Below are 72089 nucleotides of genomic sequence, written 5' to 3' on the forward strand. Positions count from 1 at the left end.
TAGTTAATATATAATTAAAAAAGTTAAGGCTCACACTCATACCTCGAGAGACGAAACTCGTCTTCAAACTTTTTTATTTGAATGTATAAATAGTTGATTCGATTAAAATACTTGGTATTGCATTTAAAAATCATTTTTTTAATCAAATGAAACTATTTTATAAAAAAGAACATTAATAAAGACAAGTGTTTTTCGTTTTTGTTTTGTTTTAAATGTTTGAATTTTCATTAAGATAAAAAAAATTAGTAGTACGTTGTAATTGAAAGACTCAACAAAACTTAGTCCCTTACAAAAATGATAGTAAAAGAATGTCGTTTACTACTAAAATGTGAAAGGAAGAATGTATAACTAAAGTGTTTGGAAATTAGATTTTTAGCAAAGGTACATGGACTAAGTTAGCTGTTACTGTAGTTGTTTTGACGATTATATTGTCTTTCATCAACATTAAATATCGAGACAGAACACGTTCAAGATATTCCATTTTGTTGGAAAATTGTACACAAGTATGGGGTGTATTCTGCCAGCAGGGGTTGTCAGGTCAATTTTGAATTTTCAAATTTACGACTGATTTTCGAAACATTAGAGAACTTATAAACATAAATTTTTTAATCTATAGATGCTAATGTTAACCGTACGTCGTTAAAGTTGGTCTACTTATTCACGCTATTTTGTGCATTAGTCATCTATGCCGTTTATTGTGGATCTTTAATAAGTTACTTGACAGTTGGACTACCTTCAATGCCATTTAATGATATATCAGAGTTCATGGAAGATGGTAGTTACCAACCCATTGCTGTAAATGGCTCCAGCTCCTACGAATTAATTTTGGTAAAACAAGAGGATGATAATCTGACAATAAATTTTAAGTTTTATTTTATACATTTTTTCTGTAATTTTCAAGGCATCATCAAAAGATCCCGTTTATAAAAAAATAAACCAAATAATTGAAAATTCAGACAGCTTATTGCCAAATTTTAATGCAGCTCTCGAACAGGTACATTTTATAACTTTTGTTTAAGTATACATATAAGACGCGATATTAAGTCATTCTTACTAAAGAAATTTTTTAATGCCCATACAATTTCTTGTTCTATTATTGAGTGGTGATAAAGATTGTGGGTAGCGAATTTTATATAAATAGTAGGACATAAAAAACATGTAGAAATAATTTTTGATATATTTTAATTTATATTTAATCCCAAAGATCTACACATCTTCTTCGCCTATCACGAATAAAAATTTGTAGTCACTGTTATAAAATGTACTTTTTTTCAGGTCTGCTCCAGAAAAGTAGCTTTATTTGCCCTCTCATCAATGTTAGATAAAATAGACAAGGAGCCACCGTGCAAACTAGCAAGCATTTCTCTGGGCAGTACGACGTATGGGAGTTTGAGTTTGCAAAAATATCATCCAATTACAAAATTCTTTAATCATTAGTACGTTTTACATAATACTTAGAATAATGACAACAATAAAAAATAACCCTAATACTAAAAGTCATGAAAACAACACTAAAGATAATACTGATCATGACGATGACTATAATAAATAAAACTTGTATACTAACAAACTTTGTTTAGTATTCACAGATTCAAAGAAACTGGCATTATGCAAAGAATACAGACTAACTACAGGACCAAAATTCCTGATGAAAAAAATGCATTTCATTTCATTGGCATACAAGATGTAATTTCTCTGTATGCCATTTTAATTTGTGGATTCATCATAAGTTTTATTCTACTACTACTTGAAAAACTTCATTATGGATGTTACCACAAAAATAGTACAAATCTTGTGCGTCAACCACGTGCCTATATTAATCCATGGCGCAGACGCAAAGTACATCACTTCCGAAGCAGCGATTCGAAACCTTTGCAGGTATGAAGCTTCTTTTCCTTAACTGTGTGTGATAAAACCTATATAAAAGTGAGACACTATAAAATTTTAGCCATCAAACATCCCTTTGATACTGCGATGATTACCTACTACGAAGGTTCTTTGTAGTATTAAAATGGAAGTAAAGAATCGGTGTATTGAATCGTAACATTAATTTACTAAAACATTTTAGGCACGACCAATGTATTATAGTGCTTTTTAGTTTTGTCGGGGAAAAAAGTAAAACCACTAATAAACTGTCTATTTTTAGGGTACAGCAAATATTTAATCCAGTATGAGGGTGATATCAATTGGTCTTATAGTGTATGTGTTTACGTCATTAGTTTTTTTAACTAAATAAAATAATTATGATTACAATGGGCTAAAATTTTATTAGTAACCTCGATTTGGATGTCTTAGCTAATGGTCGACATTTTGACAAGTTCCATTTAATAGAAAAGTTTAGACCAAAAATTTGAAGTGCAGCACTCTAAGACAAAAAAGGCAGTTTTTCAGTAATAGATTTTTTAACATACGTTTTACTGTTTGGCTTTCAAAGTAAAAGTTGTAAAACTCGTTGAATTACACATTTGTTGTATTATTATACTTTGCTCTATACTGTAATGATGTTCTATACAGAAAAATATATAAAAAAACAACGAAAAAGTCGTTTTTTGCCTGTTACAGAAAATTCTAATTTCACAACAAAAACTGTAGATCTTTTAAAATGACTGAACAAGCATTTGTTAGTTTACATTTATAGTCAGCGCATTGATACTAATACTAAGCCAGATGTTGTAAGGGTTACGTTATCAATAGGATCAATAGAATTTAGTTATTAAAATAACACTTCTTGCTTCGGTACACTGTAGATTGGTCGTGCCGTACATGCAAGATATAGTCTTATGCATAAATAAACTCGCTTGTTTTAGTACATACAGTACTTATAAGACCAAAAAATATGTCCAACAGACATTACTATACACTATTATGAGGGTTAACTTAAAATCAAAGTTTTTTTTCGAACTTTTTAGTATGTTACACAAAAGAGATATTTTATTACCGCATTGATTCACTCAAAATAGTGTTGAGAGTTTGAGCTGAAACGGGATATGATTTTCAAAAGTACTTTTTAGTCATTATCATTTTTAAAGGAAAAAATTTGATTTTTCTTTTTTTTCGTAGCATTGCAAGCTATGGAATAAGCTTCAGAGGTCCAAGCATAAAGAAGATCCAAATACTGATGTTTTCGAACTAACCAAAGTTACAGTAAAGCGTCCCGTTAGCAAAACCAATACAGGTATTTTAGTTAAACCACGTGCGCTCGCCAAATTACGTGGCGTACAAAAAGTACATCATCTCCAAAGTGATCGTCTACAACATTTGAAGGTATAAAGTTACATTCAGATAATTATGTGTATTTTCAGACTAAGACATTAGTGAGACACTTATTACATTTGCGGCCTACCATCGGGCACCCCTATTTTATACGTTGATAAATAATACTATGAGGTCATACAGATAAGAAAATAAATTGTACAAAAGTTAATGCAAACTGTATGGAATATTTTTTTTTTATTATTACAAAACTCCCAATTCATAGAGTCCTTATATAATACCTTAATACAATTATTTAGCTTACTATCAGTATGTATCTACAAAATGGATTTAGATTTTTATTTTTCAATGTAAGGTGCGTAATAACAAAAATAATCTTTCAAACCTCCATATAATAGTAACGTTACTGTCATTTTTGTATTATTTGTAATTTAATAGCTAATTTACGTTAAATTCGAATTTTCAATAACGTCTTTTAATATCCTATGCCCTTATATACGCCCTAATCAACTGACCAAGGACGTATTTGTTAGTGCTGCTACTGAGACGATTTTTTCACCCTATCTTTTTAGAAAGATAAATAAGGAATTACGCAGTGCTTGATCGAATTTATCGGATATGGGTGTTTAACCGTCAAAGTGCATATTCGATATTTTCATTTTGATAAGTTTTTGATACCAAGCATTTTTGACATAGCAACGTTTGTTTAAAAAACATTTTTGGGAGAACCTTTCAGTAGATAAAGCGTTTAGACGTTTGTTAACCCACAAATATAGAAGCGATAATGTTATCAGAGTTTCTGTTATATTAAACTCTTTCATTAAACCTTAACATTTTTAAAATTGTTTTTTAATTTTTGAGTACAACTTATTTAAGGTGTCATTGTAACATAAATTTTCTCATTACATCACGTGTTACTTTTTGACTGACAATTAATATACAGCCTGTATACAGTTTTATAATATACTTCGAGTCGTTGTTACTTGTAGATAAAAAATGATCATTATATTTTCAGATATTACAGTTATTGCAATCAATAGAGAATCAAAGTTCGAATGAGAGTATTCCCAAACCAACCGAAGTGGCTTTACAGGCTCCGTTTCCATACATAGAATAATATATTTCATCTGTATAACTATTGAGTTAAGACATTTTTCAAGTACTTAAATTATATATGATTATTCGTTAATATTATGGAGTACAAAAAAGCTCATGAATAATGCTGTGTATTAGAATGAAAAAAATCTACTGGGTATATATGCACGTAAGTAAATTACTAGAAATGAGAGTTATTTTGTTTTTTTTATTGCAAATGTCTCACATCTGTCACATACAGCTGATTAGTGCTAAAGTAAATTACTTGAATTGTGTAAGTGTCATGGTTAAAGTATGTTGGTACTACTTATTATATTCGTTCATGTATTGCAATTAATTAAAAAGTACAGAAATGTATGTTATGAGCGACGTTAATAAACTATAGCAAAATTTATTCGACTTATTTATGGTTTATTTTGTGTAAAGTATCTTCTTCATGAGTTAATTAATTTGCGTTGACAAATGAATATTCTTTACGATAAACGTTAAGGGCTTAGAAAGCACAGCGGTTTCAGCTCCTGTTTGGCAAACAATATCCGGATTAAGTGCCACGCAATAAGATAATTTATGCTATAAGAAAGAAGGGTCTTACACGGTTTATTTGAACTTTAGAGTATCTCTTTTAACTATTATCAACTTAAGTAATTGCATTTGTGACTTAAGACAAGATCATGATGTCCACATTAAAATTAAGGATTAGTCAGCAAAACTGGACCAGGTTCTCTAGGCCACGTAAAGAGTCTCGTTACTACGCTGTAGGTACATCACTCAAGCTGGTCTGGCCATGGAATCAACCACTCGAAAAGCACACCGCGAGGTTAAGCAGCCAAAAATCTTGCCTTGCTATAGTCACCACAATTGCCAGAGACAACGAGACGTACATCACTTCTTTGAATTAGTCTGCATCATTTCGTGGCAGGAAGTGGGAATAATTAATACATTTACTCCAACTTCCTTCACATATATTGCCGTTATTTTTGGGAACATATAGAAGGGATACTAGTCCCAGCATTCGCTCGTTTACTCTATCAGTGCAATTAAAAAAAAGCAATATTATAGTTCGATCAATGTTTAAGCTTGACGGCTCTTGATATTATAATTGTGTTGAAAAAAGAAACGTATAGAGATGCAAAAAATGCTGCTGCCAAATATTTCATTAAGCGACCCCTGAGTAAATGTATAAACAAAATTATTGAAGCTTTATCGTCCCCTTCGAGGTCCACTTTTTATGAATAGCTAAGTTAGGAAATAATAAAATAGAAAGTGATTATTAAATTGCACCGAACGATGTATGGATAAAATTATCAACGCATAAAAAAAGATGGAGAGAAAGACGAGCACTTACGTCACTATCTTCTACCTTCTCTTTCTACACGGGTAATATGTTTGTTTATGGTGTTTAGGTTCATGTAAAGCGCGAACTTGAAAAAAAAAAGAAAAGAGGAGGAAGAAGAGAAAAAAAGATATTTAAAGTGCAGCCTCGATGTAACACTACTCTGACAATTGTTTTTTTTTTTCAATTTTTCAATTTTATTTGTATTTCATACCATTATGAGTGCAATAGTCGAGAAGATCAGTAAGTTTTTCACAAAGTAACTTACTGAAATAAAAATATATGTGAGTCAGCGTGTGTCTGTAAATACATATTTGTGTAATGCATCTGCATATCTTTTTTTTTTATCTAACGTAAGGACGATTCTTAAGGAATCCTTTGTCTCATTCTAAACGAGTAACGCTTTCTTTACAAATTCACCTTAAAAAAATGTATATAAGACCGATTTTTTTTTCTTATTGAATTGACTTTTGGTAATTCACATTTTTCGAGTTGATTTTTTAAATATTTTCAGTCAATTATCATTTATTTCGGTATATTAAAGGTAAGCAAAAAAATATGTTCGGAAAATTATCTACAAATTGTCAAACTGAAGAAAAAATGTTTGTTGCTGTATATATGTGTAAACGCTTTGGAAAAGAAATAAGAGTTCTCCTATTACAGGAAGGGAGTAGAGGAAAAATAGGTAACTTTGCTACGAAAAAATTACCCAGCCTCTTTACGAGGAGTATTACGTATTGAAAAAACAGTGCTTAAACATAAATAACTATTTCTCAGGATTTTGTCTTGGAAAATGAGTAAACAAAAACAAAATTATAAATCTCTAAAAATTAAAAAATAATTAAAATATAAATTACTTATTGGTAAAAGTATTTGGTCTCCAGTAATTTTTTCTTTGAATCCCGCTCAGCTTTTATTAAGGGAGTTCTTCATTTCTCAGTCTATTTATTATTTAATGTGTCAATAACTTGCGTTCTACAAGTAACAGTGAGACCTCTTTTTTCTGATTTTTTACCTTCTGGTCTTTTTCGAGGTCTTTCCAATTATACATTGAAAATATTCTAGAAACCTCCCATCCTTTTATCCAAATCGTGGGAATTTCTTGGGAAAATTTCGTTATTAATAAATTACCTCCGGTTATCCTAGTTTAGTTATTTACGTTACAAGTGAGGAATAAAAGATTTTCTGCACGAGTTGTGATTGACGCGCACAAGTGGCCAAAGTTGCTGGGAACGAGTGCCAGTTGAGCGCATGAGTGCGTAGCACAAGTGTTATCGCAGTGCACGGGTTAATAGCATCGGCCACGAGAGCGAGTCAATCACACGAGTACGGGGAATCGTTCGCACGAGTTACAAACAACATTTTTCGTAATGTATATGATGAAAATTGTTATGAATAGTAGAACAAGTAATTTAAATAATGATTTTCAAGTTCATGCACTTTGCATTATTCATCCGTATGAATTGGATACAATTTATATTAATATAATAAATTTCTGAATTATCGAAAAATGGTTGAATACAAATTAAAAAATAATCAACTTACAAGATAGGTTGTGCGGAGTCCAGTGGTGGCAGCCTCTGGTGGGGGACCAGGGGGCAAAGCCCTGGGTCTTGCCCCCCCCCCCGACTACAAAATAAATAAAATAATGGTTCTTCAAACAAAAAATCATTTTTACTTTTTAAGAACTATATAAAAAAACCTAATTTTGTTACAATTCTACAATTCTATTTATCTTTACTTTTTCGTTAACTTTTTAGAAATTTTTCTAAAAATATTTTTAGGAGTGTGGAATTAGTAGTTTTCCTACGAGTTTGAAAAGTTTCCATTTGGAAACCGAGAGGTTTGCGGCCCGAGCCGAAGGCGAGGGACGTAACGAGGTTCGTAAACGAGACTTACCGAACGAGTTCCGGAAAACTGCTTTTTTGCCCAAGGAAGTACCAGCCTCCCAAAACCACCCGAGGGCGGAAAAATAATATTCATTATACACTTATCAAAATCCAAAGTCACTTGAGCCGTTCACAATAATAAAACGATTATAAATAGATTAATTTTTTATCTTGGGAAAGGGGATCTTCCTGTCATGGGCTGGTGGTGGAAGGATATCTAAGAATTCTCCTGCGGACTCCAGCTTACCCTCAGGATCTCTGATCAAAATCCTTTATCAGCGTAAATCACCGCAACATAAATGAACAGCAACGATGCCGTATTATTTTTTCTCACGCGTTTCTAAAATCTTATCTATAATTTAATATGCATTACTTCATTAGCATTACATTACAAATATACATGGGAATGTGGGCCTTTGTGTGTAATAGCATATCAAATACTCTAAAACATTCATCAATATATAATTTTTCTTTTTCATCGGTGTGAGCAGTATCTTCTATTGGGTGTATGTGTGATGTTCACGCATGTTTTCCAAGTGATAACTAAATATCGTAAATTTTTTTATCGCAAGAAACGCTTGTAGAAGGATAGTTTTAATGATAATATACAATTTTTAATTAATTATCATATTCAAGTTTCATATCTTATACAAAAGCTGCTACTTTTTTCGGAATTACTTATGTGTGTTAAATCATTTTTTGTTTATTCTACTTCAGGTGATAATAAATATTTAGAGAATTATACTTTATACTTGTTTTGTACAAAGAACTTAATACATTTTTGTTTAAGAAAGAGCACTAGTGTTTTAACTTAATGGCAAAAGTGTGACTACCAGAGCTACAATCTTTTTATGCGATAAAATATGGACCACGATATTTATAACTAAAAAAACCCGAAATAAACGACGCCTTGTATAATATTTCGGCGTTTTACGTAAGACAAAAATTCTTTACAATACCCGCAAGTATATAGCAATTCTCACTCTAATTTTTTATGTTGACACAAATCAACCGAGGATAGTAATAGCTGCTGCTGTGCAACTCCTTCATACTCTTTAGTAATGCGTACCTCTTCATGTTAAAGACACATAGTCACACCCAACGGATTTTCTACGACTATGCTGCTCGAGGCACATGTCGTATTACACGTTATATCTTTTTACACCAAAAAAATATAGCCTTATTAGTATGACATTATTGGCATTTTCTTTATTTCCCATCGTCAGGACAGTGCAGGTATCCCCTCCAACTGACCGACCCTGGCTTACTCATCTTCAGCATAATTCTATACGTGTACAAAACAAACTGGCTTCCACGTCATTATAGTCAGAGAATGCAAGCGAGAAGGAAGACAAGTATTATAGGATAAGAGACCGGCATGAGCAGCTGTATTTATTATATATACAACACCGTACCCTCGTCCTTTTCTCATTGCACACTATAGGTGCAACCAAATCCGAGCTATATACCTGATGATTTTGCCTCGTTACTTATCAATGAATATTGTTTACTTGTATAAGCGGTTCCAAGATATACGAATGTCATTATTGAGTCTCTGGAGGAAAAAATATATCGTTCCTTATTTTCTCCAGTTTCTACTTGGATTCTATCACTTCCAAAATTGTAAACTTAGAAGCTAAATAACATTTAAAACTGAAGTTAGGAGATAAGTTTTTATCTTGCTATGGCCTACTCGTTACAGCTACCACAAATACTTCCTTCCTGCATTTTTATTCATAAAGCATACAGTGACACTCAAAATTTTCATCAACGTTTGATGAGAATGTCCATTGCAAGAAACACTCTGTTCAGCTATTTTGTCAAGCCCAGTCGTAAATGACTTTATTCACGAATCTTACACACCAAATACGTGTATATTTCAAGAGCTTTGATGAAGAAAATAAAAAAAAAATAAAAAAAATACTCATGGTAAATTTTTTAAATTGCAAGAAGTTTTAAATATGGTGGTTAAACTACTAATATCAATAGCGAGTACGGCCGATGACCACATAGTTTGATCTTAGAGTTTACTTGATATTTTATACTAATTGCAAAAAGTTGATGTATTTACTGAAATTCTTGTGTATAAAAATAAAGTAATCTTTTGTTTTAGTTAAACCATGTGCGTACGCCAAATAATGACGTACATTAAAATTTCCAAGTTATTTAAATAATTTACGATTGCAACTTTCTTTGAAAAAATCATTTTTTTCTTTACTTCAGTACACGACATTTATTGGCCGATTAAAGAATTTTAATTCGCAAAATATAACTCCTATTTCTTTTAAATATGCATTCAATTTTTCAATGCAGTATTGTAGGTGACTATCACCTAACGTTTGAAATCTAGCCACCAAAAAATCTAAAAATACCTCTACATCATTTGTATATCTATATATAAAGGCTCTACCTAAAAATGCATGGGGCAGTCAATCACTATCGGGAAGTCAACAACTGTACCCTTCACCCCTTATTTCTCAGAAACCTAATGTATTAAGAGTACTAATGTTTTTTTGAAAAAGTTATAACAGCAATAATGATGACAAGAATAGTAATAACAACAACATCGATAATAATTATCATCGTAGTAACAATTATTTAAATAATAATAATAATAATAATAATAATAATAATAAATAGTAATAATATTAATAATCTTTCTCTCAGGTATGCAAGACCTTGACGGAGATCCCGCTGCTGGCAGCTTGGATCGTGTGAGGAGGCTTTGACATATAATAGGTTTACTCACAAACTGTTCTCTGGGGTTAGCCACGTGCATAGTTCCTTGGTGACGAGGTGGTTTTGGAGCAGTTGTCAAGCCAGACAATGAGGCCTGAGTAATAGCAGATAACCGCATCTGATGGGGCTGAACATCTCCTTTAAAAAGACGTGAAGTTGAGTAGCGACTTCAGGCCGGTCTGAGCAAGAGGCAACCTTATTGGCAACAGGAAGGCCATTGCGCTGAAATACACCCTTTTCCGTTTTTTAATTGGACAACAAAAACACTATCCTTTATCGGGTGGCACGACACATACAGAATCATAAAAACCAAATATGTAGAAGACTAATCTATGGAGATTTGCCATGCAAGGGGCATCGAAACCTACCGATGGATTTACCATGACCGAGGACGGCAGGCGTCGGCATCATGTGACCGCACAGAGGTAGTGGTAGACAAGGCCACTCCTTGTCATGTTACATCCTTGTACCATGATATACATCTTAGAATCGTGTGAAATTAATCAAATAATCCGAGCATCTTACCTTACTTGGAATTTAATGGTACACTTTCAATAAATAAGTTTAGACTACCTCTTCTGTTGACTCGATATTTTTTGCCTCAGAATATAATGTACGCATATTATTCTATTATAGTGTAACAGAAAGAATTGTATGAATCTGTTACTTTATAATGGTCGTCGCTTTTTTTTTTTTTTTTTTTTTTGTGTAAAATATTATAATTAGTGAATTTTCTTACGGATGTAGATTGCCTTTTTTAGAAAAAGCTTCTTGTGTCCCACATTGAAAACATGTAATAAGCAATTTCGTGCAATTATATTACTATGGAAAACATTGTATGAAAATTCAATCGGAAAAAAATAAGTTGGTATGCTCTTCGAGTGGATTTAATAATACACATAATAAAATTTTACTTCTATTAAAAGTGTTTTTATTGCATGAAAATTGTGTATACAGACGACATAAAATGCATATATGTCTTAACAGCACAAAAAGTTAAAAATGCTTTAATTAGCTTTTATTATTCATTTCAAACTTTAAGAGTTTAAAATTACAAAATACTTTTAAAACATTATTCTCCTTACTGAAGTTAGTTTTCTTCAGTTAGTACATTGTTGGACGGGTTGTTGGTAGTATAGTTTGTATTAACGAATGGCTCATTCTTAAAAGGAATATACACAGTTAATGCACCATCCAAGCTTAAGGTTATCTGAGCATCATTAAAGTCGTAGGTTTCAGAGACGGGAAATGTCTTCAACAAATTTTGACGTCCATTACCATGCTCATCTTGCACTTCGTCGTGAATGGCCTCAACTACCATTAATCCGTCTTCCACCTATAATCAAAACAAAATTTATTAAGCGTTTGCTTCGCTTTTGATATTATGTCATTTTTATTATTAATATTTTTTTCTCACATCTATCATCTAAATAAGGTGCATGACGAATCAAAGAAAAATATACTTACGAACACCTTAATTTCTTTCAGAGCAAATCCTGTGCAGTCTACCGTTTTATAAAAATCTTCCTACAAAAACCCTTGTTGATTAAATTAGAAAAATACAGTTATAATAAAGGTGGCTCATCACATTTTTGAAAGTCTAGCCTTTGCACCCACATTTAAATTTATGGTACAATAACACTCATTGAATGTACAGTGTAAATTTCAGGGTATGTTGCCAACATTTACGTACCATAGCATGTACCCATGTGTGCGTGTGCCCCAACTAGCCTGGGCACAAAAAGGAAGAGAAAAGACGGCATAGAAAAGGAGACGAATCAACGGAAAAAAGGGGAGATTAGCTAGAGACGCGAGAGCGAAAGAACCAGGTCCGCAAGACTAGAATATACGTGCAACTTCCCTCAAATACAAAGACTCCTAATAAAGTATAAGTTAATCATAAGTCGCGCTTTTACTTATTCCCTCGACGAGAAATCTACGTAACACGACCATAATTAAATGAAAAGAACATTCAAAATCTGAAATTTTAGCATCGGTCTATGAGGCATTTTAACTTTTTTACCGAATGTTAAAGCTTTTTGAGGCTAAAAGTCAAGCCACATGCTACAAAAACTAGGAGCAGATTGTTAAGATATTCCTCTTTCTCATGAAATCGTGAAAGTCCAAGGTCGCTGAGCGGAAAAAAATACATGACGTGTTGAAAATCCGAAACCGGAGGCTAACCTCAGCACATAAAAATGCGGATTTGTATCTATGGGTATGCATATCGAGCCTGCTACTCAATGTTTTCAAGTGTGATAGTCTAATGTCATACAAACAGATAGTATAAGAATGATGAGCCACCTCAAGTATGGAAATGGTCTTTTACCTCGTGTACTTTATCGTTCGAGGAACTGTTGTCATCGTAGCTCTGATGGATCGGTAATATGAGCCTTTTATCATTGCAGGTTGCACGAAAAATGGACAGTGAAGCCGAACCATCAGTTTCCCTGCTTCGAAAGAATGAGTATACTTCTTCTTCAGTATACGTCTGCTTTCCTACATAATCCATGATAATTTAGAACAAAAAATCTGAATACAAACAATTGTTTAAAATCCTGCCCTTTTAACAAAGTCGACACCGGCGATTGAAGAATATCGAATTGATTTCTGGTAAATATATACGCGCTTTGTGTGCTACTTGTACAGCTGGAGGTTCAACAATCACTGCTTGTACTGATGCTAAATGCTGTTGTCACCTGCTGCAGTTGGACTACTTGAGTGTTATCGACTAGCGCTGCGTGTACTCTTGTAAAAGAGAATTGGTGGGGATGTTTCTTAGAAAAGATATGCCATCATAGCTTTAGTAGAGCTTCTTTTCTACCGAATGGAGCTGCTCTCCCACCTTTTTCACTTTGGCATATGCGAGCAGTCGCTCTAAAATGTCAAGGGACAGCTCTCCTGACGTAGTAATAAAAATTGCTTTTATTGTGGTAGTCCTATTGCTTAGGCCAGTGGCCCAGCACTTCCGACAGTTTTTTGACGTAATACTTACTTGTAAAGTGTACTTTTTTAAGTCTATATAATTAAATTGTTGTCATAACCCTACGCGTATGAAATAAATTTTTAGATGCAAATGTTAAATTACCATACATACATCTAACTTATACAAGTTGCGTGTATTGCTTACATATAAACGCTTCCCGCATACCATGATTAAACGTTGAATCTTTTGAAACAGTTTATAATTAATCAGTATTATTCAGTGTGGTAAAATGTCGTTTATAAAAAACTGAGTTTATGTCACAGGGAATCAAACCTTTATCTCCTATATATATGTTGTTTCTGTAATTGTCATGCTCATCATTAAGCCAACACCGCTCCTCTGTTGTAAAAATGTTCGAGGGTAACTATAGGATTGTGCTTCCTCTTTAGCACAGCTTCTTATTATTTGAATCATATCTGCTAATCTAAACCAATTTTATATTTTAGCTTATGCAATGATTAATTTCGACGGACTCAAAAAAACATTATGCTTGATTGATGTCGTTCAAAACGTACATCCTAGTAAATCACGTGCCTAATCCAAAAAGTAACCTAAACTCATTGCTTGTATATAGATAATTTCTAGTCAAGCCGAAAGCAAGTTTACTTTATAACTAAAGTAATTTGCTAATTTTTTTAATACACACGCTTGGAATTTTGTGTTTGCGGCAAAAAATTAATTTTATTACACTGAAGCGTAGACAATTATGATAGTAGTAAAGATAGTAATTAATACGAAAATTATTACTTCTTTCAATATCATATTAGGGGTTACAATGAAGCTTTAATAAATTGTAGAAAGAAAATAATAAATATGTGAAGTCAAAACCATACATAATATTATGTGGTTGTATGAGTTTACATGAAGCTTACTAGGATACTTACAGTTCAGCGTAGTCATAACCCTTTCCAATTGAAGGCGCTAAAAATTACGTGCAAGAGATCCAGTATTAGAGTCCCCGCCGCGCTCACGTTGCTCATAAGTTCTGGAAGACTTTCTATAAAGTTTTTTTTAATTTCCCCACGAAGTTCAAAGTCGATCTTTTTTTTTTTTTTTTTTTTTTTTCCAAGTTATGCTTCTGTAGGCGCGTTGCACTGCGGAGAAAACCAACGAGTTTACTACAGTTTCTTATTGTCATTGATCGCAGTAAATAAAAAACAGTAAACTAAAATTATTTAAATTATATTTCGTTTTGTATAATTTTTTCAAGTACAAATGTACTAAGATTTTTTCTTGGTTGAATTATTTTATTTAAAACAATATGATTTGAATATAATCCAAATATAGTATTAAGAATAAAATATTCAATATCTTAAATATAAGTTAGTTCAAAAGACTTTCTTTAAATTAATAAACTTAGAGTGTACTGGATATTTTATTTCATTAAGGAAATGTTAAAGTGTTTCATTCAACTTTTGTATTTCAATAAAGTTATTAAATAACTAATTATGTTTTGTTACAATTTTACTAAAATAGTTAAGAAAATGTCAAATTACTCTAAAACTAGTCGTAGCGATTACTCTCCTCTGTTATCATACCTTCAGAATTATAGCTGTAACCATTTTATATCCATCATACGTATGTACCATTTAAATGATACTATGATTCTCTACTTTGCTGCAGCTGTTTTTTTGCTTTTGCTATGAATGCAGAAAGGTAGTTCATTAAAAAATATACAACTTTGATTTCCCTGACAAACTGTCGTAAAAATTCTTGTATTATAAGTTGCCGGTTCTGTTACTATATAAATTATAAATACTTTAAGAATCTTTAATTTTTGGCCCAATACTTAAAGATTGTTGAAGTTACAAAGTTGTTGGAAAAAAACTATCGAATATTGAATGCTCAAATGTTCCAAGCTTTCCTAAATCCAACGTTAGTTGCTATCCCATACTCTTAAGAAATTGTTTAGCTGACAGTAGTACTGATCAGTTGTATTGTAGACTCAGTTTAAAGAGGCACTGCTATAGTTAATTCAGTATAATTGTATAGGCTGTAACATTGAATTATTTTAAAAATTTGTGATGAGTCTTAATTGAAAGCAAAAATATGATGATACATGCTTGCATACTCAAAATCGTGCGTAGTTGACTCCAACTTTCGACATTCATATTGGCGTGTAACATTTTTAAAATGTCGAAATAATCTTTTTCAAACTTTATATGGTTTCCAAAAAAAAAAGCTTTGTAAAGTGAACGTCATTTGGAAAAATCTGAATTCAAATTTTGTGTTTTGCAAAAAACAATTTTGTAAGTAGCAGCCTGGAACAATTTTACCGTGAATGTTACGCACCTTAAGTAGGTGTCTAAACTACTGCAGAGTAGATTTAAAACATCATACAAATATATATTTTTTTTTAATACAATATTGGTGACAATAATTTATGGACGCCTATTCTCAAATTTAAAATGGTTCCAATAAACACTACTGTTGCGTGGAGACACAGTCGATCCAACATGGATTGCCTGGTCCAAATTCAAAGTACGATCAATAGAAATATAGAGGCTCACTACTGTAAAAGAGTGTTAGTTCAAATAAAATAAAAAAATAATAAAAAAATAAACCCAATAAAAATTAGTACACTAAATAGAGTGGAAGGGATTGAATCAAATTAACGACAAAGGATTCCCAATGAATAAAGAAAAAATAATAAAAAAAGGCCTAATTAAATAAAGAAAATTGATAAATTATAATGCTAAAATTTGTTTTTATGAAATGTCTGAAATGAGCAAATAAAAGGGGGAAGGGATTGACACAATTAATAACAACTAATTAATGGGAAAAAGCCGGTGGCATAAAAAACCCAGATTTATTAAATCAACTTGGAGTGTATACAATTGAAGAACAGATTAAACTAATAATAATACTGACAACTGGAACGGTGGTGAGCGTGTGTTGTGTTGATGCGTGAATGTTTAAGTGTGTGCGGGAGGACCTGGTGGTAACGACTCCCAGTGTGTGAATGCGAGACGAGTGAGTGAGGAGTGATCTCCTCTGCGAACCGGCGGGCCCTGCACGGTCGCACGAGTCAGCGCGAAGCTGGTGAAAGCGGGCCGACGCCCGGAAGTCGAAGTTGACTACCACCTGCGGTAGTTTGCGATGACGGTTGTTATGAGTAGTGTGTTCGGGTGGGGACCCTGATTCCGGAACGAGAATCGGAATGAAGCGGACGAGATATGGAGTGATGATGACGGGATGACAATGTGCACTGAATAAGGTGTAATAGATGTATGATATGTACGATATGTAGTGACAAGGTTAAATGCGGATGGATGGAGCGAAGACGAGGTTAAGATGATGCTACGTGCATACAGAGATGCGAGACCAACGATGATGACTCGTATAACAGATGGGATGACTGATAAGGTGGTTAGTGGCGTGCTCGAGAAAGATCGTGACGGTGGGTGGTGGTCGGTGAAGTTGAGGTCGATGGAAGGTTGGACGATGGGGAGAGAGAGAGATAATGTAGAGCAAGCGAACGGTGTCGAGATGACAGGGGGGGGGGGGCGTGCAGAGAAGGAACAAATGACGAGCTAGTATGATGTTGACAAAAACGGTTTCGAGGAAAGAAGGATTGATTTTAGGAAAGGGGAGACAGCATGAATAAGAGATGAAAGGGTTATGATGTATGTGAGTATGAATAAGAGATTGACGGATGAGCGAATGAATTGACGGTTTGTTGCAGAGGATGTTGAGATGTAGCACGAGTACGCAAATGCAGTTAGTGGCGAATGCGGAAGCTGATAAAACGTGGGTGATGGACTAATTAGGTGAAGAGAGGTGTAAGAGAATGTCGAGTCTATGAGTGAAGATGAAGATAGAAGGAAAAAAAATATGAGAGAGACTTAAGTTTCAATGACGATGTCCTGAGTCCTGGGGCTCGATGACAGCGGCGAAATCTCCTGCAGACGGTACAAACTGTAAGTGGTAAAACAAGCACTAAGCGAGATATTAACGATGCTTCTAATTCGGCGTGTCATACAAGAGAGAGCGTGCAACGGAAAAAGCAAAACTGTCAAATCCTGAAGCCCCGCCCCTACCACCACCGTACTGACGGGACACGAGCCAATCAGCGGCGGGCGCAGGCGCGCGCAAGGCTCCAGGGGAAATTAGAGTGTGTTCGACTCTGAGTAGCATGCGATTCCGCTCCAATTCCGTCCCTCGACGGAACAGGCTCCCCCCGTTGCGAGAGTATGCGAGCAAAATTGTCGTGTTCATGTGTGTGATGTGTAGTCGTGTGATGTGTATACACGGCGCAATATTACATGGATTCCAGTAAAGGGCACAAATCGGTGATATTTCTTTCGTAGACTCCTGTTTTGGTTTTCATTTTGACGACTCTGATGACACCATCGCTTCCCGGGTGAACCTCTGTCACTACTCCCAGTGGCCAATGATTATTTGGATGATTTTTCTCAATTAGAATGACGACGGATCCGACCCTTATTTCACCTTTGCCTTCGAGCCACTTTGTTCGTTTTTGTAATTCATGGAGATATTCAGAATGCCAACGCTTCCAAAAGTCCTGCCGCGCCTTCACAATGAATTTCCATGCGGGAAGTCGATTATCTGAAACGGAAGTCAAATCGTGATCAGGCAACATCGTGAGAGGACGGCCAATAAGAAAATGCGTGGGAGTAAGGGCGGCTGGGTCATTTGGATCGCTTGACATGGAGCTAATGGGACGCGAATTTAAGATTGATTCTATTTCGATGCAGAGGGTGTTAAGCTGTTCAAACGTAAGTATTTGCCTTCCTATAACTCGCTTTAAGTGATGTTTAAACGATTTAACGGCAGACTCCCATATCCCCCCAAAGTGTGGTGAAGCTGGTGGATTGAAGTGCCAAATGATGTTCTGAGTTACGGCGTAATTGTTGATTTTATCGCGGAACGACTCTGAATGAATGAGATTATAAATTTCGCGCAACTCGTTGTTCGCCCCGACAAAATTAGTACCGTTATCTGCATAAACATGGGATGGAATTTCTCGACGTCCTATAAACCTTTTAAAGGCTCCTATAAACCCTTCGGTTGTCATATCGCTCGCTATCTCTATGTGGACTGATTTGGTGGGCATGCAAATAAACACACAACCATAAGCTGGCAAAACTACTCGATTCCTGAACTTTTTCTCCTTTATGTTAATTGGACCAAAATAATCTACTCCTACGTGTTCAAAGACCGAAGCTTGTTGCACGCGCGCTTGGGGTAAATCGCTCATTTTTGCCTGTAGGGTCACGGGTCTATGTCTGATGCACGTAACGCAACGTCTAACAACACGCCTAACCTGATTCTTTCCATCTAGCAACCAAAAACGTTGACGAATTTTATACAACACCCCTTGAATTCCCGCATGCAACGACGAATGATGAACTTCCCTTATGATGAGGTCGGTTACGTGATGGTATGATGGCAGCAGTATCGGGTATTTCTGTCGGTCAGGGATTGTCGCACGTCGCAATCGGCCTCCTACTCGCAACAAGCCATTCGCATCTATAAAGGGGTCAAACGCGGCTAACTTCGTATTCTTCGTACTCCCCGTTTTCTCGATTTGAGTTATCTCCCTTTTGAAATGCTCTTGCTGTATAAGCCTTAGTAGTCGAATCTCTGCTCTGGTTCTCTCAACAAGTGATGGTGGACCTTGAATTCGGTCGGTTGAAAAACGCCAGCGGAGACAATACGATAAAGAATTGATTAACGCAAAATAAGATGACTGACGTTTGTAGAAAGGCTCGATTTGAGATGATTCCTGAAACGACAAATTTGAAACAACTGGTGATGTAAACTGTGAAGGTTCCATAGTCGACATCAAACACGTGGACGCTCTTAACCCAGGTAAATTGACAACGCTGTTTCTTTCTGATTTTGGCCACTCCTTCTCTGGACTGTACAATCAAGGCATTCCCTCGCTCCATTCCCTGTTCCTTATAAATTCAGCTGGATTCTGACCCCGAGAGAGAATATCGGCAAAGTTGTTTTTGCTCGACACATGACGCCATTCAACCGTTGTGGCTAGTTCCTGAATCTCAGCGACACGATTTCCTTCGAAGACCTTTAGAGCCTGAGGTGATTTTTTGATCCATTGTAGTACAATTTCAGAATCTGACCAAAATACAACCCTGCTTATCGAAAACTGAAAGGATTCCCTAGATTTCTTGAATAACCTAACCAAAGTTAATGCGCCGCATAATTCGAGTCGGGGAATTGTTGTTTGTTTAACTGGAGCGATACGAGACTTTGAGCAAGCTAAGCGAACAAGAACCTGACCAGACCTATCTACTGATCGAATGTACAAACATGCCCCATATCCTCGCTGACTCGCGTCACAAAATCCATGCAACTCGGTCTTCACTATTTGTGGTGAAAGGAGATGTCTTGGAAATGAAATTTCCTCCAGTAATTCAATCTGCTCTGCAAATGTCGTCCACTTGGTATGGAGCTCCTGGGGCACCGACTCATCCCAACCGACCTTAGCTTTCCAACACTCTTGCATGATTAGCTTTGCCGTAAACACTACCGTCCCTAACAATCCTAGTGGATCAAAAATTTTAGCTATTTCCGACAAAATATTCCTCTTTGTGATCGTCTTGGACAGCGAAATGGACTTAGTGGAATATGAAAATCGGTCCATTTGTGGACTCCAAGACAAGCCTAAGGTTTTAACGACGGAATCTCCCTCTGTTGCAAAATTCATCCCAAAATTTCGCTCATCCAAACTGTCGAGGGCGTGTTGGTGATTCGATGCCCACTTTCTTATTGTGAATCCTCCTCGAGCTAACAATTGGATCAAGTCATCACGAATTCGCAAAGCTTCTGGTAGTGAATCAGTGCCAGTCAAGAGATCATCTACGTAGAAATCGCGTTTCAATATTGTGCTAGCCAGTGGAAAATCTGCCCTTTCATCGTCCGCCAACTGCTGAATTGTCCTAATAGCTAGAAAAGGTGCTGACGATACGCCGAAGGTAACGGTGTTTAATTCAAAGGTTCTAATCTTGCCCTGATGTAGCCAAAAAATTCTTTGATAGTGTCGATCACGAGGGTCTATTAGGATCTGTCTATACATCTGTCCTATATCGGCTGTCAGTACGTAAGTGTATGAGCGGAATCGAAGCAAATGAGTAAAGAGTTTTTGTTGGATCGTGGGGCCTACCATGAGCACGTCGTTTAATGAAAGATTCTTGTCCGTTTTTGCCGACGCATTAAAGACGACGCGGGTTTTAGTAGTGGCGCTAGAGGGTTTAAGTACTGCATGGTGGGGCATATAATAACCACTAACTGGGTCCTGATCGATCAACGTCATATGTCCTAATTCGATATACTCTTGCATGACCTTAGAGTATTCTAGTTAAAGATGGGGGTTCGCCTTAAATCGGTGTCGCATAGCCTGTAATTGTCGGAACGCCTTGGAACGCGAATCGCCAAATTGAGGATCTATTTCTCTAAAGGGTAACCTAACCATATATCTGCCGCTTGAAGTACGCCTAGTACTCCTAACATAATGTTCTTCACATGCCTTCTCCTCAGAAGAATACACCAACCTATTTCCAACCTCCTCCAACTCCCAAAATCTAGTCAACTCTGTGTCTAACTCAACTATACTGCAGGTAGCCTCGGACTTGCTGTCTTGATTCAACCCCCCAACAATGACCCAACCTAACTGTGTTTTCTGGAGATATACGTCGTATTGATCTCGAGACAAATGGACCTGGCCAATGGATAAGAAGGACAAAGTTTCTCCGGAGCCTATAAGAACATCGACTGGACGGGGAATGTGGAATTGAGGATCAGCTAATCGAATTCCTTTGGGAAGGTCGATTAGCTCTCGTGGAAATGGTTCGCTTGGGATCGCACTGGTTATGGTTGGAACGACAAGACAGTCTAAAACCGTATGAAATTCACTGAAACGCGAGTGGATCTCGATTTGGATGCTACCCTTGGAACTAGTGCCAGCCCCTCCAAATCCTTTGATGGGCATCGCCTGATTCTGCACTGGAAGTCGGAGCCGTTGAGCGAATTTTTCGGTTATAAAATGGTTTGTTGAGCATGTGTCTAGTAAAGCACGACCCTCGATGAACTTTCCCTGATTCGACTTAACGTGAACAACAGCACTCATTAATAACTGAGATGTACGAGCTCGAGAGACAGCGCTAAACACGTCTAATCCTAGTCACGTCGATGAAAAACTACCTTCGCCACCACCACTGAGATTTCCGTTGGGCTGGGCTGAATTCTGGACCGGCCTTGAGTCTGTATGGAGCATTGTGTTATGGTACCGATCGCAACGTTGACAATGACCCAACGTACACTTTCCCCCGTGGGATCGCAGACAATTGAAACACAACCGGTGAGACCTAACGAAATCCCAACGACCTTGGACTGGTAACTTGTTGAACGCAGGGCATCGGAACAATGAATGCGACTCGCTACACTGCACGCACGACGGCTCAGATCTGGTTACGAAGACGCGCCCACCATCGTTCAGTTTCCGCGCCTTTCGCATATCGGAATCCTGCTTGACCGTCGATTTCCCAGCTGCTGGCTCGCTGCCTCGTGGCACATCAGTCTCCATGGTGTAAAGTCTGGACGCAACTCCATCTACAAACCTGTAAAACTGTTCGAGGGTTGGAAGCTCATCTACCCCTAGCGAGTCCTCCCACTTCTGCCTAATAGAAGGGGGTAAAGCTCTCTCTAACAATCTGACAATCATACGTGGAGACTCTGTCACGCCTAAGGATTTAAGAGTATTTAAATTCTGCTTGACATCATCCACCATCTTTGAGAGATCCTTGGACGTAGCGGATTGAAGAGGACTAATATCAAGAATAGCGTCGAGGTGTTTTGATACTAAAATGCGTTTTCGCTCGTACGAATCGATGAGAGTTTTCCAAGCGACACTGTAATTTTTCTCACTCACGTCATAAATCGCAACCTTTTTCAATGCCTCACCCTGCAGCGTGTTCTTCAAGTACATGAACTCAACGAGATTATCTATATCATTACGCATGTGGATCATAGTGTGGAACGAGTTTTTATAAGACAGCCATTCCTCGTGACCACCACTGAACTTGGGGAGCTCTGCAACGGGAAGCTTCAAGAGATGTTGCTTTTCGATGAAAGTTGACTGACCCATGGGTGCTCCTATATTTGACGCCCCGATGCCTCCATTTCCCATTCCCGCGATCCTTCCCGCAAGGCTATAATATTTCTGAGAAACATCTGTCCAGCCCTCTACTTCCAGAACCTTTCCCTGCTCTACACTCAACGCGTCTGTCAGATCTTCAACCGCTTGAAACCTCTTAGTCAAATCTCCTAGTCTTAAATTCGCATTCATGCCGTCTACCTGACCCTTTGCTATCAATTCGTCTAAACCCTTTAGCCGAGCTTCAAACAAATTAACCTTGACTACTAATTCCGAGAGGTCTTGGGAGAGATTATTGTCGTCGTTGACCATGGTTACAAGTTAAGTTAAATCAAACAATAAATGGGTTTATTCCAATAAGTCAATGACGACAATACTTAAGCCTTAAATACTGTAAAAGCGCTCGATGAAATTTAAAGGGGTCTTGGTCGGAACCGCTCAATCAAATCTAATATGGAACACAATTTTTATGAAGGGAAATGAAACCAAGTGTCACAAGTTAACAATCTAAACAAATGGCCTAAAAAAAAAAACTTAAATTGACTAAGCAGCGAAAAAGGGGGCTTAAATTATACTCACGCACTGACACTTATTATTATAATTTACCGGTTTAGGCAAGAAGAGACAAAATAAAGGTCACTTAGCTGTAGAACTTGAAAAAATGTAGACAGGCTGCGGCCGCTGGGAGAGAGGTGTCCGGTGAAGCGATGATGTTTTGCCGACGGAGAGATGATCTTGCAGCTTGACGATGAGTGATGAGAATGATGCAGCGTGAATTCCACCTCACAGGAGGCACCAAAATGTTGCGTATAGACACAGTCGATCCAACATGGATTGCCTGGTCCAAATTCAAAGTACGATCAATAGAAATATAGGGGCTTACTACTGTAAAAGAGTGTTAGTTCAAATAAAATAAAAAAATAATAAAAAAATAAACCCAATAAAAATTAGTACACTAAATAGAGTGGAAGGAATTGAATCAAATTAACGACAAAGGATTCCCAATGAATAAAGAAAAAATAATAAAAAAAGGCCTAATTAAATAAAGAAAATTGATAAATTATAATGCTAAAATTTATTAATATGAAATGTCTGAAATGAGCAAATAAAAGGGGGAAGGGATTGACACAATTAATAACAACTAATTAATGGGAAAAAGCCGGTGGCATAAAAAACCCAGATTTATTAAATCAACTTGGAGTGTATACAATTGAAGAACAGATTAAACTAATAATAATACTGACAACTGGAACGGTGGTGAGCGTGTGTTGTGTTGATGCGTGAATGTTTAAGTGTGTGCGGGAGGACCTGGTGGTAACGACTCCCAGTGTGTGAATGCGAGACGAGTAAATGAGGAGTGATCTCCTCTGCGAACCGGCGGGCCCTGCACGGTCGCACGAGTCAGCGCGAAGCTGGTGAAAGCGGGCCGACGCCCGGAAGTCGAAGTTGACTACCACCTGCGGTAGTTTGCGATGACGGTTGTTATGAGTAGTGTGTTCGGGTGGGGACCCTGATTCCGGAACGAGAATCGGAATGAAGCGGACGAGATATGGAGTGATGATGACGGGATGACAATGTGCACTGAATAAGGTGTAATAGATGTATGATATGTACGATATGTAGTGACAAGGTTAAATGCGGATGGATGGAGCGAAGACGAGGTTAAGATGATGCTACGTGCATACAGAGATGCGAGACCAACGATGATGACTCGTATAACAGATGGGATGACTGATAAGGTAGTTAGTGGCGTGCTCGAGAAAGATCGTGACGGTGGGTGGTGGTCGGTGAAGTTGAGGTCGATGGAAGGTTGGACGATGGGGAGAGAGAGAGATAATGTAGAGCAAGCGAACGGTGTCGAGATGACAGGGGTTGGGGCGTGCAGAGAAGGAACAAATGACGAGCTAGTATGATGTTGACAAAAACGGTTTCGAGGAAAGAAGGATTGATTTTAGGAAAGGGGAGACAGCATGAATAAGAGATGAAAGGGTTATGATGTATGTAAGTATGAATAAGAGATTGACGGATGAGCGAATGAATTGACGGTTTGTTGCAGAGGACGTTGAGATGTAGCACGAGTACGCAAATGCAGTTATTGGCGAATGCGGAAGCTGATAAAACGTGGGTGATGGACTAATTAGGTGAAGAGAGGTGTAAGAGAATGTCGAGTCTATGAGTGAAGATGAAGATAGAAGGAAAAAAAATATGAGAGAGACTTAAGTTTCAATGACGATGTCCTGAGTCCTGGGGCTCGATGACAGCGGCGAAATCTCCTGCAGACGGTACAAACTGTAAGCGGTTAAACAAGCACTAAGCGAGATATTAACGATGCTTCTAATTCGGCGTGTCATAAAAGAGAGAGCGTGCAACGGAATAAGCAAAACTGTCAAATCCTGAAGCCCCGCCCCTACCACCACCGTACTGACGGGACACGAGCCAATCAGCGGCGGGCGCAGGCGCGCGCAAGGCTCCAGGGGAAATTAGAGTGTGTTCGACTCTGAGTAGCATGCGATTCCGCTCCAATTCCGTCCCTCGACGGAACAACTACAAAGGACTAAAAGTATTTTTTTCTATCACAATAACTACATAATATTTTAAATTCATAAAACATATTTTTACAACTAAATTCCAACTTTCTTTCATGTTTAAATTAGTATATTTTAACTTTTTTTTGCATTTTAAAAATTTGTGTGTTAGTGTTGTTAGTAACTAAAAATTTTAAATTAATTTTCCTTTGCGACAACATCTCTAAAGTTAAAAAAAAAATTTAGATGATACATTTAAATAATTATTTATTCTTATTCCTTACTTTAATAACAATACTTAACGAAATATTCTTTGCATTTGTTAGATAATAAGGAAATTATATGTACACACACATTTCTTGACTTTATAATCAGTCAAAAAAAATTTTTTCTTTAAATACGTTCATAAAAAAAATTATACACTGGAACTTCTTTTAGATAACAGATAGATAAAAACTTTTCTTACTGAATATATCGTTAAAAAGTTCTATCAGCAAACTATAAGTTTCGACGACTTGAATCTCTGAATGCTCTGTTTCTGGAATGTCATGTCCTTATGTCATTGATTACTCTCTGCGTGAAGTGCTAAATGCAATTTGATTTTTCTGTCACTTGTCGTAAAGCAACATCTACAAGCTGATCAAAATATTGCCAAGAAATACATAAGAGAGGGGGGGCAGGGAGGTTTTAGTGTACATTATCTTACGTTGAAAAAGACAAAATGCGATGGAATGGAGCATTTTTAATGTATCTCTATTTTCTATTAACATCTTGGATTTATCACTGCAACATCACTGTATTAAAAATTTCAATAGGATTTTTAAAAAAGTGCTATATATATAAAAAATGTTTAGAATAAATTCAGAAATTTATGGTAAGACAATTTAATTTGTAAATTTTATAGACCTAATCATCTAAAATTAAAGATGAAAATTAATTATTCCGAAAACCAAAGTTAGTGAAGGTACAAATATGGATGGCCTGTTTTTGGAATGACTCGTCCATGTTAATTGTTTTGGTGTCGTCGTTATTGATTATTTTCTGTAAAAACCCCTATTAAAGTTCGATATTTTTGTTTCGATGATGGAAAAACAACAGCCTTGAGCTATAATCAAACCGTCAAATCGACGTCGTGATAAAAATACGTTTGCTTCAACAAAAACAGTTTTACTTAAATATGCAAACGCGAGCAATCAATAAGTGGCGTAGAGTCCTATACATAGACACTACTTGATTGAAAGAACAGGTAAAAAGACAAAATAAATAACAATAAATTTCTCTCACAAACAGCTTTGCTTTAAGGGGGGAAAAAAATGTTGCTGTTATACTCATTCTCAGCAGTATTTATCTCATTTGTGACCAAGTAAGAGAATAACCCGTTTCCTGTTTCACCATAAGTTTTGTATGTCACATGTAAACCGATGAAAACTCTTACTCAAATATAACCCTCATATTTGTTTTTTAGTAAAAAGGATTATAAGTGATAAGGAGTATTCATAATTTTTTCTTTGAAGCTATCTTTTTTATCTCCGACGTAAATGTTTTTTAGTGTTAACGCCAACTCTTTTCGTAACGTACATTCAGAAGTATAATATATTATTCTTACTTTAAGACATTTTTTCTTCCTCAAAGCGTAAATTACTACATCATAAGATGTAAAACTGCAAGAAAATTTAGAAAATAATGGTTATTATCAAGTGTAACCAAAATTTTCTTAGCTATTTATTATGCGTCCAGACGCTAACTGGGATTGAATTGACTTTAACGCACTACCTTGTTTTTAGGGAAAGCTGAGAGTGTTCTCAAAAATAATAAAAATTACTCTCTCTTTCACTAATAATGTATCCTATAACAAGGAAATAATTGTAAAACGTATAAAATTAAGAAAAATATTTTTCACGGTCTGGATCTTTTTCTAGAACTTAACTCTACACATTAAATCTTTTTTAGAAAATAATAAAACATTTTGTACAATTTTTTATGTACTTGAAAATTCTAACAGTAACACATTAAAAGAGCGAAACAATTAAATACATTTCTAAGTAACAATGATATTTGTATCACACAAATTGCTTACAAAATTATTTTTTATTTAGTTTTGTAGCTTCTCTCGACAGTCTTGATTACATACAATTAAACGCACATTCCAGAATTGTTAGATGTTTTATGTCCTTAATAGTTTAATATATTTTTTTTTAAATATTTATGCGAACATTAATTTTGGTCAGTTCTAACTCCAATTAAAGTAACAGTGCGTCTTTTTCTTATATTTTGACGATATATATAACTTATTTTTCCAGTACTCTTTAGCTTGAAGGTAATTAAATTTGAATAATACAGATACCAATAGCTAGAAATATATTCTAAAAAAAGAAAGTTCCTTCCATCTATTTAAAATTTTTTAAGAACATGCAAGTTAAAGTACTTTTTCATGTTTGTCGAAATTATTTCACGTACTCTGTGGTCTAGTTATTAGTACACTAATAATTCCATTTCACGTATATTCTAGATAGTTTTTGTTAAGTATTATCAGGTGTACCATAAGTTTCATCAGATATTTTTTTACACTGATTAAAGTATCTTAAATGTCTTATCTATTTATAACATCTTAAATTTTAATTTTGTTACAATTTAATGGTAAGTTACATCAAGATTTTAAATAAGATTAAGTTCCAACTACTATCTGTATAAGAACCAAAAAATAAGATTTGCCGACTCTTCTATATAAATCAAGAAACAATAGGTTTTAAAGATCTGTATATATTTTTTTTTTTATTTTTTTATAAAAATCTTTGTTCTTACACGTCAACATTTATCGAAAAATTACTTGTCATTCTATAAAATAATATACCCTCTTATTAAATATCCTATGTACGTAGAAACATATATACACGTATACAAATTTATTTATACACATACCTTTTCGTACGTTTCATCGCGTTTCATTTTATACACGTAGTGCTACTTGGTCTATCGAAAAAGGACATTGGTAAAGCTTCCAAATTTATTATTGAGCACTACAATAAATTATTCATGAGAATCGATACAATTCATAATTCAACACCTGGCCTCTGCTCTTCCCCAATCCTAACAATCCTGGTATATTTATATTTAATCAAGCAGTCGAGCAAAAGACTTCTTACAGTTCACAGGAATCAGAGCAAGTAAATGAAAAATATTGTCCTTAAATTTGAATGAAATTAACAAGTATCACATATTGAAGACTCCACTATCTTAAGACGCGTTTTTGCAGTTCAGTCTCTCAGCTGCAATATTAAAAATACGTCAATTTCTGTCAATCTTTGTTTTCATGATAACGGATGAAAAATGGTCTCATCAACATTTTTAGTTATTATTCTTTTAGTTGTTTTATTAGTTTCTAGTTATGATTCAACAACTGATATAAATACTCATTCGAATTTAATAATAGACGTGAAAGAACTTTACCGAATCAACAGCGTTGTTATCGTATATAGTGGTTTCGAAAGTGAGTAAAAATATAATAATTATTAAAATAATTATAATCATAATTTTTTTTTTTTTTATAAACAGGTACGCAAGTTGCAACGGGAATTATAAGGCAACTTTCAAAAAACCATCACTATTCGATGGCAGTTACAGGATCAGACCTAAAAACACAGTATTCCAGCATTAGAAAGAGTTCAAAGTCAATATTTGTCATTATGCTAAAAACCGAAGATGATTCTGAAAATTTCATGCATTTTACAACAACAGAGATAATTAATCCTCACGTGTGGTTATTATTGTTCCACACTTCGATGACGGAGTCATTGAGTAATTTCTGCCACAATCTTCAAGATGGGCTTGAACTATTTTGTAGAAATCTTAGTGAAATGTAAGGATGATTCCGATATAAAGGAATGGTTTTCCACAGGATTAAAAAGTAACACAATTCAGGTACGCGAATACCTTCAATGGAATCCAATGACTCGTCTCAATGTCAAGATCGACGAGTTCTGTTTAAAAGGAGAAAAAATTTGACTGATGTTTCGCTGAAAGTGATATCCACAAAAGTATGAAAAGTACACATTTTGAGTTTTCAATAATTTTACTCTTTAACGCATTTTTTTTACTTATTACACATCAGGACTTACCTCATCCAAAACAATCAAATTATATCTACAATTACGATTTACCATCAAGAGTCGTGAATGAATTGACGTCAGTAATGAATATAACTACAAAGTACCCGCAACTGTCACGAGGTAGTGGAGCCAAGAATAAAAAAACTGCAGCAAGCGAGGGAAATTCTTTTTCTAGTAATACGTCAAGAGTTATGCCTTTTGATGTTATTGCTATTAAGATGATTATGGACCAAGAAGTTTCAAAAAATTTCGATCTTACGAATCCCTTTAAGTCTCAATCGCACTGTTTGTTTGTCAGAATGCCAGACAATTTATACATACCTTGGAGCGCATACTTAAAGGTAAGAGATTATTTTTTTCTGCATTTAAAATACTGTTAATTCCCTTTATTTGCTAAGTTTAACAAGATGCTTACTAGAGAATAAAGAAAAAACACTCTAATTTTGTTTTCTTAAAATCAATTAATGTTTTAGTAAACACTTTTTGTCGTGTTAAAAAGAATGTTACAGCCAATCAATATTATTTTAAAGTAAACTTAACTTTTTTTGCTACACAGATGATAACAAATATTTAGTTATCTTTTTATATCAGTGAAAAATGATCTAATAGAAATGGTAAATATCGACTATTTCACAGTAAAATTTTACTATTTTTACATAAGTGTACTACTAGAAAATAGTAAAATTGACTGAAATACTATACATAAATTATATTTCAAATACAAAGAAGTATTTACTATTTAAACAGAGTCGAAAATATATAAATTTTGATATGTTTACATCTGGTTATTACAACTTAGTAAGCACTGGATACAATTTTTTATTTCAAACTTTTGTCAATGCATTTTTTATACTATTACAATAAAACTAACTACTAGTTATGAAACGACAAATAAAACACAAAATTTTGATGATTGCACTGACAATAGTCGAGTGACATTACAGCTTAATGTCCATTAGTAGATTTGACGTTTACCATACAGACAGAAACGTCGATTTTTCTCCCTGCGCAGTGAACATTCAAATGTTGAAAAAAGCCTGGGTTATAGGATAAGGTATAATTTTAAACTAAAATCTATTTTCAGTGGTGATAACCGGAAAAATAGAATAGTCAGTCCGTATGTAGGGCACTTATAGCTTCGTCCTATATGCCAGTAAGCATGTTCTCCAGGAAATTCTTTACTTTCCCTTCCTATAAAAATGCGAGAGTGCCCAATGTACTATATGTGGCATAAAAATAAACTACAATAATAACATTTTCAAGGCTGAGATTTTTGTTTGATTTTTTTAATAGAGTAAAAGTTAACGCACTCATTGCTAAAATTTACTAATTACGTTAATTATTATATTTTTACTTTATAATACAGGTACATTTATTTTCGAATATAAAAGTATGTATCAAAGAATTTTATTATCATTATCGACGTCACCAACACCATCTTCGTCGGTATCATATCTTAATTTTAAATTTAAACTCTTATTAACATTAATCTTTTATTTACTTTACGTTTTTTAATCTTCTAAACATGTTAGTTAAAATTTTTTTACAGTGGAAGATACAATGATTAAAGCTTTTAAAAGCGTTTTCTTCAAAACTTGATACTGTGAGGCAATTGTAACTGCCGATAAATAAAATTACAACAATGCGTACTTTTACATACGAAAACAATGTTAATTTTTCAGAATCGGTGACAGCCAAAGGTTAGTCTGCTTAGTTAATATATAATTTAAAAAATTAAGGCTTACACCCCTACCCCGAGAGACAAGACTCCTTTTTAAATTTATCAACTTGAATGAACAAATAATTGATTCAATAAAAAAACCTGGTATTGCAAATCAAAATCATTTTTTATTCAAATAAAACTATTCTATAGAGAAGAACATTAATAAAGGAAAGTGTTTTCAATTTTTTTTGTTCTAAATGTTTAAATTTTCATTAAGAAAAAAAAAGTTAGTAGTACGTTGTAATTGAGGGACTACACATGACTGAGTCCCTTACAAAAATGATAGTAAAAAAATGTCGTTTACTACTAAAATGTGAAAGGGAGAATGTATAACTAAAGTGTTTGGAAATTAGATTTTTAGCAAAAGTGCATGGATTAAGTTAGCTGTTACTGTGGTTGTTTTGACAATTATATTGTCTTTCATTAACATTAGATATCCAGACAGAACACGTTCAAGATATTCCATTTTGTTGGAAAATTGTACACAAGTATGGGGTGTATTCTGCCAGCAGGGGTTGTCAGGTAAATTTTTAATACTATTTACGACTGATTTTAATAAAATTATAAAACTTAGAAACATTAATTTTTTAATTTATAGATGCTTATGCTAACCGTACGTCGTTGAAGTTGGTATACTTATTTACGCTATTTTGTGCATTAGTCATCTATGCCGTTTATTGTGGATCTTTAATAAGTAACTTGACAGTTGGACTACCTTTAATGCCATTTAATGATGTATCAGAGTTCATGGAAGATGGTAGTTACCAACCCATTGCTGTAAATGGCTCCACCTCTTACAAATTTATTTTGGTAAAACAAGAGGATGATAAACTAACAATAAATTTAAAGTTTTATTTAATACATTTTTTCTGTAATTTTTAAGGCATTATCAAAAGATCCCGTTTATGAAAAAATAAACCAATTGATTGAAAATTAAGACAGCTTATTGCCAAATTTTAAAGCAGCTCTCGAGCAGGTACATTTTATAAGTTTTGTTTAAGTATACATATTAGACGCGATATTAAGTCATTCTTGCTAAAGAAATTTTTTAAAGCCCATACAATTTCTTGTTCTATTATTGAGTGGTGATAAAGATTGTGGAAAGCGAATTTCATATAAATAGTAGGACATAAAAAACATGTAAAAATAATTTTTGAAATATTTTAACTTATATTTAATCCCAAAGATCTACACATCTTCTTCGCCTATCACGTATAAAAATTTGTAGTCACTGTTATAAAATATACTTTTTTTCAGGTCTGCTCCAGAAAACTAGCTTTATTTGCCCTTTCATCAATGTTAGACAAAATAGACAAGGAGCCACCATGCAAACTAGCAAGCATTCCTCTGGGCAGTACGACGTATGGGAGTTTGAGTTTGAAGAAATATCATCCAATTACAAAATTTTTTAATCATTAGTACGTTATACATAATACTTAGAATAATGACAACAATAAAAAATAACCCTAATACTAAAAGTCATGAAAACAATACTAATGATAATACTGATCATGATGATGACTATAATAAATAAAACTTGTATTTGTATACTAACAAACTTTGTTTAGTATTCACAGATTCCAAGAAACTGGCATTATGCAAAGAATACAGACTAACTACAGGACCAAAACTCCTGATGAAAAAAATGCATTTTATTTCATTGGTATACAAGATGTAATTTCTCTGTATGCCATTTTAATTTGTGGATTCATCATAAGTTTTATTTTACTATTGCTTAAAAAACTTCATTATGGATGTTACCACGAAAACCGTACAAATCGTGTGCGTCAACCACGTGCCTATATTAATTCACGGCGAAGACGCAAAGAACATCACTTCCGGAGTAGCGATTCAAAACCTTTGCAGGTATGAAGCTTCTTTTTCTTGACTGTGTGTGATAAGACCTATATGAAAGTGAGACACTAAAAAATTTTCGCTATCAAACATCCCTATGATACTGCAATGATTACCTACTACGAAGGTTCTTTGTAGTATTAAAATGAAAAAAGAAAATGGTTGTATTAAATCCTAACATTACCTTACTAAAATATTTTAGGCACGACCAATGTATGATAGTTCTTTTCAGTTTTGTTGGGGAAAAAAGTAAAACCACTGATGAACTGTCTATTTTTAGTGTAAAGCAAATATTTAATTCAGTATGAGGGTGATTTCAATTGGTCATATAGTGTATGTGTGTACGTCATTAGTTTTTTTAACTAAATAAAATAATTATGATTACAATGGGCTAAAATTCTATTAGTATTTTCGATTTAGATGTCTTAGCTAATGGTTGACATTTTGACAAGTTTCATTTAATAGTCAAGTTTAGACCGAAAATTTTTAGTGCAGCACTCTAAGACAAAGAAGCCAGTTTTTAGTAATGGATTTTTTAATATACATTTTACCGTTTGGCTTTTAAAGACAAAGTTGTAAAACTTGTTAAAATACACATTTTTTGTAGTATACTTTGCTCTATACTATAATGATGTTCTATACAGAAAAATGTATAAAAAAACAACGAAAAAATCGTTTTTTGCCTGTTACAGAAAATTCTAATTTCACAACAAAATTTTCAATATAAGATTTTCTCTTTAGTGCTATCTTAACGATTGAATCGCCAAAAATCGTTTCGTGATAGCCGAAGACTCGTTTTACACCATCTAACTTTTAAACAGCACATTTTTAGACAAAGTGTTTGATATGAAAACTTAAGATCTTTTAAAATGGCTGAACAAGCATTTGTTAGTTTAAATTTATAGTCAGCGCATTGAAACTAATACTAAGCCGGATATTGTAACGGGTTACGTTGTCCATAGGATCAATAGAATTTATTTATTAAAATAACACTTCTTGCTTCGGCACACTGTAGATTGGTCGTGCCTTACATGCAAGATATAGTCTTATGCATAAATTTAGTCGCTTGTTTTAGTACACACAGTACTTATAAGACCGAAAAATGTGTCTAACAGACATTACCATACACTATTATGAGGGTTACCTTAAAATCAAAGTTTTTTTTCGAACTTTTAAGTATGTTACACAGGAGAGATATTTTATTACCGCATTGATTCACTCAAAATAGTGTTGAGAGTTTGAGCTGAAACGGGATATGATTTTCGAAAGTACTCTTTAGTCATTATCATTTTCAGAGGAAAAAATTAGATTTTTTTTTTTTTCGTAGCATTGCAAGCTATGGAATAAGCTTCAAAGGTCCAAGCATAAAGAAGATCCAAATACTGAGGTTTTTGAACTAACCAAAGTTACAGTAAAGCGTCCCGTTAGCAAAACCAATACAGGTATTTTAGTTAAACCACGTGCGTACGCAAAATTACGTGGCGTACAAAAAGTACGTCATTTCCAAAGTGATCGTCTACAAAATTTAAAGGTATGAAGTTACATTCAGATAATTATGTGTTTTTTAAGACTAAGACAATAGTGAGACACTTATTGCATTTGCGGCCTACCATCGGGCACCCCTATTTTATACGATGATCAATAATACTATGACGTTATACAGATTAGAAAACAAATTGTATAAAACTTAATGCAAACTGTATGGAATATTTTTTTATTATTATTACAAAACTCCCAATTCATAGAGTCCTTATATAATACCTTGATACAATTATTTAGCTTACTATCAGTATGTGTCTACAAAATGGATTTAGATTTTTATGTTTCAATGTAAGGCGCGTAAGGACAGAAATAATTTTTCAAACCTTTATATAATAGTTAAGTCGTAATTTAATGGCTAATTATCGTTAAATTCGAATTTTTAATAACGTTTTTTAATATCCTCCACTCTTATATACGCCCTAATCAACTGACCAAGGACGTATTTGTTAGTGCTGCTTCTGAGACGATTTTTTCACCCTATCTTTTCAGAAAGATAAATAAGGAATTATGCAGTGCTTGATCGAATTCATCGGATTTGGGTTTTTAACCGTCAGAGAGCATATTCGGTATTTTTGTTTGGATAAGTTGTTGATGCTAAGCATTTTTGACATAGCAACGTTTGTTTGAAAAACATTTTCGGGAGATCCTTTAAGTAGATAAAGCGTTTAGACGTTTGTTAACCTACAAATAAAGAAGCGATAACGTTATCAGAGTTTCTGTTATCATAAACTCTTTTATTAAACCTTAACATTTAAAAAATTGTTTTTTCATTTTTGGGTTCAACTTATGTAAGGTGTCATTGTATCATAAATTTTCTCATTTCATCACTAGTTACTTTTTGACTGACAATTAATATACAGCCTGTATACAGTTTTATAATATTCTTTGAGTCGTTGTTCCTTGTAGATAAAAAATGATCACTATATTTTCAGGTGTTACAGTTATTGCAATCAATAGAGAATCAAAGTTCGAATGAGAGTATTTCCAAACTAACCAAAGTGGCTTTACAGGCCCCCTTTCCATACATAGAATAATATATTTAATCTGTATAACTATTGGGTAAAGACATTTTTTAAGTACTTAAATTATATATGATTATTTGTTATTATTATGTAGTACAGAAAAGCTCATGTATTATGCTGTGTATTTGAATGAAAAAAATCTACTGGGTATATATCCACGTAAATAAATGACCAGAAATGAGAGTTATTTTGCTTTTTTTATTGCAAATGTCTTACATCTGTCACATACAGCTGATTAAGTTAATTACATAAAGTAAATTACTTGAATTGTGTGTCATGGTAAAAGCATGTTGGTACTACTTATTACATTCGTTAATGTATCACAATCAATTAAAAAGTAGAGAAATGTACGTTATGAGCACCTTTAATAAACTATAGCAAAATTTATTCGACTTTTTTATGTTTTAATTTGTGTAAAGTCTTTTCTTAATGAGTTAATTGATAATTGTTAATAAATAAATAAACTGTACGATAAACCTTAAGGGCTTAGAAAGCACACTGATTTCAGCTCCTGTTTGGCAAATAATATCCGAATTAAGTGGCACATAATGAGATAATTTATGCAATAAAAAAAAAGGGTCTCATACGGTTTAATTTTACTCTAAATTTGAACTTCAGAGTATCTCTTTTAACTATTATCAACTTAAGTAGTTGCATTTGTGACTCAAGACAAGATCCAGATGTCCACATTAAAATTAAGTATTAGTCAGCAAAACTGGACCAGGTTCTCTAGGCCACGTAATGAGTCTCGTTACTACGCTGTAGGTACATCACTCAAGCTGGTCTGGCCATGGAATTAACCACTCGAAAAGCACACCGTGAGATTAAGCAGCCAAAAATCTTGCCTTGCTATCGTCACCACAATTGCCAGAGACAATGAGACGTACATAAGTTTTTTGAATTAGTCTGCATCATTTTGTGGCCGAAAGTGGGAAAGATTTTTATTTCTACTCCAACTTCTTTCACATATATTGCCGTTATTTTTGGAAACATATGGAAGAAATACTAGTCTTATCATTCGCTTGTTTGTCATATCATTGCAATTAAAAAAAAGTAGTATTATAGTTCGCCCATAAATTTCATTAATCGACCCTTGAGTGAATGTATAAACAGAAACATTGAAGCCTTAGCGTCCACTTCGAGATCCACTTTTTATGAATAGTTAAGTTAGGAAATAATAAAATAGAAAGTGATTATTAAATTTCACCGAACGATGTATGGATAAAATTATCAACGCATAAAAAAAGATGGAGAGAAAGACGAGCACTTACGTCACTATCTTCTACCTTCTCTTTTTACACGGGTAATATGTTTGTTTATGGTGTTTAGGTTCATGTAAAGCGCGAACTTGAAGAAAAAAAGAAAAGAGGAGGAAGAAGAGAAAAAAAGATATTTAAAGTGCAGCCTCGATGTAACACTACTCTGACAATTGACTTTTTTTTCAGTTCTATAATTTCGTCTGTGTTTCATAATATTATGAGTGAAACAATCGAGAAGATAAGTAAGTTTTCCACAAAGTAACTTACTTAAATTAAAAAATAAATGAGTTTGTGGGTGTTTGTAAATACATATTTGTGCATTATATTTTAATATACTTCCATACACTTACCTGCATATCTTGTTATTTTTTATCTAACGTAAGGATCATACTCGAGAAAACCGTTGTCTCATTTCAAACACGAGAGGCTTTTTTTACAATTTCACCTTAAAAAGAGTGTATATGAAAACGATTTTTTTTCTTATTGAATTGATTTTTGGTAATCCACATTTTTTATTTTTATTTTTTTAATATTTTCAGTCATTTATCAATATTTCAGTACATTATAGGTAAGCAAAAATATGAGATCGGAAAATTTTCTACATATTGTCAAACTGAAAAAATAATGTTTTTTTTCTGTATGTATGTGTGAACGTTTTGGAACAGAAATGAGAGTCCTCCTATTACAGAAAGGGGGTAGTGGAGCAGTAGGTAACTTTGCTACGAAAAGATCACCCAGCCTCTTTACGAGGAGTATTACGTGTTAAAAAAAGTGTTAAAACATAAATAACCATTTCTCAGGATTTCCTGTATCAATTTTAATCTACAACACAAATAGTCGACTGTCTATTAACTATATAACTTAGATATTAAAATTAATTGTTTGTTCAAGTTCTGCTTATTATTTTACTGTCATCCCCGAAATTTATCATGTTTTCTAAAAAAAAACAGTGTACTGAATATTTAGACCTCAAATATTTTGTGGATGTTTACGAGAAGTGCTCGAACAATACTGTGCAAAATAATTTTTTTCCAGAAGTTTATAACAGACTTTAGTCACTTAAAGCAATTGTGTTGTACACTTATAAGTTAAAATTTTCCTAAAATAAAGGATACATTTACAGAGTTTTGTCAAAAAATAACGGGAACTACATGCCTTCATAAATAACTTTAAATTATTTGATGATGATTTGATCAACCACTGCGCCTTAGACATGATGGATATAAAATTTCATCCTGCAGTGGTATTATATGCCATTAATTTGATTCGGCACTGCCAGCTCTACCCTCCTTAGTAATTAATTTGCAAATGTGATTATTCCTTGCAAACCAAATGCGTTGGGTGTTATGGTGCTTTTTTTAATAATGATAAAAACCATAACAATAACTATAATTATCATAAGAATAATAATAAAAAATACAGTAATAATTATTATAATAATAAGAATAGTAATAATACAGTAATAATAATTATAGTAATAATAAGAATAATAATAAATACAGTAGTAATAATCATAATAATCACAAGAATTAATGATAATTGATAGAGTACTAATAATTATAATAATAATTACAGTAATTACAATAATTCATGCTAAAAATTTCTGATGAGTCAAAATTCAAATCAGAAATACGATGTACACATGCTCACACACTCAAAATCGTATGTAGTCGACTCCGAGTTTTTACATTCTTATTAGCTTGTAATATTTTTAATACGTCGGAATAATGTGAGAAACTCGTTTTTAACTAATGTTACTTTCCAATAACATTTCTAAAGTTTAAAAAAATGTCTAAATTATGTATTACAATTATCTATTAATTCTTCTTTCTTATTTTAAAACGAGTACTTAACAAAACTTTAATTTATTTATTTAATAGAAAAATAATTTATACGTGTATACTCACTTGTTAACTTTTTACTCGGTCAAAAAAAATCATTTTTTTATTTGTTAAGAGAAAGAAATTTTTTATAGCATTAGCAATATCAAATTTCAAATTTATACATACAAATTTTTTTGCTATAGCAAACGGATAAAAATTGTTCTTACTGAAAAAATATTTCCTTTTAAAACATTCATACATGTTATTAATTATTCTCTGTGTAAAGCCTAAAATACTGAAAAATAAAATTAAACTTTTTATTCCATTATTCATAAAACAACGACTTTGAGCTCATCTTAACATCGCCTGCATAATTTCAAAAATACAACAGAGGGAGATGGTTTAATTTGACCATATTTTTTTCCGCTGGAAGAGACGATTAGAAGAGGAAAAGAACTAAATTACAAAAAATTTTTATGTATGATTAAACTACAATCTATAAATAAATGACGCTGTCAAAACGATTCCATCTATTAAATGGATGTAGCACAGTATATTTCACCTATTTTTTTTATTTTATATATTATTGCAGTATCAGTATTTAATTTAATATTGTTAGCCAAGTATGCTGATGATTATGAATTTTCAAAAAATTACATTTTAATACTGAAAAATTTTTAATTAACTATTCAAAAAAATATGTAGAACACTTAATAAATATTTATTAATGAGTTGTGTAATATGTTGACTCTATGATCAAATAGAATTAGATAGTCTATCATTTTTATCGTTGACAAAACTTATAATATTGATTGGAACGTATAAAAATGTTAATAAACAAGTTTTAAGCAATACACCATAAAAATTTCAATAAATAATTTGTTATATTTCCTGTTATATTTTCAGTTCTTATGCGAGACACAGACTCTAAAACTTTTATCCAGACTTAAGTCGCAAATTTAACTGCAGCATCAAATAATATGGTCTTATCCTTCATTCTTACGAATCATTATTTTTGCTTCTGAGCAACTTTATTAAACCTTGTTTTGTCCGATTCTATTGTTGAAGTACAAGAATATTTCAATCAGCAACATAATCATTATTTCCTAGAGAAAAAATGTCGTGGACAGTTTCTTTTCGTATTATGGACAAAAAACAGCGTCAAATAAAATAAAATATAATAATAAAATTATTTAAACATTTTACATAATTTTTAAGCTTATATCTATTAATTAAGCTAGTTAAAAAGTAATTGTGGTAGTTAGTAACAGGTTCTGAAGATAATGAACGTGACTCAAATGATTTGATAACAATTTTATTATTACTTAAATAAATAAAAAAGGTTTGAAAAACAATTTCCAATAACAAAACAGATGACGTGGTTATCGTGCTGCAGTACTAGGATAATTTATCACTGAGACACAAACATAATTTAAGCACATATGCCGTTACAATATCGATCAGTTTGTGTGTATTGTAATTTAGATGTTTTAGTACGCTGCAAGAGACTCGACAAGAATTTAAAATATTAATCAAAAATAATTAATTTTACAAGCTTATTATATATATGATTCAAATTTACTGTTTCGATCACATGCATAGTATTGACTCCATATAAAATGATACATATCACATAAATAACCAACAAAGTAGTACTTATTGTTTTCCATTTTCTTACGAGCAAACTTTTGAACGGCCAAAGAGACACTTTATCATACTTCATTTTTTATACGAGACATGTACATATATATGTATATGTACGTATGTATGCATACGTAACAGTAACCCATGAGTCAAAGCTTCCGACCAATGTATGTATTTACTTTCAATAGTGAAGGTTGCACATTGCCGTGCAGTATTGTAAGCTTACACGGGTAGATATGGATTCATAGGAGAAAGGACGACGATGGGTGAATTTGGGCTGCTGTGGAAATTTTTTTTTTTTTTTTATCAAATGTAGGGTGAGAGGGGAGAGAAGAGAAAGGGAATAAGAGATGTGCAAGAGCAAACGAAATTTCAGGTGGCCTACAGAAACGCTATCGTTCGCTCGGACCGGAAAAGCTCTGACGTCGAAAGCTCGTCCGGGTTTTCCTCGCTGCTACTGCCTCTGCTACCACCGTCAGCCGCTGCTCTGCTTATGGCTTCGCCCACGATCGTTCGCGCCACTCGCTTTGCTAGCTCGGGATTTTTACTGAGCTCCTGCAGCATCCAGTTTGCGAAGAGACTAAAATTTTAACGATAAATTGATTAGAACATGGTTGAGTGCACATTTTTTTTTTTTTTTTTTTTTTTTTTGGCTTTTATGGAGAAAATTTTCATGTCTGAGAGATCCGTTTTGTTTAGTTCTGGTTCGATAGAATGCGTCAGATTGCTTTGATAAAAATGAAATTCGGGGTACATATTGAGCTGTGGAAACAATAAACATTAAAGCTGTTTTTAGACGGAGTGGCAGTACATGTAGTTTTTGTAATATCAATTGATCATCGTAAAGTTTGTACATCGCCAAAGGGATCTGCACGAGAAAAACATCTCATGCAGTTCAGGAAAGTTGATTTGAGAGTGGTTATGATATTTTAAAATTCATTTTTTGTTTCTATATTCGTATTTTTTAATTTTTTTTATTTTGAAATCGAATGCAGAAACGTAATTTATTGTTATAGTAAAAATAATACTTATTTCGAATTAATTCTAAGCGTATTGTAAGATTAGTCATTTTTTTATGCTCGAAGAACAAACCAGCCCCCCAAAACATTCAATTTGTCTAAAATATCCTGATAGGCGCCAAAAAACCCACGATAACTGTTCCCCGAACGCATATCGTTGAAATTGTAATTCAAGTTCTACCTTCATCCAATTGACGAAAGCCATCTGATCTCCTGCCGCAAGAAAGCCCAAAGCTCCCTGGAATCGAAATTCCACTAAAACAGTCGTACATCAAGTGAAAAGAAAAAGAAAAAGAAAAAATTGTCCCTCCCTCTTCGAAACGTTTTTCCCACAAATCAAGTAAACGCACGGTCCGCTCGAAGCGTGCACTCACGTGCTGTCACAAAAGTACAGCACCATGAAAATTTCAAGCCACCCCGAGAGCATCGCCGCTAATTTTCTAAAATACACCCTGGGCACGCCACACGTACACCCCCGAAGCGCTTGTGTCACGCTCAACGGTCTTCATATACATAATACGCACACACGAGCACTCCCTTGCACTATCTTCTCTCGCTCTCGATTTGCCGAGGCCGCTGTGTGTTCCTCCCTACCCCACTTGTCCCTTGTCTAATTACTCCTACGTAAGCGCCACGCACGTGTATATGCCCTCTCCTCCCCCCGTAATGTATACGTACTACGCACCTGCACCGCGCGTAATATACGATATGTTATTTAGGACGTGCGTGCGTACATGCGCGAGCGCTAAATGTTTCGTCTAATGCGTGGATATGCGGAGCGCGCCGTGTTGCCTGTCTGACGGAATGCCTCCTCGAAATGAAGACGTATACAACCGTATATATGTACACGAGCTCGAGCATATTTTACTTTAGGGGGGGGGGAGGAAAATAAAAGAACTAACCTATCCACCCTATTTTTTTTCATCCACTCTACATTTATATTTGGAAATTTGGATGGTAAAGAAAGAGGATCGTATTAATTTCTTCTTCCTTTTTAATGATCTAGCTTTTTTTGGGCTTCCCTTTTTTCCACTTCACGGTAGACGATACCTCACCAAGTTTTTGATGCATTGCACATCATGGCAAAGCCCTAGTATATACTATTCTCGCGTAGTCGAGTGTAATTGTGTATCGTGAATCTCCGGGTTGATTATGATTTACGTCCGTAAGTATATCTTTGGAAAAATAAATTATACGCAAAAGTAAAAAGTGTCAAAATTAAAAATAAAAAGAGTAATTTCTCAACAATAGTTATGAGTAAAATCTAATAACCATTATTTGATTATGGTAGTTTTGTCTATTTACCTCTTTTTAAATAAGAAAAAATGTGAATTCACTACTTTCAAAACAGGAAAAGCCAAAATACTCTTTTTAAGCTAGTAATAAACTTCAAAAAAGTATTGTCACATGTATTTCACCAGAAGTAGTTATTAGTTAACATTAAATTATCTTAATTAACCCCAATCACGTTTCAATTCACCGAGAAGTTGTGCTTATGCATGCAATAAATGTACGTAATACTTTAATAAATGTACAATTAGTACATTATTATTAATAACCTTTGACATGATTTTTTTTTTTTTTTTTTTTTGTAGTTTTACTTTTTCAGCTAAATTTGTTTGTTTACTAATCAGTGCCTCTCGAAACTACAGCACTTATCAGCAGTTAAGGATTATACTAACGAAATTAGGAAAAGTTAATAACGTACATGCCTACTTGCTTCTTGGCAAAATTTTTAAATAAAATAAAATTGTTTGTTGCATTCTGAAGGCTCATTTTTTGTAAAAGCCCATTTACTGCAGGTTTAGGTAGACCTTGTATATCTTTTCTCTGTTGCTAGTACATGTACATGTTTATATAATGAGCACATATGAGCATACATTCACGGTAAACGTCTACAGATGTTAATTAAATTATTGCAATATCTCTTAATAACTATTTCTGTGGATTAAAATAATATTTTTCAAATATAATATAAAATTATACTTTTTAAAAGTGTAAATCTTGAAAGTCAGATCCTCTTATGGAAATAGTAACCATCGAAAATACTATTTTCAAAGGGTATAATTTTAAATTTTACTTTTTTAAAAAAAGTGTATATATATACTACATTTAAATTTCTTAATGTAAACTCTAAAATGGGATTCTACGTTATTTTACTCCTGATTTTAGTAATGATAAAGTATTTAAATTATAGTAAAAATGTAAAATGAAACAACTTAAACCCCACTTTGAATAATGTGATTTTTAATTAATAAAAAAAAAACAGCCGACACCTTCAACGTTTTCAAAAAGTGATCGAGACGTTTCGCAAGGCAAAAACAAAATTCATACGAGCGTACCGCGAGAAAAAAACGGAAAGCGAAAATTTGGGTACCGTATAATGGAACGTAACGAAATTACAACCAATAATGGTGTGTAGGTGCATATACTGGATGCACGAAAGTACCAGAAAAGGCCCGTATAAACGTAATTGCGCGCAAGTCGCTTGAAAATATGCACACAGCTTGTGATACGCGAGTTTAAAGGCAGCCATTAGGTGAAAGTACTAAAACCCGCGTGTGCGCCGAAACAATCAATTAATCTATAGTACGCAGAGCGAGGGAGAAGAGTAAATGAAATTTCGATATTCCATTAAACATAGCTAACGAGATGTGTGATACATTAGGCCACACGCGTATATAGGGACGACAGTCCAGAGTCAGCGCCGCATATAATTCGGCGTTTGGGGAAGATAGGCCCGCATTATCCGACAGGTGCGTGCACGGTGATCGAAAGTTCGCTGTCCGAGAGGTATGCCTTTCTGCGGTCGGTGGATGCACCGTTGCGTGCGCCAAGTTCTTACTTGCTCGTTCGAGGGGAGGACTGAAGGTGACATTTATCGAGCTTGCGTGAATCTGGCATTTTCCGTCGATTGTTCGGTAAGGAAGACACGCGCGGTCTTTTCAAGAATTTCTCGATTCACTTATGCTTGTTCGTTGTAGTCAAGAGAAGATGTATTCCGAAGTTTCCTGTGAAAATTACAAAGTGTTTTTAAAGCTTTTGATAACCTTGAAAGGTCTTCAAAGACTTAGAAGCTTCAAATACTGGTAGATGGTTTTGAAATCTATCAAGTACTCTTAATGGCTAAATGGCTCTCAGAGTCTTTCAAACACTATTAGAGACTCTAAAGTTATCAAAAGCTTTCAACTTCCAGGTAACTTGTAAGTTTGTTACAGTCTTTTAAAAGAGTTTTTGCATGACTTTGAATAATTGTTCGTGACTTAGGTAGCCTGATGTTTACTTCAACATCAAATAACTGAATTACAATGACGTGAAAAAGTATGTTGTTAGGGATTTTTGGGGTATGTTATGGGTTGGTCGATTGATTCAGAGATACATTTCACTTTTTGCGAAGTATAGTGTAAAAATAAAATACACGGTGAATTTTTTTTTTCGAGCCAGTTCTAATAAACCTGTTACCAATTAATCTAAATTCGAAGATGGTTTTACAACTTGAACCCACGTTTATATGTATCCAGTTTTTTGCTCGGTTTTCTGTGTATTAATCATACTTTTAGAAAATAAGAGATGTTGCGGAATTTTATATTTTTGAAAACGAAAAAATATCGATAAAACTGTAGCTACTTATTTTAATAAAAATAATTTTAAATTTTAGAAACCTAGAAGTGTAGTTTTTAGGAAATTAAACTGCAAGTTTTTATGCTTGTATGAGAACTTTTAGGTAGAAGGTAAGGTATTAGACAGTGCATTTTTACTTTAGACACAGATTTTTTTTTTAAATCACCTGAAAATCAAGTATGTTAAGGTCAACTATAATTGGAACCATATGCCGAATTCCAACCAACCTAAACTGTATCATTAGGTATTAGATTGATTTAAAGATATAACTTACGTGATGAAAAATGTCAAAGATTTTAATTTCAGATTTCGATAGACTCCGTTTTGCAGCACTCCCGGGTCATTTGCTTATACCCCGTTAACGGAGATGTCGCACCAGTTTGAACTGTACATGTTTTCTCATGAGAGCGTATTAAACGACCAGTGTTGAAAAGCACTCGAATCGGTAAAAATGCTCTCCCACGCTTTTGAGAATCCAAAAAGTTTTGACATATCATTCAAAATATTCAGGAATGTTTGATGTACCAAGATTATTTTCAAATACCCGTGAAAAATGTTTTTAAAGGAGATTTTTTGATCCGAGAAGATACGACTCCTGCGAGACATATCCTTTAGTCTGGCACGCAGTTAGTATATATACAGGGATATTCTTAAGTACTTGAGAAGCGGGGACCAGCGTGTGAATCAGCTTCCCCTGAGTCAAAATCCGTTTACAGAATAATTTTTTAACAATTATTCATTAAGTAAATGGATTTACAAAAGTGCTCAATTTCAGCGTGTTTAGAACGCAAATTTTAATGGCGCGGGCTGCCATGAAGTGCAGTGTCATGGATCGCAACAACATAGCAACAAACCTCTAGGTCGGTAAAAAAAGTCTGAATAGATCCCCTAGCGGGCATGAGATGGCGCTCAAATGTGATTAAAAATAGTAAAAACGTGTAGCTATAAAATTATTAGAAAGAGATGAAGGGCTGAGTATCAGAAACGTAAAAACAAATAAATAAGCGTACAAAAAGGTTATTTAGTTAACCAGAGATATCATTATAAGATCATTCTACATACGATGAAATTGACAGTGACGATGAAGATGATGATGATCATGATGAAGATAATAAACATGATAATTAATGTAATAAAAAAAAGAAGATACAATTGTAAACAACATTAATAATAATAATAAAGAAAATGTTTAGCTTGAGCGGTTATCAGGTAAGACTTGGGCCGCACTTAGGTAGTACTTAAGCAGTGGCGCTTGGGCAGCACTTGGACGGCACTTTGGCTGCACTTGAGCAGAATGTGAAAAGCGGCACTTGGGCGGTACTTTGGCAGCACTTGGGCCGTACTTTGGCGGTACTTGAGCGGCACTTGGGCCGTACTTTGGCGGTACTTGGGCCGTACTTTGGCAGAATGTGAAAAGCGGCACTTAGGCGGTACTTGGGCAGAATTTGAGCAGCGGCACTTAGGCGGTACTTGGGCAGCACTTTGGCCGTACTTTAACGGCACTTGGGCAGAATGTGAAAAGTGGCACTTGGGCGGTACTTGGGCAGTGTGTAAAAGCGGCACTTGGACGGTACTTGGGCAGAATTTAAGCAGCGGCACTTTGGCGGTACTTGGGCGGTACTTGGGCCGTACTTTGGCGGTACTTGGGCACAATGTGAAAAGCGGTACTTGGGCCGTACTTTGGCGGTACTTGAGAAAAATGTAAAAGCGGCACTTGGGCGGCACTTGGGCCGTACTTGGGTGGTACTTGGGCCGTACTTTGGCGGTACTTGGGCAGAATGTAAAAGCGGCACTTGTGCGGTACTTGGGTAACAACAAGTGCCACCCAAGTGCCGCTTTCACATTTTGCCCAAGTACCGCCAAAGTACGGCCCAAGTGCCGCCCAAGTACCGCACAAGTGCTGCTTTTACATTCTGCCCAAGTACCGCCAAAGTACGGCCCAAGTGCCGCTTTTACATTCTGCTCAAGTACCGCCAAAGTACGGCCCAAGTGCCGCCCGAGTACCGCCCAAGTGCCGCCCAAGTGCCGCCCAAGTACCGCACAAGTGCCGCTTTTACATTTTGCCCAAGTACCGCCAAAGTACGGCCCAAGTGCCGCCCAAGTACCGCCCAAGTGCCGCTGCTTAAATTCTGCCCAAGTACCGCCCAAGTGCCGCTTTTCACATTCTGCCAAAGTACGGCCCAAGTACCGCCAAAGTACGGCCCAAGTGCCACTCAAGTACCGCCAAAGTACGGCCCAAGTGCTGCCAAAGTACCGCCCAAGTGCCGCTTTTTACATTCTGCTCAAGTGCCGCCAAAGTGCCGTCCAAGTGCCGCCCAAGCGCCACTGCTTAAGTACTACCCAAGTGCGGCCCAAGTCTTACCTGATAACCGCTCAAGCTAAACATTTTCTTTATTATTATTATTAATGTTGTTTACAATTGTATCTTCTTTTTTTTATTACATTAATTATCATGTTTATTATCTTCATCATGATCATCATCATCTTCATCGTCACTGTCAATTTCATCGTATGTAGAATGATCTTATAATGATATCTCTGGTTAACTAAATAACCTTTTTGTACGCTTATTTATTTGTTTTTACGTTTCTGATACTCAGCCCTTCATCTCTTTCTAATAATTTTATAGCTACACGTTTTTACTGTTTTAATCACATTTGAGCGCCATCTCCTGCCCGCTAGGGGATCTATTCAGACTTTGTTTACCGACCTAGAGGTTTGTTGCTATGTTGTTGCGATCCATGACACTGCATTTCATGGCAGCCCGCGCCATTGAAATTTGCGTTCTAAACACGCTGAAATTGAGCACTTTTGTAAATCCATTTACTTAATGAATAATTGTTAAAAAATTATTCTGTAAACGGATTTTGACTCAGGGGAAGCTGATCCACACGCTGGTCCCCGCTCCTCAAGTACTTAAGAATATCCCTGTATATATATATATATATATATATCTGTATCCAATGGTCATTTCCTATGGTCAATTTGAAAGTTAATTGTCTTGAGTGCAACGAACAATAAATAACACGCGAACGTCAACGCTTGTCTCGAACTCGACATTTAGAATGATTAATTCGAGGTCATTTGCGAGATTAACACGCTTGAGGAGAAATTAATCCATTTTCCAACAGGTAAGTAGACATCACACCTTATTATAACCTTATTGCACAATGAAGCGGACAGAATGGGGTGAACGATTAAATGCACTACGGTACATTCTCTCTCTCTCTCTCTCTCTCTCTCTCTGTGGGTGTGTGTGTGTGTTATTAGAAAATCTAATAGATAAATATTTATAATATTTTTCGTCCTAACTCTTTAGGGAAATTAATACCTTTTTTTATGCATGGTTTTACATAAATACAGTTGTGTTGATATTTTAAAGTGTTACGAATTGATTTGAAAGTTGATACATGGGTATTAATGCTCTGAGAGTTAAGGTGTTTATTCCCATCTTAAACGATTGGGTGTCACGTGACTGAAGCCTTTTCATTCGTCGTGTGGTTAGTTGAGACCGATCGAGTGTATTGTTTGATGGGATTTTTTAAAGATCGATTACATTGAATTGGAAACAAAATTCAAATGGCATAAGTTAATCATATAAATATAATATGCAGTACCTCTAATTGATTTGTTTGTACTCTAAAATAAAAAATAAAAAAAGTATTAAGACCCAAAACTTTTTTTTTATTACAACAATGTGGAAATAATAATACATGTAAGTTTCGAATATTCCTTGAATAATATTTATACTTTGTCGCATTTTTTACAAGAAAAAAGATTTTAAATCATTTCTTACTAATGAATTAGATGGTATGATATTTAAATGAAAAGTTGTCTTAAAAAAAAAAGATTTATGTAATTGGTCGTAACATAAATGTTGCTAGGACAAGATTAAGTGCACATGTATGCATCTTACTAATATATAAAGCAGAAGCGCTAAAACCGTTGTAATCGCTAACCACGAAAACTACTGAACCGATTTTGTTGAAATTTTGCACACTGATTCATGATACTTCCTAGATGGTTTGAGTATAGTTTTTATCTTAAAAAATTTAATAACAATAGCAATAAATGAGCTCAAAGTTTTGCAAAAATATGCCAGCTTTTCACTTTAGCTCAGTAAAATCCGCTAGGTGGCGTCGACATTAAATCGAAGCTACCTGCAACATAATTAAATAAGTGTGGTTATAATAGGCTGGAGCGTCTCCATAGTGCTGTAGTCAAGCTTCGGAAATTCAACGAGCTGTATTAAGGGCATGCATATGCTCTACTGTACCGGCTTACCTCGATTGCAGATTTTCATTTAACTCTCTGGAAACCGATCCGAGTTGATTTTCCATTTGGGTATGGCTTAATTGATTGAAAATGAAGGGCGCTCTGGTCCTTTTGTCGCGAAATTCAATAATTAGCAAGTGCACTTTTGTGGGTAAGAAAGTCGGAAGAAGCACCTATATATAGATGCTTTGTTGTTATCTGCTGTTCACTGTCTATATATGTATTCCCGCGTCCAGCTGTCCTCCGTTCCGTTCGTTCCTCGATTCCGCATCGTGTATTAGGGCTATTGTGTCGGCGCTGAATTTGAATATTTTGCTGGATAGTTTCGAGGTGTAATAAAAAAGACTAACGTGTTGTATAACGGATAGCATAAAAAAGTGACAGACATCGATAAACCATCGGTTGTAGGTAATCAGTAGTAATATGTTATAAAAGCTATGCATTCTTTTGTAATGCAGATTTAGAAAAAGTGATGTAAAATAAAATTCGTTGGTAAAAAGTCTAATAAAATATAATGAGCAAACAAAAGTCTTGTTCATGATTATGAATATTTACCATTTATCTTTATTGCTTACTTACTCTTTGATGTACTGTGTTCAAAACCATGTGAAGGGGTCAATTCTCAAATGAATTGCGAACATTGTCCAGCTTTCGAATTTGTATTTGAACAAACTATTGTTGAGCCATTATGCAACTGCATCTAACAAGACAAGGTGAGTGTACATCGAAGCACTGAGAGTTCTATCGAATCCTTCGATAACGCGATCGAGTTCGAGTTTTGACTGTCACTTTACCTGCAGGGTGAGGGGGGAGATGGTTTGGTCTGCTGGTTATACATTTCCGTATCATTTTCGTATCACTTACGGTTATATGACAATAAAAACTCGATTCCGATTCCATACATCGAAGTGCTCTATCAGACTCCAGTTTCGTCCCTTCAACGCTAGTGTGTGCGTCAACATATAAATTCACCTTGATTACTGGACTAACCGATCTGCTGTTCCGTATGAAGTTGAAATCAACAACAAGCATTAGTACCGACTTTTCATAATTATATTAACTAATATATTGGGTACATACGTGTTTATATGTAGTAGCCTTTTAATTCCCATATATTTTCATTAAATAATTAGTTTTTTATAAGATGGGTGTTGCTAAATGCAAATATAAAGCAAGGAAGAAGATGTTGTCTCAAAGAAGATTATCAAAATCGAAATTATGTCGGCGTTAGAGGTATGACCAACGAAACATGTTTTAATGGAAGTTAATTATTTTTATTCTGACTTACATGCTCTTCACGCTAAATATCGACTTCGTAGAGCCCTTCTGAGAGTAAATAAGAACACAGTAAACACTGAGACTTTGCGAGATGTCGAATGTTTTACCGGCATGAATGCCGATGATGGAAGTGCCCGTACGACTAACATAGTAAACACTGAAACTTCGCCGAACGTCGAGTGTTTTACCGGCGTTCATGAACCCGATGAAAATGTTTGTAAGACCAACGACCGAGCCAACGACTGTAGCCCAACGAATGATAAGGACAGCAATGATGACCAGCCAGAAGAGGAAACTTTGTTTGAAAATGTAAATACTGGTGTACCAGAAACGATAATCAATCGTGCTACAGTTGATTATAATTTCTTATTCAGCCAGATCAGCGAAAAATTTGATAAGCACCATCACTTGAATTTATGTGTATTTGGTGATTTGGCAATTGTAAAAGAAATTAATTATGGTTTGTGCAAAAAAATTTTTTTACAATGTAAAAGGTGTAATTTCGAAGATTCTGTACTCAGTGACAGAAATGACACTGGGATCCTCAGTATAAACTCATCGGCGGTTCTAGGTATATATGCTAGTGGAATCGGTCTTAATAATTTAAATCAATTATTAACCACAATGTCCGTTGATGCATTATCGCAAGCAATGCATTCTCGAAACGATATTACTGTTATCGAATCGATTGAAAAGGCAGCAGTTGAAGTGATGAGAAACGCTGCAGAAGAATCCCGAGCGATTGCTATCGAAAAAGGAAATTTTATTATGCATCATGGTGTAAAAATTGGTTTGATTACTGTGGAAGGAGATGGATCTTGGTGTAAAAGAACGTACAAAAGAGGTAAATATAATTCTTTATCGGGTCTCGCAAGCATAATTGATAATAGTACTGGTAAAGTATTAGATATCGGAGTAAGAAATAAGATATGTTCACTGTGTGATTACTATAGTCGTAAAAATCAAGAGGCGCCTTCTCACAGGTGCTTTAAAAATTTTGATAAAGACGAGCCGTCGACTAGCATGGAAAAAGATATAATATCTGAATTATTTCTTCGAAGTGTAGAGCAGTATAATTTAATTTACGACACTTACATTGGCGATGGGGATAGCAGTGTATTCAAATCATTAACAGACTGCGATCCATATAACACATTTAATATTACCATACAAAAAAAAGAGTGTATTAATCATTTGTACAGAAACTTATCTAAGAAAATTGAAGAAGTAGTAAAAAATACCAAAGGAAAAATAAGTGAAGAAAAAAAAATTGTTACTGATAATGTGTTAAGCTTTCGAAAATCTATTGAGCAGGCAATTAAGTATAGGCAAAATCGCGTTTCCACTTCTAGTATGAATGTAGAGACAGCTCATTTGATTGATGATATTAATAATATTCCATTCCACGTATTTGGAGATCACAAGCTATGTTCCGGGTTTTGTGACGAAAAAAAAGATGGATTTGTTAATTCAGTTACTGCACTACAAAAAGCTGGTATGTTCGAAAAAATTTTAGAAATAATCATGTACTTTAGCACTTTTGCGGATAGTTTAATGTACCACGCTACTAGCAATAACTCTGAGTCATTCAATAATATTGTTTGCAAAGAAATCAGTGGGAAACGTATAAATCATAGTCAAAGAGGATCGTATTATGGAAGAGCACACGCTGCCGTTATTCAGCACAATACACTATCGTTCGTAAGTGAAGTTTGTAAAAATGAAAAAATCGATCCTCCACGTGCAGTGTCAAAACTGGAAGAGGGTCACAAACGAAAATTACTCGAAAATTCTAAAACAAAAGTTGACAACAAGTCGAAAGGTATTAATAAAAGACCAAGACAAAGCGGGGCAGATAAATATTATGGTCCAAAAGCAGAAAAACCTGATCTGCCGAAAGATGTGTACATGAAAAAACTTGAAGTTCATAGATCGTATTTGTTGGAACATCAAAAAAATCGCGTTCAATTAGAAATAGAGACAAGAGGTCAGTCTGCTTCGTCTTTATGGCATTCTCTTAGACAAAAAATGATAACAGCTTCAAATTTTTCTAAGATATGTAGAAATCTGCAAAATAAAAATATCACATCGCTTTTGAAGTCTATTTTAAACAGAACACACATGACGCCAGCAATGAGGTGGGGATCGGTTAATGAAAAAAAAGCTATAAAAGCATTTGAGCAGCAGTTATCGCAAGATTTTGGGTACAACGTTAAAATCGAGAAATGTGGTTTGTTTATAGATTCCAAGTACGAGTATTTAGGTGCATCTCCAGACGGTACCATTGGTACAGATGGATTAATTGAAGTTAAATGTCCTTTTAGTATAAAATCATATCATCCTGAAGAAGCTTTACGATTAAAAGTTGGGACGATAAATAAAATGTTTTGTACAACCGATTTCTCTGTGATGAATACAAAACATGACTATTTTTTTCAAGTTCAAGGTGCATTACATATAACTCAGCGTGCGTATTGTTACTTTGTAGTCTGGTCACCGTATGGAATCAAATTCGTAAAAGTAATAAAAGATGATGAATTTTGGGAAAAACACATGGAACCACACTTACAAAAATTTTACGAAGAAGTCTTGCTACCGGAGCTTGTAGATAGCCGCTTGAAGAGAAGTATGATTCCCCGAATCCCTCAATATTTAGGTAAAAATAAAATTCCAGAGAAAATTGATAAAACAAACTGTAAAAGTAAAAAATCAGTTTCAAAAAAGAAAACAACCGTCGTATCAGTATTACAAAATCAAAATGAGATTACTTCTGCCTTTGATGATAGCGGTACAGCATCGAATAATCCAAATACACAGTATTTTAGCGACAGTATTCAGTACGATGAAATTTCTAATCACGATTTACACCCAATACCAAGTATTAAATTAAAAAAAGGTCACTGGACAGAGCAATGGGGAATTGTGCCCTCTCCATGCACCAGTAAATGGAATGAAAATGTTGTTAAACCAATAAAGCTAAGAAAAATATTTACGTGGCACGAGAGTGATCTCATACCTACCAAACCCAAAATCATTGATTACATCACCGAACCGAAATCTAGAGTAAAAATATTGAGAAGAGGATCAAAAGTAATGTACTTGCCAGCTCCCACGGATGAAGAGATTAGTCTTTTGCAATTAATTAACGCAGATGTGAACATCGAGAGTATTAAAACTAGTGTTTTAACTCCAACAACTTTTTTAAACGATACATCTGTAGATGCCTTCTTAAAAATAATTACCGAAAAAACAAACTTCGAAACATCAAGTACTCTATGGTTAAGCCATCTCAACTTTGTTGATCAGTGCAGTAATGTAAACCCAACCGTTCATATACTAGGAGGAAACACATTCCGTCACTGGCGAGCATATTATTTTGATTTAAAAAATCTGTACGTTTACGATAGCATAGGATGTAATAACTACGATGACTTGAGAGATGAGGAAAAAGATTTCATATCTTTACGTTTCCCAAAAGTTAAAAAACGCAATATCTGCTTTCCACCAGTACAAAACCAAAAAGATAATTCTAGTTGTGGACTTTTTGCAGCGGCCTACATTACGTCTGTGGTTTTGGGTGATGATCCCTCCTTTGAAACTTATAATGAAAATGAAATCCCACTAAGGGAACATTTTTATAATATAATACAAACTAAATCCATATTAAGATTTCCACGGTAGTTAACAATATTAACGTGATAGAAATTGTTCACAAACTTATAACTAACGTAATGAATGAAGTATACTGTAAGATATATGATAAGTTTAAACTATTGGAACAATATTTTTGTAATATATAGTACATCAAAGAGTAAGTAAGCAATAAAGACAAATGGTAAATATTCATAATCATGAACAAGACTTTTGTTTGCTCAGTATATTTTATTAGACTTTTTACCAACGAATTTTATTTTACATCACTTTTTCTAAATCTGCATTACAAAATAATGCATAGCTTTTGTAACATATTACTACTGATTACCTACAACCGATGGTTTATCGATGTCTGTCACTTTTTTATGCTATCCGTTATACAACACGTTAGTCTTTTTTATTACGCCTCGAAACTATCCAGCAAAATATTCAAATTCAGCGCCGACACAATAGCCCTAATGCACGATGCGGAATCGAGGAACGAACGGAACGGGGGACAGCTGGACGCGAAAAAACATATATAGACAGTGAACAGCAGATAACAACAAAGCATCTATATATAGGTGCTTCTTCCGACTTTCTTACCCACAAAAGTGCACTTGCTAATTATTGAATTTCGCGACAAAGGGACCAGAGCGCCCTTCATTTTCAATCAATTAAGCCATACCCAAATGGAAAATCAACTCGGATCGGTTTCCAGAGAGTAAAATGAAAATCTGCAATCGAGGTAAGCCGGTACAGTAGAGCATATGCATGCCCTTAAGAATGCTGATAATAGTCATGCAGCAGGGTATCCCGGTTACGGACGACACTCTTCTCTGAGGGGGAAGAGACCTAGGTGTCCATTCACTCTGAATCTCGACGAGTGAGATCAAAAAAAAAAAAATTAATTCCAACCGATGCCGTCTCTGCCACAATACCAGGAGACACATCTACATATCTAGCCAGAGCACAATCTGCTCCAACTCATCAGAGTTGTAAGGGAGTTCCACCATCCCACCTGGTGCAGTTAGAGAATTTGTGGCTACAAATGTAAGCAAGGGAAGAAAACAGCTCTGAGCTCTGAGGGGCATGGGCAGCCACAACGGTTACCTTCTTGGTCGTCGCGTCCCCAATGCGCTTACACACATGTTCCCGTCTAACGATGAGCGGTTGGTTATCCAGGGAACGACCCGAAGACAAGATATCCTTGAACAGCAGCGTACCTCCCTCCATCACAGTCTCCGTACATAGAGACTCCCAGGGTAAGAATCAAGCTACCCGTAGCCAGCTCTTCATCATCAGGAATAATAATAAAGAATAGCCTGTAAGTTTCACCACTGGCGCTTATTAGGGCCATTATAAGTATTTACGTTCCCTACTTAACCATCAATTTCATCGGTTCTTTTTAGGATCCACCTAAGTGTAAACTACCTTGCCAACAAATACATTTTTATTACCATTTCCGGAAGCGATTTGTCGACTAAAAGACTATATTAACTAAAGACGGGCACTATTAAACCAAGTCAGCCATTCACTAGCAGACGTCACCTGCGGAGTTGTTCTTCGCAAGGCTGGAAAACCCGGTGACCGACGACCCTATATTACCCTCTCGACTCTAAGCATTCAACCAGGAATCACTGATCCTCTCCAAAGTCTGCGTTGGGCAAACCTATAACAGCTATGTAGGAAAAAAAAACTTGAGCCAACGGGACAGCCTCCACTGGACAAGTATCACTAACCAATCTCCTTATCTAAGATCACCAAAACAACTGAATCTGCAAATAAAAAAGGTGCTTTAGACACCAACGTCTTCGACGTTATACCGGGAGACGTTGGGAAAGAGCACTACAACTAGCCCCAAAGCTTCGGACTTTGTAATTTTTCTCCCAATCAGTCTGGATCTTTAACAGCAAACCAGAAAAGATCACCCTGAGGTATCCAGGTCACAATTGCTGTTAACTGCAGTCAAGAAAGAGATAACTTAAAAAGCTCACCGGTCTTTTTTAGGGCCATCGGACGTCAAACTGCCTTGCCAACAAATATATTAGAACTCAACAAAGTTGACAGAAAACACTCTTTAGGGGTCACACAAATTTTAAGCATGCCAAAAGTCGCAAGAGGGTGAATTGGAAGAAAAAATTCAAGTGTATCTAATAAATACAATTTTACTTAGGCGTCAAGAAACTGACGCAGAAAATTTATCAAGATTAAAACAGCAGCGTCAAAATCGACAGCTAAAGAGTCCATTACGTGAGAGATCAGCTTTTCATTGTACCCTCACAGTAATCTCTGAAATCTTTGAAGATCCTACTTCCGATTTTTTAATGAGTAGAAAATGTATTTGTGTTTTTGTGGCAATAAAAATGTAGGGTTCAAGGCCCAGAACTTTGTTGCTCTGGTGATAAAGTTGTGAGATATGAAAAAAAAATTTTTTTTTAATATAAATTTTTTGGTGGTTTAAAATCTTAACAGCTTTAAAAAAAAGCCGTTTTCGTGAATGACACGGGAGAAACTGTAAATCAACGGCTTCTTATGGCCACCCATTATTTTATGGCATAAAGAACGCACGGGACTTTTCAGCATGATTATTTTTTTGAATTTTTACACCTTATTATTTGACCAAATAAACTATTTGGATTCCGAAAAAATATGTTTTTAATAAGAAGATTTTTGTTCTGAGATGTATCAGGAATATGTGTAAAATTTCTAACTGAAAATGTTTCACATTACATGTCAACATACTACGGTGTTTTATATAGTAAGTCTCGGGCGAAGCCGAGACGGGGGGCTGCTAGTATACTAGTATCGTTATGGCGTAATTCTAACTAAATACATTTGACGCTCATACAATTTCTTACGGAGTGGCAAACAAGATTGTGGGAGGAGGATGTCGTATAAAACAATAACATAATATTCCCGATAGTTCAATTTATTAAACAATCTAAAGATCTACACATCTCCTTTGCCTATTAGGAATTAAAAACTATGGTAACTGTGATAAAGTATATTTTTTATTTAAGACAGGTCTGCTCCAAAAAAGTAGCCTTATTTGCACTATCATCAATGTTGGATTATATAGACAAGGAGCCACCATGCAAACTAGCTAGTGTTCCTCTGGGCAGCTAGGCGTATGGAAGTCTAAGATTGAAAAAAAATCATCCAATTACCAAATACTTTAATCATTAGTACGTTTATTATAATAATTTTTATGATGATAACAACAACAACAAAAATAACACTAGTACTAACATTGATAAAAATAATTATAATGATAGTACTGACTACGTCGATGACTATGATATTGATAATACTTGTATTTATACGCTAACAAATTTCCTTTAGTATTCACAGATTCAAAGAAACTGGCATCATGCAAAGAATAATTACTAACTATAAGACTGAAATTCCTGATGAAAATGATGCATTTCATTTCATTGGTATACAAGATGTAATTCCTTTGAATGCCATTTTAATTTGTGAATTCATCATAAGTTTTATTTTACTATTGCTTGAAAAACTTCATAATGGATGTTACCACAAAAAAAGTACAAATTGTGTGCGTCAACCACGTGCCTTTATTGATCTACGACGCAGACGCAAAGGTCATCACCACCGAAGCGGTGATCCGCAACTTTTGCAGGTATGAAGCTTCTTTCCCATGACTGTGTGTGATAAAACCTGTATAAAAGTGAGACACTATGAATTTTCTGCTATCCAAGGTCCCTATAATACCGTGATAATTACCTACTACTGAAGTTCTTGGTAGAATTATATTCAATTGATTTAAAGTAAATAATGTGTGTATTAAGTCGTAGTATGACCTTTTCAAAATTTTTATTTAGTTTACACGGTTCTTGTTGAACTTGTAAAAGCATATTAATATTATTTTTAAGTGCACTTTCGATACGTATCTCACATACGTTACTATATATTTTATGAAAGTACAAATAAAATTTAAGTTTTACTTCGAACTTTTAAGTATGTTACATAAAACAGATATTTCATTACCTCGTTTATTAACTGCAAATATTGTCTAGAGTTTGAGCTGAAACGAAATACAGTTTTCGAAAGTACTCTTAAGTCATTGTAGTTTTGAGAGATAAAAATTATATTTCTGTTATTTTCGTAGCATTGCAAGCTATGGAATAAGCTTCGGAGGTCTAAGCATAAAGAAGATCCAAATACTGATGTTTTCAAACTAACCAAAGTTACAGTAAAGCCTCCCGTTAGCAAAACCAATACAGGTATTTTAGTTAAACCACGTGCGTTCGCCAAATTACGTGGTATACAAAAAGTACGTCATTTCCAAAGTAATCGTTTACAAAATTTGAAGGTATGAAGTTACATTCAGATAATTATATGTATTTTAAGACTAAGACAATAGTGAGACACTTATTGCATTTGCGGCCTACAATCGGGCACCCCTATTTTATACGATGATAAATAATACTATGACGTTATACAGATTAGAAAACAAATTGTATAAAACTTAATGCAAACTGTATGGAATATTTTTTTATTATTATTACAAAACTCCCAATTCATAGAGTCCTTATATAATACCTTGATACAATTATTTAGCTTACTATCAGTATGTGTCTAGAAAACGGATTTAGATTTTTATTTTTCAATGTAAGGTGCGTAAGGACAGAAATAATCTTCCAAACCTTCATATAATAGTAACGTTACTATCATTTTTGTATTATTTGTAATTTAATGGCTAATTGTCGTTAAATTTAAATTTTCAATAACGTTTTTTAATATCCTATGCCCTTATATACGCCCTAATCAACTGACCAAGGACGTATTTGGTAGTGCTGCTTCTGAGACGATTTTTTCACCCCATCTTTTTAGAAAGATAAATAAGGAATTACGCAGTGTTTGATCGAATTCATCGGATTTGGGTGTTTAACCGTCAGAGAGCATATTCGGTATTTTTGTTTGGATAAGCTGTTGTTGCTAAGCATTTTTGACATAGCAACGTTTGTTTGAAAAACATTTTTGGGACATTCCTTTCAGCAGTTGAAGCGTTCAGACGTTTGTTAACCCACAAATAAAGAAGCGATAATGTTATCAGAGTTTTTGTTATAATAAACTCTTTCATTAAACCTTAACATTTGAAAAATTGTTTTTTCATTTTTGGGTACAACTTATTTAAGGTGTCATTGTAACATAAATTTTCTCATTACATCACGTGTTATTTTTTGACTGACAATTAATATACAGCCTGTATACAGTTTTGTAATGTACTTCGAGTCGTTGTTAGTTCTAGATAAGAAATGATCATTACATTTTCAGGTGTTACAGTTATTGCAATCAATAGAGAATTAAAGTTCGAATGAGAGTATTTCCAAAACAACCAAAGTGGCTTTACAGGCCCCGTTTCCATACATAGAATAATATATTTAAACTGTATAACTATTGAGTTAAGACATTTTTCAAGTACTTAAATTACATATGATTATTCGATAATATTATGTAGTACAAAAAAGCTCATGTATTATGCTGTGTATTTGAATGAAAAAAATCTACTGGGTATATATGCACGTAAATAAATTACCAGAAATGAGAGTTATCTCGTTTTTTTTATTGCAAATGTCTTACATCTGTCACATACAGCTGATTAGTGCTGAAGTAAATTGCTTGAATTGTGTAACTGTCATGGTAAAAGCATGTTGGTGCTAATGGTGTTTGGACAACCTGTCTCTGTATTGACTCGACGAGTCGATCATTCTGTCACTCGAGTTATCAGCACGTCCACATTGAACGTCGAAAAAATAAATCTTCCAGAAAAGCTCGCTGGCTACGTCTAATTTCTCGACTTCGCAGCTTTGATTGCCAAGCGAAAAAAAAAATCCAAATCCCTCATATTTCACCTTGAACCAACCATCCGAGCATCATTTAGCTCGACGAACTTGACCAATAACGAAAAAAAAAAAAAAAAAAAAAAAGAAATCGGCCTCGGCGTGTGTGACGTGGTAGCTAAAGCTATCACGTCACTGTTTACCTATATTTCGGGGCGAGTCATCGGCGGCTACCGAGTCCTAGAATAACATGGGCCGATTGCACTTGAGCCCATCTGATTAAAAATGTTGTAGTTAAGCTCATTACAATGATCGTTTTTTCATAGCACTTGAGCCCAGATGATTGTTACAGTTGAGCCCGTCGAAACGTAATATTATCTTTTTCATAGATACTCGTTTTACATCAGGGCCATTAATAAGATTGATGTCTACCTACATGTGTACACATATGAATATATAATCAAAGTTATATAGAGAATAAATAGTTACGCACCTTAGTCGAATCACAGAACGAATGCGTGACCAAATTACCATTGTTCGTAAATAAAATCAGTTGCGTATTGACGTCGCGTGAAATAAACATCGTATTGTGTCTATCATGTCGTTGATTACAATGCTAAGTAGTAAAGGGAAGCCACTGTTAGTGTTTAAAAAGTTCAAATTTAAAAAAGCACACCTACTTAAAACCGGACAGAAGTGGCGATGCACAAAAAACTTTTGTAAAATAGCAATACTCCCAGATGTTACCGGTGAAACACTTCTAAAAACATCGGGATCATTTCACTCGCATTTTAATGACATGTTTTACAACGAACATCCAAATATTTTTCTCTTCTCCGATACTTTACTAGAGCTACAAGAGGAAAATCTAATTAATGTTCGAAATTCTGATCGTCCTGAACGTCGTACAGCTAGTGCGAGCGAGATTCTTTCCTACGCTAGATTAGCATTAGCAGGAGAAGAAAATAATAAAGGAAAAATGGATTTGTTCACTTTTGTGAAGAGCGTTATTTTGTCGATTAGTTGGGCTCAACTGCCACTTTTTTCTGTCATTCTTAACAGTAGATGGGCTCAAGTGCATAGCGCCCAATAACATATATATTTTCTATATGTACATCTATAACACATTACTTAATGTGTGTTCTCGATGCCACGGACTACGAGCCAGAGGAGAGAGAAGGACCGAAGTCACCGAAGACCATAAAAGGGATTGAAAGTGTGTGAGGTATGATTGGGTGAGCATGTGTGTATGATAGAGAAGGAGAGAAGCGAAGGCTCGCGACACGTCGGAGAGGTGTGAGCGCCGAGCGGCCGCGTCGATTCCCTAGTTTTTAAAACCTCTAATAATTTACCGCTTTTTAGGCGTGTTGGAGGTTTTTCGGATAAACGGAAGGGGCGCGCGCATCTGTTGAAGTGTACTGCCATAACGCAGTCAGTGTCGCGTGGAGCGGCATAGAGAGCAGATAAGAAAGAGAGAGTGATTTGATCCAGGAAAAAGTGACAGGTAGAGCAGAGAGTAAGGAGAGGGATCTAAAAAGCGAGCATTGGAGAACACCGAACAATACTGCCCGAGGGTTAACCGTGCCGCCGAGTCTACGTGACGATTGAGACGAAATCCAGGTAGCACCGGGTGACGGCGTGGACAAAGAGAAGGTCACTTCACGGAGGACGGTGCATTAGGTATTATTTCGAGGTAAAGGTTTGGGGACGATCCGAGTGAGTCAGGATAAGTGGGTGTAGGATTTATATAGGGATAGAAAAGATTGATTTGAGCGGGAGGTATGCTTGAAGTTGTGTCCGTGTGTGTGTGTGTGTGTAGCCTAGGTGCCGGCCACCAACAGTCGAGCCAGGGAGAAGTTCGGCAAAGAGGACGACTGGAGGTGACAGCACGAAGATATCTACCTCGAGAATAGTGTGCCAATATAAATATATATGTAAAAGGAGAGAGAGAGAAAGACGCGACGTTGTGGAGAGTGTGCATTGAGGCGAATAAATAGCGCGAGAGCGCTGTGAAAATTTATATCCGCGAGTGTTTATTGAGAAGTAGTGCTCCCATTTGCCCCCTCCTATTTTTTTTTTTTTGGAGTGTCTGATGTCCCCGAGCCCGACACCTGTGGCACACCTTCCTGGGGAAGAGATATCCAGAGTGTAGAGACATGGTAAGAAATTAAGTGAGAGTTTTGTGAGGGGATCCGGGACGGCTGTTTATCGGCTAGAAAAATTCTCGTCACACGTGCTTGCAGGAGTACAAAGAGTACAGGGACGCGGAGGACATCATGCCCCTGGGGACGAGTGACTTTCGGAGCACCGTGTGTCACGATCTCGGCAGATCCCACCAGCGCGAGGTTAGCGTGGTTGACCAGACGACCGCGGCGCTGTTCAGTGCCAAGATGCAGCAGCAGCTCCAGCAGTAGCTCTTGCAGTACCAGCAGCAGCTCCAGCAGCAGCTCTTGCAGTACCAGCAGCAGCAGCAGCAGCAGCAACAATTGCAGCAGCTGCACCAGCAAACCATGGCCGCGGCCCAGCAGCATCAGCTACAGCAGCAGCGACAGGCGGCGGAAGCCGCGGCCAACAACAAAGGCAGTTACAACGAACGGGGCAGCGTAGACGCAGCTCCGACACGTACGCCAGTTGTCAGACGCATCCCTTCTACTCCGAGGTATGCACGTACTTGGATTATATGTAGTAGATGCGTCCGGGTTACGTGGGACGATGCTTCGGGGCATTGGTACGTGAATAAAGAGAAAAAAATCACGGTAATGCTTACCGTATTGGATCACTGTGTACAATCGCAATGTCCATTTTAATAAATTATATATATATATATATATATATATATATATCCTATCGTGGATTCACGGTAAAAATTACGGCAACTTTTTTTGATCCTCGCGTGAAAAATAAATTCGATGATGTTAAGTTTTTTTTTATCGTGCTGTGGGCTTTGCCATCGTAGCAGATCTTAATACATCTGTACAAGACATCGACAAATTCTTGCTGATAAATAAATTTATAAATTTGATGATTGTTTTGAGATCGTTTGTTTCTTGATGGCCGTTTTATCGACTTTTTTTTTTTTTTAAAGTACATGTCAATAGTGAAACAACAAATTTGTGTCAAAACTTGTAGAATAGAATTTTTTAAGGCTTCGTTGACTTTTAGCAGACAAATTTTAACGCGTGTCGTTTATTAATATTTTGACGTGAAAATAATTATCGGTGAAATAAAAATGATTAGAATGGGGTCGGCAAACATAAAAATAAACTCTTTAAAAATAATTGGTAAAAGCTAGAAAATAGTGTTTTACTTTTTAAAATAAAGTCGACTAGCCGGGATCTGGACTGACTCATTTGTTTTGTAGACAGCGAAAAAAAAAAAAACATTTGTGGTGACTAAGATATAGTTTTTACTTATGTTTACATACGTTAAATGACCACCACAAAGAAATAAATTTAGATGTATAGGTACACGTTGGTAAAGTTGTTGCTTATACTTTTAAGAAATATTTGTCTCACACCATTCCAAACAAAATATACCTTATGGAATTTTTTTCAATACTCGTTTACCAGCACATAGTCATGAAAATTCCAAGAGTCCGACATTCGTGTCTAGACTCTGCTTTATTTCCGCGAAACGTTAACAAAAAAAAAAAAACGCGTAAAACTACAGTCCTGCACGTATACTGAAAGAAGTACCTATCTACAGGTTTTTATCTGAAAAAAAAAAAAAGTAATAAACCTAATTGAACAGCTCAAACGAAATGGAAACGAGCACATAATAACTCCAGGCATGAATATTAACGACGCATTTACGCAAAATGTGCCCCCCTCCTCCCCCCAAACGGCAACTCCGAACTCCACTCTGTAGCAATACTTCATTATACTTACTCCACACGACCCCGGGCTCTAATGCCATTCCGTATGCCAACTATCTTTCCCTTTTCACATCTTTGTACACCCACAACGTTCCAATAAATTACCCTAATCAGCGCTTCCCGACCCTCTTCCTTTAATCCCCCCCGCAAAACAACACCAACAGTCTCACCCTTACCCCATTTTGAAACGCTCACACGGTCGTTAGTCAAATCTGCGTGTCTCTATGCAACCTTGAAAATTCACAGAGCGACTTGACGGAGGAGGCCGACAGCAACAAACTTTACGTTAACCCACTGGAGGGTAACGACAAGGGCCAGCGCTCGAGCAATGGCTGCGTGAAAAAATCCGTCTCCGGAATAGCCCACGTCGCCCTCAATGTATCGCCCAGTATCGAGTCCCTCAAGGAAATCAACACCCCTGGCAAGTCCGGCAAACTGGCTGGTGAGCCCATGTTGCCAAAGCACCGGAAGTCCCGCATCCAACAGGTGAGAGGGAAAAAAAAGAGGAAACAATGGGTGTGGGATGCTGAGCGAACTGTTTTTTGCATATGCGTGGTTTTTTGTTCTTATAGGTGTAGTGTAGGCCTTGGGTGAGATATAGCGAGAGGAGGTAAAAACCTGCTTCAGTCTCAAAAATTTTGTGATAGCTGGGATATTTAAAAAAAAATGGTTGATTTTTCAGGAAAAAATCTATTTGTTCCAACGGATAGATAGAGGTTGTCATGAAATATTAGCCACTTCTCTTTACGTGTATCAACAAAGAGTGGTGAAGGTCAAGCACATTTTAGTCCGTATGACGTCTTATTTTTATTACGTCGACTCTTCTTTTTTTATGTGGCAATTTGTCAATTTTTGTTTATTTAATGTGTCATGTTCACAAGTGTCCGATATTTCTGATATAATTTATGGGACGGACTACGCAGATTTAAATGTAAATGTTTTCAATATTTACTCATGAGGTTGACAAAACTTGATAAAAAAATTTAAAAAGTTCGTTGTGTAATTTATTTAAAACAGGTTAAACAATTATTATTTTTAGAAATTGTATTTTCATACTTCGGTAAAACGCCAATTGAATATAGTGAAAATAAAAATTTAATTTACGATTCAAAAAAATTATCGGATTATTTCTCATTTTATCAGATTTAAATGAATGTGGTGCCCATCAGCTAAAAATTCTCAATTGAGACCTTGACATTTAGACCAATTTGTACTAATCTTGAAAAAAAAATTTGGGATAACAGAAAGTTATATCTAAACTGACGATGAATCCCGCTTGTTCCAGAAATATTTTTAAGAATTTGAGGTGTCCTAATAATCTTTAAAAAAGTTTCCGAGATAACGGGTTTTCTCGAGACAAGATAAAGTTTATAAAAAAAATTTCGAGGAAGAAAATTTCGAGACGGAATGTACAATATTTCGGGACTAGAAAAATTCCAAAAGAAAATTTTAAGCTTTACTTAGTCATATGTGTGTGACATAAATTGCTATGAATAGGCTCTTATCAAAGGACTATTGCGGAAAAACAAGCGGTTATATCATCTGACGTACTTCGCTTGGAAGTATAATTAAATTAATTTTCAGACAGAAAGTGCACGTGTCAGCTATCAAAGGTGTAATTTTCATAATTTTGCAGCTAATTAACGCGTTGTACTGTCGTCTCTTAACTTGTTTGCTCCTCTTATTCTCGAATAACTTACGTCAAACTACTAGTGACGGACTGTTTTTTTTATGTTTCTTTTTTTAAGTTGTATTTTTAGCTCGCAATTCCACGTTTTTCTCCCATGATATTGTATTTGTCTGTCGGTGAAAGCTTAATTTTAGATGGAAAACACGTTTGACATCGAGTGCGGTGCTCTTGAAGGTTTTTTGTCGCTGACGATGAAACATAATTATTTTGACGAACTATTTTCGAGCACATACTAACGGGAAATTTTTTAACAGGTATGTGAGCGTTGATTCTGTTTTGTTAATATTAACTAGCTGCTTCAAATAAAATAGTTTGACAATTCAAAGAAAATTTTTTTTATTAAAATTTTACTTGATAAAACTTGGAATAATAATCGTGAAAAACGGTATAATTTTATGCACTTTACAAATTTTATACTGAAACTGAATTCCACTTTGATACCAAGATAAAGGTCGTATGCACAATAATAGAGGCTCTGACTTATTTTCCACTTTTTCAATAGGTGTTTGAAGTAACTATTTCAGTTACTGACAAAAAATTAATTTAATGATCCATTAATGAATATTGTAACATTTACAATTAATTCTGTTTATTTTATTATAAATTATATTTATTTATTAAAAAATTTTATTTATTTTTACAATAAAATCTATTAATTTTTATAATAAATTCTATTTATTACTATTGACTGAGATGAATGTAAAATGTAGTTTAATCAAACATGTCGGATTCTGAGTGCAATAAAAATAATTGACAAATTTAAAGAAAAATAAATGTTAAGAGTTTTGGACGCGTTCGAATAAGTATTTTTCTACCTTAACAAATACTGATGAAATCCAACATTCAATCACTGGTTGAAAAAATGTTAATTGGAAACTTCTTTTTTAAATTTATTACTATTTTTTTTGTATAGATTAATCATTTATAAGAAATCAATGGTAGTTGAACTAAGCTTAAATGAGATTCGTATCCTTAATAAAAAAAATTATGAAGCTTCTAATAATAACAATAATAAAAAATAAAAAAAATTTTGTACTAAAATTTTCATACATAAGCTTTCCAGGTTTAAATATGCGAAAATGTGGATGAATATGCGTAAGTCCACTTCTACAACTGAATTCATTTTTTTTAATGCTCACCCTGATTCTATTACAAGCATCAGTAATGTCCACTGTAAAACTCCCACTTTAACTGTTTTAGGTGTGATTAAGTATATATTATAATTATCCTTGAAAGTTTGTAAGTGCTTTGTAAATTTAAAAAGTGTTAGGAAATATTTTTTTTGCATAACGCATTGTCGATGTAATTTTGTAAATATTGAGCCCCTTTTATTTAGATTACAGACACACATACCGAGAAATATTATGAGATATTTTCACAAAAGTCCTTGTTTTAAATAAATCATATATTTATAATCTGAATGTAATAATGTTCATTTTCAGTAAACCCTTATTATTTCTCAATGATATTTAAATTTTTCTGTACACACTGTAAATATTTTGTATAATAATTAGTTATTCAGCAGTAAAAAATATATGTAACCCGAATTTCATAAATAATTTCCTATCAAATACAATAATGATTTTTTAAAAACTTTTTATATAATTTACACTGTATGTTTAAATTTTAAAGTCCTTTTAAATACATTTATCACTACTTTCTCATTACAATACCTCAACAAATTTTTTATTGTATTGTGAAAAATATAGTTTAATTACCTCAATTTGCTTAAATAACTGCAACAGTAAATATTTTTGTGAATTAAATTGCTTCTTATCAAAAAGTAAATTAGTTTTTAATTGAATCAATACTGTAGAAATTACTTAAAAACCTTTTTATTTGACTGCCTGATTTTCTTTGTACTTCACTGAACAAGTACCGTCCGAAAAGCCCAACGTGTCAGCCTAAAAACCTAACAGCATACTCTCTAAAGTTGAATCAGTCAAATTTTCCTGCGAATCAGTGAAATGTCGTTTACTTATTGTGATTCTTTACACTTTTAATAAGTCAATATCGTCTAACTTCAGAGAGTAAATAAATAAATAAATAAAAAAAAAAAAATTCCAAAAAACGTTCAACTACTAAAAACAAGAAAGTATAAGCCAAACGGTCTGGTTCACAGAGCGCGCAGCGACAGCGCGTCCCGTTCTCGGCGACGAGTGGAACGGACTCGAGCGGCTCGTCAACCTTACGCGAGGACTTCACCGGCGGCAAGGAAGACAACAACAACTTCCAACACCAGCAGCAACAACAATACGGCACCGCGGCAACGAATATCATCGGCGGAAGCGGTATAGGAAGCAGCTCGCTTGGAGGCGGGGGAGGAGGTGGTGGTGGCCTAAGGGGCGGCCGAGCCTCCCAATTCGCCCCGGTCAACAGTCTTGCCTCGGCGACGCGCATGATAAACCACCACCTCTTCGGCACGATCGCTAGTTCCAAGCACAACACCGGTAATTCGACTCATTAGTGGCCCCACGAGTAGAGCACCTATGCATACATACATACTTATACATAATACATATTTATTATTACTATTATACGTAGAAACACATACACACACGTCTATAATACCATAATTTTTATTACCTCCGATATTTTTACTATACATCATTATATATTTATACGTGAATAATTATATTCTCACGCAGCACTACGAGAAAAACGCTGCGTCAATTGCACTGTCTGTTACTTGGTTCTCTATTTTTTTATTGTGAATGTTATTACATTTAGAAAGAATATTTTTTTACTTTTTTTTTTTTTCTTCTGAAACTAACGATCATCGAGATTGTTATGAGTATCGACGATGTAGCTTTTGGCACAAGTATATGTGGACTCGGTATCAAGAAATGATTGTATTGTAAATAAACAAAAAAGTGAGAAAAAATATGGGAGTTTTTGGTTGCAGAACCAAGTGTAAATGTGTGTAACTGGTTTTCGCGCGCACCTTCGTTTATGAACGTTCGTTGACGAATGTATAAATATATATATATATATATATATATATATATATATATATAAAATGTGTTTCGTTGATTGTTGACACAAATATGTTTGTGAAAGTTTATTGCTACACGTATATTTATAGTTGAAAAAATTATTTGACGATAAATCATCTGGTTGATCGACATTTGACAACACGATGGTTTTGAAGACTAATATAAATTTTATTAATTGGATGGACAATCTTTTGTATTTGCTAATCTCTTTGCGGAGAAGTTAAAAAATGGAAGATTTAGTTTTACGGAGAAAGTACGCAAATATTATACGATCCATGGAGACAAAGGAGTATATTTACCAATAATTCAAGTGATATTGATTGATGAAGAATTAATAGCAATAAAGTTCTGCGTTTTAAGCAGAGAAAATATAAAACTTTGAGTTCACTTTCATACGAATCTCTTAACATACACTTCCCTTGTTGTAAAGATTAGTGTACGCTTTTTGTTTGTGTGTAAGTGTGTACGTTTTTTTTCTTTTTTTTTTCTGCAGCTATACCTATAAATTATTTACAATCAACTATTTACGCAGACATTTACATGACAAAAGTAGGTGGGTATTTTTCTGTGTAAACGTCACTAAAAAAAAAAAAAAGAACCGTCAATGTTGTGAACTAATCGTTATATTTCTAACATAACAAAACACTAACTACTAATGACTAAAGTCGTTGTTTAGTGAAAAATTTACCATGCATGTAAATTGTTTCATTAAAAAAAATTTTTAACTGATTGATGTTTTAACTATGAAGTACAAAATTTCTCGATGATTAAAAACTGTTTATTACAAATAACAAAAACAGTAAATAAAGTTGATGTTTCCCTATAAAAATTGTAACGAACAATCAAAAGTTTTAATCACACGTCACTTGGTGAATACTTGAAAATTGAGCTTTTTTATTTATGAAACTCAGTCTTTGCATGAATAATTTTTTTATTCTAGTCGTTCTGTCAGGCAGCTCATGTATTAAGTACACATTTTTTGCATACAAAAAATGACGAAGCTAGATCACGTCGAAGCTATAAAATGTGGTGCAACCTTCGTGACGTCCAGTACTTCCTATCGTAAACTTTAACTTAAACACTTTACTGTCAAAAATCTTTGCCTATGTAAGAAAACATAAATATGGTTTTTTAAAATTGCAACGGCCAAATTTTTTTTCAAAAATCAGTAATTTGTACATTTATAGACATCCAATTTAAGGAGGTATAAGAAAATTTTTTTCTAAACTGAACATAACTCTGAAAAAAAATTTGTTCAATGCAAAAAAAACCCTCATAAATTTTGAAAATCTATGAAGGTAATCGTAATTTAATTCATACAACTAAAATTTATGATTTATATTGAAAATCGTATTGGAAACTGTATTGGAAATCGTATTAAAAACTAAACAAAAATTGGTTAATTATTTCTATTGAAGTTCAAGATTAAAATAAATTTAACAATCCATTTTGTATAACTTAAAATTTTTAACCACAGACCAACAATATTACTAGTTAACTATTTTTCATTCAAAATCGAAAAACCATTGAACATAAAATGTATTTTTTCGGCACGTTTCAACAAATAACGAGTTAGAAATGTAACGATTTATTAATCACAAGACGTGATAAGTCGTGGACTTTATTTCATTAACGCTTGAGAGCCATAAATGTAAATTAAGAAAAAAAAAAAAAAAAAAAAAAAACCTGAAAAGACAATCAGAACACGTACAAAAATGTAATACAAACTTAGTTTAAAAGTTGACTGTAAAAATATGCCAGGTCAAACGTAGACCCAGAAAACAGTGTGATAATCTAATTATTTCATAATAGGCGTAAAACAGCCTCATTGTTATTATCGTTATTTTATAAATATTTATAAACGTACCCACATTTGGGTCCAAGTTTTACTTTTCTCCTTCAGCTTATACAATTTTAAATATTCAAATGTACTACTTAAGTTTTTTCGCAGTCAGATTTTAAACTTATGACACATAATAAGTCACCTACAACCCATTACCTCATGCAGCTTCAAGTGTCATAAATAAAACCTGCTAGACATGTGTATACATACATTAACAACCAGATTTGAGTCATCACCGCCATTTGCTTTTCGTCCATAGTGTTGCACTAAAAGAATATTTTATAATCATACATACGTAATATATAAGTATGCATGTACGATATATTACAGTACATTACAACAGGCTGACATATATTAGCCTGACCTTAATGGTGGTTCATCGAAATTGACACGATTACCAGTGTAATACTCTCCAGCATTGGTTAAAGACAACTTCGTCATTTGGCCTTATTAATTTGATGATTCTTTGAATAACGATAATATACTGGTAGCTTGTTTAAATTTTATAGTCAGTGAAATTTCGTTTACTCTTTGCGGTTTTTGAAATTTTTAATTTTTTTTTTCAACTCTTCGAAAGGTTTATAAATTTATGAACTATTTTTGTTAAAAGTTTTAGTCTTTAAAATAGAAGTTTAAAAAAAGTAAAAGTACATAGATGATTGTAAAGACTGAAATTGTTGGGGACAATCTAGATACCGTCGTAGCGAGTGGATTTTATTGAAACGAAGATAAAAAGGAATGTCTGATCGATTTGCTACTATTAAGGTCCTGCAAGAAGGAAGAGCCCAAGGAGAATAAATTATTTCCCGTCACGTCACGCTTCGTCGATCACACACGTCTTCAATTCGAAACACATCTCTGAGATATGCACTTCGCAGTTTAGTACCATCTTATCTACAGCACTAAAGTTACATTTTCTTGTCCGCTACGATTTACAACATAATCAAGACATAGTCAATAAATACTTTCAACTGAAACAACTTTACGTCAAACTTTTTTTTTTTTAATTAAAAAACGAAATTTGCTAAGTTGCTCGTAACTTGGTAAGATATATATTTTCAATACATTGGCTACTACTTGCTGCCATTAATAATTATTTAAAATTAATTAAAAGTGTTTGAATTTCTTTCGTAATTTTTGCTAGACTATAAAATATTGAACAAAATATATTTTTACTCATTGAAATTAATAAAAAATTGACGTAAGTTTCACAATAATGCATATAAAAATGAAAATTAATTAAAAAATATATTAAATATAAGATTGGCTAAAAAAATAAGTACCTAATCGTATTTAATTTTACTAACCTAATATTTTTACTTAGCAGACATAATTATTTATTAATTAATACTTTCGGTCGTTACTTGATGAAGATTTAATTCCATATTAAAATCAAATGAAAAATGAGTTTATAAATAAATCTTCACAATTTATCATATTATTGAAGATTTATTTATTAACTAATGTTTCATTTGATTTTAATATATAATTATTTATTATTGAGAACAATGATTTCATTCGATGGTCATAGAAATTTTTAATAATTATGAAGGAGAGTCAATTCCTTCATCCACTGTGTTACGGAAGTTTTTAATTTTTTTCTAATCATTGGTGTAACTTTTATCTGATACAAGTATTTTTTCACTTAAAATATCCTAAGCTTAATAATTTTATACATTAATTAGTAGTGAGAGTTATAAATGTAAGTTCAATTGATCTGATTACCTCATATATATTTTAACTAATGCGATTCAACGTTACATCTCAAAGACTACATAAAACTTTATGTAAATTTTATAGTTGTTTTCATATGTATTTTTCATAAATTTATATGACTACAGCTAAGTCATTTACAATTAAATCATAACCCAATAACCAAACGTAGTGAATAAAAAAAAAATAAAAAAATTAGATAAACTTAATACTAATCATGTCAAACAGTAAATCTGTTTTTTATACAAGTAGGCAAAAATATATTACTGCAATAAATCATACATAATGTAAATAAGTGTCAAAATTAGCATTATTCTTCACTCTAAAATTAATTAAAATCAAGTAATAGTTTTGATGATTCGTTTTTAATTAAAAACTATTGGGGCAATAAAAATGAGACACTTTTTAGAATAATTAAATATGTGTGATTGTTCGGAAATTTTAACTT

At 34.4% G+C, this 72089-nt stretch overlaps 5 protein-coding genes across 6 annotated transcripts; all 5 read right to left on the reverse strand.

The window, feature by feature from the left end:
• Positions 1 to 11183: 11183 nt before the first annotated feature.
• On the reverse strand, positions 11184 to 12955 carry LOC149374928 (heat shock protein 23-like). Of its 2 annotated transcripts, XM_089591562.1 has the most exons (3): positions 12599 to 12954; positions 11737 to 11796; positions 11184 to 11605 (listed from the first exon to the last, which is right to left on the reverse strand). In XM_089591562.1, exons 1-3 carry the CDS (start codon positions 12779 to 12781, stop codon positions 11360 to 11362), a joined length of 489 nt encoding a protein of 162 aa, XP_089447688.1. In that variant the 5' UTR covers positions 12782 to 12954; the 3' UTR covers positions 11184 to 11359. The 2 variants fall into 2 exon arrangements, with proteins under 2 accessions (XP_089447688.1, XP_089447689.1); XM_089591563.1 differs by lacking the exon at positions 11737 to 11796 and having other exon boundaries at positions 12599 to 12955.
• Positions 12956 to 17516: 4561 nt separating this feature from the next.
• LOC149374929 (uncharacterized) lies at positions 17517 to 19055 on the reverse strand. The gene has a single exon (XM_089590726.1). It carries the CDS (start codon positions 19053 to 19055, stop codon positions 17517 to 17519), a length of 1539 nt encoding a protein of 512 aa, XP_089446852.1.
• A 93-nt stretch (positions 19056 to 19148) lies between these two features.
• Positions 19149 to 20582, reverse strand: LOC149374930 (uncharacterized). The gene has a single exon (XM_089590727.1). It carries the CDS (start codon positions 20580 to 20582, stop codon positions 19149 to 19151), a length of 1434 nt encoding a protein of 477 aa, XP_089446853.1.
• An 18-nt stretch (positions 20583 to 20600) lies between these two features.
• LOC149374931 (uncharacterized) lies at positions 20601 to 21368 on the reverse strand. The gene has a single exon (XM_089590728.1). It carries the CDS (start codon positions 21366 to 21368, stop codon positions 20601 to 20603), a length of 768 nt encoding a protein of 255 aa, XP_089446854.1.
• A 54-nt stretch (positions 21369 to 21422) lies between these two features.
• Positions 21423 to 22706, reverse strand: LOC149374932 (uncharacterized). The gene has a single exon (XM_089590729.1). The coding sequence runs from the start codon at positions 22704 to 22706 to the stop codon at positions 21423 to 21425; it is 1284 nt and encodes a 427-aa protein (XP_089446855.1).
• Between the last annotated feature and the right edge of the window lie 49383 nt (positions 22707 to 72089).

Source organism: Copidosoma floridanum, unplaced genomic scaffold, assembly GCF_036245765.1.
Source record: "Copidosoma floridanum isolate Cflo_tuat_1 unplaced genomic scaffold, Cflo_Japanese_pri ptg000013l, whole genome shotgun sequence".
Classification (NCBI taxonomy): domain Eukaryota; kingdom Metazoa; phylum Arthropoda; class Insecta; order Hymenoptera; family Encyrtidae; genus Copidosoma; species Copidosoma floridanum.

Excerpts from the sequence above, each read along its gene's own strand:
- LOC149374928 (XM_089591562.1), bottom strand. The coding sequence starts at position 12,781 with ATGGATTATGTAGGAAAGCAGACGTATACTGAAGAAGAAGTATACTCA. Across the intron at positions 11,797-12,598 it reads CGAACGATAAAGTACACGAG|GAAGATTTTTATAAAACGGT; the intron begins GTAAAAGACCAT and ends GGGTTTTTGTAG. Across the intron at positions 11,606-11,736 it reads TGAAAGAAATTAAGGTGTTC|GTGGAAGACGGATTAATGGT; the intron begins GTAAGTATATTT and ends TTTTGATTATAG.
- LOC149374929 (XM_089590726.1), bottom strand. The coding sequence starts at position 19,055 with ATGGAACCTTCACAGTTTACATCACCAGTTGTTTCAAATTTGTCGTTT.
- LOC149374930 (XM_089590727.1), bottom strand. The coding sequence starts at position 20,582 with ATGCAAGAGTATATCGAATTAGGACATATGACGTTGATCGATCAGGAC.
- LOC149374931 (XM_089590728.1), bottom strand. The coding sequence starts at position 21,368 with ATGAGTGCTGTTGTTCACGTTAAGTCGAATCAGGGAAAGTTCATCGAG.
- LOC149374932 (XM_089590729.1), bottom strand. The coding sequence starts at position 22,706 with ATGGTCAACGACGACAATAATCTCTCCCAAGACCTCTCGGAATTAGTA.